This window comes from Aythya fuligula, chromosome 1 (genome assembly GCF_009819795.1).
Source record: "Aythya fuligula isolate bAytFul2 chromosome 1, bAytFul2.pri, whole genome shotgun sequence".
Classification (NCBI taxonomy): domain Eukaryota; kingdom Metazoa; phylum Chordata; class Aves; order Anseriformes; family Anatidae; genus Aythya; species Aythya fuligula.
Window position 1 is genome coordinate 184,610,732 of NC_045559.1, and position 70,441 is coordinate 184,681,172.

Consider the following 70,441-nt stretch of genomic DNA (forward strand, 5'->3'; position numbering starts at 1 on the left):
TTTTTGTGTGGAAAACACTAACTCTTCAGATTGGGCACTGTCCAAGGAAAAAGTGCACACCAGTTTTGGACAGGAACAGAGTTAGGGGTCTAGATGCAACAGAGAGACTCATTCACTCTAAAATACTTGCCAAAGAGTCCTGTTATGGCAGGACATGAGACGCTTGCAACGCCTGTTATTTTTCTGTAGCACATTATAGGTCTGTCTTTAGGTCTCTGACTGTGCATCCACGGGGCTTTGGGGAAGTATTAGGGAGTCCTGGAGCACAGCTCACCCATTACAGGCAGTGGAAATCTACTCACTGCAGTTACTGGGGTCCTGAGAGCATTCATCTGAGCTTCACACCTGGATTTGGAGAGATGACTTACGCCCCGTGCTGCACTGAAGTGAGGGGACTGAGGGGAAGGGATGTCAGAGCAGGTAACAGCAGTGTGTTGTTTAGTCAGTGTCTTTTTCTGAAGGTTAAACCCATGTTTAGCATGAGGCAAGGCATGGGAGGAGTGGGAAACAAGCAGGGAAACGGGCCATCCCCGGGGCTGTGACTTGGTGTTTGTTTGAATTTGGGGTTTGCTGAACTGATATCCACTAAGGCCAGTGTTTCACACTTGGTATTGCTTCTTGCCAAGAGTCTTTGGGCAGTGGACTAGGAAATGGGAGCACAGATTTTAGCTCAAGGCTTCCTCCTCCCATTGAAAAGTCCCAGACCTACCCTTGCTCTATGCTATTTGATCTCACGCACTGGAAGGAGAATTTTTTTTTCCCCCATCCTTCTTTGAACTCTCCCTCCTTCTGCAATGCTTGCCCTGACAGTGTCAGAGCGCCCACCTCTTCCATCTGCTCCTCTGCGTACACTTGCCCATGCGGTTCCTCTCCCCTGCGTTTCACCTTTAGCCGAACGTGATGCTGTTCCCAGCCAGTCAGATCCAACGAGGCATGGAGCTCACCCACCTTTCACCTAGCGGAGGCAGGTGATGAAATTCCTCTTTGGTTCTGCACCATGAGCAACCCCTTTTTTTTCCTGCTGGGTTTGTGTTCCCGTGCTCCACCGGTCCCCAGCCTCACATCTTCACCCTTGGAGCCACGCAAGTGCATATTCCCAGCCAGCAGGGCCTTCCACCTGGGACTGGGTTAAGAATACCTGATTGTTTCGCTTTTATTTGAAGGGAGAATCCTGCCTTCCTATTCTTGCCTGGGGCACAGCACAGCTCTCGAGCAGGACTAGTATTTCTGGTTTCTTCACAATACCGGCTTTATCAGCCAGAAGAAAGCTGAACTCTTGAGTTTTTTTTTTTTTTTTTTTTTTTTTTTCCAAAGAGGGTCACAGCAGGCTTGGCCAGAGCCTCGCGCCGATCAGCTGTGTCCTGAGTGCCTGGGGCTGGGGCTGCACAGAAGGACAGGGCCACTTGTGCAAGCAGTCTCGCTCAAACATAAACAGAGCAGCTCCGTCTCCTCTTCCTTTGGGACTTTCATGCTCCAGGAGCTCAGAAGGATGCCAGAAATTGCACAGGACATGGTAAAGCTTACATATATGTGTATCTCTATGTACATAGGTACGAATGTATCTGTGGATGGCCCTTGGCAAAAGGGTGAGGTGGAAAGCAGCTGTGATAAGGGACTGGAGATGCTATTAATGTGTTCTGTCAAGGGCTGGCACATGCTCCCTCGTGTTTGGATGTCTGAGGCTTAGGGAGTTGATTCTTCTTTTTATAGGCCGGTGACTTGAGCCAGTGTAGGCAGATTGTCTCAATATTGTGGTAACAGCAGAGGGGTTTGGGGGAAAATGGGGTTAGGAAGAGGGTTTGTGAAACAATCCATGGATTTCTGAGGTATCAGGGTGAGTGGGGGTTGGCTGGCAATAGGTGAGATGGTTTGGGGGACCCTGAGTGGGTAAAGGGTCTGGAGAACATCAGTGGGGGTTTGGATGATTCTGGGCAGGTAAAGGCATACCCAGGTGGACGGGGACTTTGACAGCCTTGATTTTGGGCTGGAAACGGGGATTCTTGGTCTCTGTTTCTCTCCTTGACCCTCACTGGATGGCAATTCCCTTAATACAGGATTTCCATCCCAACCTGCATGTCCCTCATCCCTGTTCCCCAGCACTATCACTCCTCCAAACCCCCTCACATCCAGGCACACGATAACTGGAGGCTGTTCTGAAGTGCAACAGGGTGGGACAGGAACTCCTGGGGAGAAATCGTGCTCCTGCAGCATGTGAGCAGTAAGAAGGGACCCCCAAGGCCTGCAAACTCTGTACTTAACAGATCTATGGTAGCCCAAAGGAGATTATTTACGAAGGCCAACTAATCTTTTCTTCTTTTTTTTTTTTAAAGGAAGAAGTGGTGTCTCATCCGAAGATACTGTAAGGCAAACAAACCCAGTAAAGCTGCTGTGTCAGGAAGTAGACAAGAAACCCACATCCCATCAGAACTAACCCGCTTTTAGCTTTGCATCCAAAAATATTAGTCCATTTATTGCCCATTAAAAATTCCCTTTGTCTCCTCTCAGTTGTGGTGCGAGCCTGAGATGTTAAAGCTGGCTCTGTCGGTCTTTAAAGTAATGTTTGAGATCTATTTACTCATTAACTTTCAAATGCAGGACACTTTCAAAACCTTTTCCTGAGGGCATCCCTGTGTTGTGTTGCAGAGAGTTACTGTTGTTTTCCCACCTACCCTGAAGGGCTGTTTACGATACGATCTCTCCCTTTTAATCCTCTTTTCCTTTCATGTCGAACAAACAGCGCTAAACAGAGCACAAGGGGAAAAGACAGATCTCACACATTATAATCAGCTATATTTAACCGAAGAAAAGAAATGCTTGGCAATTAGAGCGCTCATTTGGTAAATTAACGCTCAAGAAGCCTTTTTCCTATGCATTTTCCAGATAAAACCTCCCTTCTTCGTATTGAGGGTAGCTCAGATAAAGGGACATTAGGGTGACAGTGACGGGGCTCCCACAAAAAGGATTTCTCTTCACAGACCCTGCACAGAGGCAGAGACGTGGGCAGTATTGAGGTGTGGAGCTGTGACAGAAAACATTACGTTTCAAAACTGGCCATTTTCTAAGGTGCTTTTTCACAGGAAGCCTTGATTTCTCTGTCTCCTTACACCTGGGCAGCTCAGGACTGTGCCGGTGTTGCACTGCCAACACCAGCAGCCCCCAGTTCCCCCTTCCCCTCTCCCCCTGCCACTCACCCCTCGGCCGTGCCATTTCTGTGCAGCGCATGAAACGAATCGCAGAACACATCCAGGTTAAAAATAGCTGAAAAAAAAAGAGAGAGAGGGAGAGAAATGAGTTCCAGAACCTGGACTGACATCCTCAATATACATCCAAAGACAATGCGCCAGGACAGTTTAGCTCAGGTTCAATCCATCCAGCCCCAGCAGTAACTTTTCCCTTGGTGTTGTATGGGACAGAGAGGCAGAAGTCTCAGAGGTCACTGATTTCCTTGCTAAGCTTTGTGAAAACGCTTGGCTGGGCACAGGATGGGCCAGCAGCCAACTGGGCTAGTGGTTGCCTGCACGCTGGTGTTAGCTGGTCAGCCTGAACACACGTACCTGCCTGCTGCCCTGCCAAAAATCGGAGCACACAGGGGCAGGGGGAGCTGGGCTTGGTGCTCTGCGTGAAAGGAGCAAGGAGCAAGGGGCACGGACCCACGGGCATCCAGGTGTCATTAGTTCCACTGCTCACAAAGCGATTTGTTTCCAGAAAAAAAGTCAAACTCTACAACTAAAGACCTGTTTTGCCACTGAGCCTGTAAATCAAGTGAGCAGTTTCTCCCCCAATTTGGGAGGAAGCTGCGAGCTCAGCCTTGGATTCCTGCTCAGCCTCCAGCAACCACTTCTGCTTTTAGCGCTCCGGACACCAATGAAAGCCACGGGTGCCGGTTTCTTTCCCATACCCAAATGTCACTCGGAGCCCTTGTTTCTCCCCAACAACTCTTTTAGGCACTTGCTTCATCCCTGCTCCTACCTGCCCCCTTTTTAATCTACAGCAGCTTGCCAAGAGCTCTGCTCCTATCCCATTTTTTTTTTTCTATAACCTTTGTGCACCCACTCTGGCTGATCCACGGCCTCGGAGTTGGGTGCAGAGCGGCACATAACACACGTGTGGCTGCTTGCCCTCTTCTCGGGAAGAGAACAGTCCCCACGTCAGAAGCAGGCACTGGCTCTTTTGGGCTCTAATCACAACAACGCCGCTGGAAATTGGGTCTGTTCCCATCGCCTGTGGGTTCCTATAAGCCTTCGCTTTCCCCAGCAGTGGAAATGATCATCACCATGGGCAGGTCTTGGGCTTCTGCAGGTGGGAAAGCAGGGGGTCGGGGCAGCTGGGGATTTCCTGCTGCAGGAAATCCCCGGGTGGCAATAATCCAGCCTCATGGCTCTGCGCCATCCCCGCTGCAGACACCCAGGAGCTTCAAATGGAAGAGCATAGCTGCAGTGAAGAGGTGCCGGGGTGCAACCCTAAAGCTAGGGCTGGAGGGCTGGGAAGGAGCCCTTTGGTGGCAGAAGATCCCGTCCCCTCTCCTCACCAGGCACAGGGGTGTAGGGGATGCCTGGGAGCCCTTGCCACAGGGAAAAGCTGTCCGTGCATCGCTGTGGTGGTAGGCTCTGGTGTCATCCTCAGGCAACTACGGAATTTGGGGAGGTGGTGGCAGGGGGGGCTCGATCAGCAAGCTGGCAGAAGCGGCGTAATTGGTGTATCAAAGGCCCCTTTTTCTCTCTCCCCCCGTTCACATTTTAACAGTGCCCTATTTCATTCTACATGTCAGTAAACAACAAAATCATTACTGATAAAACTTGCCCGGAGCAACAAGACACATGCGAACAATAAAGCACTAAGAGCCACATTTCCAGAAGTGTGTGTGCAGAAATGTCTCTGGTACAATGTATAAGCAGCATGTGGTCTGGATGTGGCGAGCAGCGCCGGGAGAGGAAAAGGGGAACAGATGGAACCTGTATGTGAGTGACAAGGGCGGGCGTAAGCTCGGATCGAGTTTTGCGCCGTACGCAGAGGGCTGAGCTTGAGAAGCCTGGAATAATAACCACATTTTAAGGAGGACTGCAGCAGGGGGGCGTGCAGATAAGGACGGGAGAGCTGCAGAGGACGCAGCACTGGAGACGATGATATATACGCAGCACGTGAGGGATGGGGTCTGACGAGCCGGCCGCGCACGCAATCCAAGGTGTGCACGTTTTCAAACCCATCGGCCTCTCCCCGAAACCTCGGTGAGCTCGCAGGGAAACATCAGGAAACGATAAGGCGAGGTCAGAAAGGTCTGAGAATTCCACACAGCTGAAATAAAGATTGAGCAAGGGGAATTAACATCAAGAAATGGGATTCAGATGTTTCGAGCCGGTCGTCTGAGCTGAGTTAATGCAACGCACCACGCTCCGCTTCAAAACGCCGGCATGGTGCAGCTGGGGAGCCCTTCCCAGGGCTGTGAAATGCAGCTGAGGAGGCCTGGATACGAGCAGGGTCTGAGCGGTGAATTGGGATTAGAGCCTTTAATAGCCCGGGCTAATTTTACCATTTCCACGGGCCGCTGGCAGGGAAAACAAACCCAGCAGCAAGGCCACATGAAGCAGCACGGCCATCTTCACGTGTTCGAGGCTTGCCTCCTCTCTCCATCCATGAGCTGAGAAGTCTTACTCTCTTTTTTTATAACTGTGAAGCACTCTGATGATCAGCACCCCTTGCTCTCTTATTTTCGGCACGTTCAGGTGAACATCTATGCAGCTATCCAGCTGTGCAGGTGCTGTAGCAATACTCCGTGCATCATCAGTTCATGGTAACTTCACTTCTTGGCTGCAGGGTGCTGTAGAGGAAAATTAGACACAACAGATATTAAGCTCTCAGATCCCAGATCTTTTCCCCACGCTATTCATACGTGTTTGCATGGCAGCTCTACATACGTCACGCTGTTCCGGGCCAAAACTCTCTCTGGTACATCTCTGGTGAAGCTAAAGGCAAATCTGACACCGTGATTTGTGCTGTAAACAGAACAGACCAGGGTGCGTTCTCTTGCCCTTTGGCAAGTGGCACAGCGGAGCTCCTCTGTAGGGCAAGCTCCCCTCCCACAGCCACCCCCCAGACAAAAAAAAAAAGCTGGTTTCATCCAGGCCCAGAGGAACAGCATCTCGGGAGGGCTCAGAGGTAAAGGCCAAGCCTTGCCAGGGGATGTGTGAGCAGCAAAACAGCATGGCTGCCCCGCTTGAACCCATGGTACCCATGGCCAGGACAAAGCATCTCTGGCACCTGCTGATTTTGGAAGACTCCAGGTAGAGCTCGGGGTCTCTGAGCATTTCACGCCGAAGCACACAGCCTGGATTCTCCACCTGCGCAGTGGGAAGCCAGCTGGGTTCTGCTCCATTGCTGCTTGCTCACAATTTCCACCTGAAGCTCCTTCTTATTTCCTTTTCAGACAGGCGTAATACCCAGAGAGGCTGCACAAACTCCCCAGAAGGGTGAGGAGCGATGACACCCTCACCACAGCGAGGCTTTGACCCTACACAGTCAGCACGGAAGCAGCCAGGCACACCTGGGCCATGAGCCCTGAGATGTCTGCACCGTGCGGGTAGCTGCTGGCTCCCTGAGCTGAGTGTGCACAGCCCCGACCCCTCTGAGACCTCATCAGGACTCAGCCTTGAGATCTCCAACCCATGTGGCTCCCAACCACATCTGTTAGAGTGCCACTGGAGCCTGTGGCTCCGTCCTTTGCATCAGGTTTGTTTCCAGCCTGCAGGCCAGGAGAAAAGGGTCATCTGCAGCAAGCTCTGCCTGCATTTTAGGAGTCAGCAACTTTGATAAACCCTCGACACGGCTTGCAGGCACCGCTGAGCCTCTATCTCCCGCCTGCTGCAGGAAGCCGGTCACTGTATCACAGATCAAAGCTGCTCACACCAACACAGGAAGGTTGTGCACAAGCAGAGAGGAACTACAGATGCTTGTATTTGGACGCAAGGTTTTGCTGCTGTGCATGTATTGGTCTCGAAATTTGCCCATAAACTGCCTGAATCGATTCGGAAGAAAACACTGCCTGTGGTACCACCCAGCTTACTCACAGCCAAATTCTCCTGGCGCAGGGGCAAGCCGCTCCGTTATCAAGATGTTTGATACGACTCTGCGAAGATGGGTTTATCTAAAATTGCATTAGAGGCTTATTTAGAGCATGTAATGACCTTAAGTGGCTGTGCTTTAAAGAGGCTAACAAAAGAGTACAGGAGCTCAAACGGGCACACGTTGCAGGGAAGTAATTTCCCCCCGATACACACACAGCATCTGTGGAACAGGCAAACGTTTATCGGGAGCTGAAGCTCATCAGAGCAGTGAATTATTTCGTGGAGCTGAAGGAAGGGAAGGCTTTCTGCGTGTCTCCCGAAATCACAGATGCAGGCGGGCCCCTTCCAGAAGTCGCTCCTGCCGCCGGGTGCTGCTGGGATAAAGCAGAGCGAGGAATTACTGCCCAGCAGCAGGAATTACTGCCCAGAAACTTTCAGTCAGCTCGGGCAGTTCTCATGCAAACCTCAGTGCTGCAGGAGTCACATGCCTGGCTGCTGCCGGACTGACACAGAGGAACAGACCGGCGGAGGAACGCAGCCAAGTGTGTCTCCTCTCTCTTCTCCTCTCTCCTCCCCTCCATTAAACGATAGGAAATCTGAGAAAAGACAAATAAGCCGGGTTTGTACATTGTTTAAATTGTTTCAGCGCCTCTCGCGGGCTCTTGCACACAAACAGCATTCACAAGTCGTTCGGGGCTTATTTCCTTTCAGTTCTGCATCCCTGCTCTGTTCTGGTTTACTATTCTCCGGCTCCCTGTACAAACAGGATCTTTCCCCAACAATGTTCTGCCACATCATCTTCCTTCCTTTGTATGCAGGCTGATGCTGTGTGCTACGCGCCACGCCGCTTCCTATGGCACCTCGTTTCTCAATGCTAGCGAAAAAAATAAATAAAATAAAATAAAAAAACAGGAACCAAAAGCACACTGAACTCTCGCCGTAGCTTAAAATCGGACCCCGGAAAGTTTCCGATTCGAGATGAGTTTTCAGCTAACGGATTCGTCTCATTCAGCGCCTCGTGTGCCGCACACACGGTGCAATCTGCCCAAGCGCACCCCTCCTGCAGGGTCCGTACCACCCTTTTTGAGCAAGGGTGGTGAGAAGTAAAGCCAGCCGAGCTCAGAGCATGCTGCTTCTCTGTTAACCTCTTTTCTCTTCTCTCGCTGCCTGATTTTTTGCGCTGAGGAGATTAGATAGCATGTCTTCGGGGAGAGGAGAAAACCGCAGGGCGCGCTGCAGATTGCACAAACGCTCTTGTTATTCTGAGGCCTGAAGAAACAAGGAAGGAAGCTTGAGGCTGGTGGTTTGGCAGGTGCGAGGCCTTTTTTTTACACAGACAGCTGTTTTAAGTGGGAGCTCTGGGCTCGGGGATGAGCAGGGAAGGCCTGTCATCCCCACCCCTGCACTGCGCGGTGGCACGAGGGGGTTTTGGGCTCCCGACGGAGCAACGCCGCCGTGCTGCCCGCTCGCTCGAGCTGTGCTTTGGGTATTTTTTCCTGTCGCATTTGCAGAGCAAGGCTGCAAAGGGAGAGAATTTCTCCCGCAAAGCGACAACTGGCTGATGCAGCTGTTCCTCCGATGCACGAGGCAGAGGTTGGGGCCGCTGCATTGGCGCGTAAACACAAAATGGATGAGGGCGAGCACAAAATGGGTGGAGGGGAAGGCGTAACACCCAGCTCGACGTAGAGACCTGCTGGAAAGGGTTTGGGTGCTGCCACATCAAAATTAACTGCTCTAATCCCACCAGATCATTTCTAGTGGTTTGGGTCACGCTGCTGGTAATCCTTTTACAGTTCTGAATGAAGTGCTTCCCTTGGCAGGGTGCTGGGACACACTCTGCTAAGTCTTGCACGAATTTGGAGGAATACTTTAGGCTTTGGCAGTTTGTACCCACTGAAAAACGTATCTGTGATCCCCCACCTGATAATCTGGAAAAGAACAGCAGGTTTTAGGGCTCTGCTACAACACCTGTGGGGAGGAAAAGGGGCTTTGCATGATATCCTCTCCAGCAGGGATTCTCTGGGGCAAGCAGCCTTGAGCCAGGTTGGTACTCTAAATGACAATAGGCTCTTTCTCCTGCAGCTGACTGCCGACTTTAATGAACGCTTAGCAACTTAATTATCTTTAAAGGTGCTACTGCTCTGTTAGAGAGTGCTGGAATTGGGCAGTGAATTTAAAAGTTACCAGGGGAAGGGCAGCCGCAGGGGAAAGCACGCACAGAAACACCTGGGTACAGCTGCCATGCGACCACAGAAGCCTGATTTCCATGAGAAATCAAGCTGAAGCCATTTCAAGGTGAGGGACTGTGGTTAATCACCCCCGACACACTCATTAATACATCCCCAAACTCGTCTCCTTGTCCACTGACAAGGGGAGTCAGCCAAGAACGGCCGCAGCGTGGGGAAGAGCAGAACTACAGCCACGCCGTGGGCTTCAGAGGATCATGGAATTAGAAGATGATTTGGGTTGGAAGGGACCTTAAAGGTCATCTAGTTCCAACCCCCTGCCATGGGCAGGGACACCTCCCACCACACCAGGTTGCCCAAAGCCCCATCCAGCCTGGCCTTGAGCACCTCCAGGGATGGGGCATCCACAGCTTCTCTGGGCAGCCTGTGCCAGGGCCTCACCACCCTCTGGGTGAAGAATTTCCTCCTAATATCTCATCTACCTCTCCCCTTTTTAAATTTTAAACCATTCCCCCTTGTCCTGTCATTATCCGCCTGAGTAAAAGTTCACGGGAACTGCTGTGTGTGCTGCCGTGTCCCGAGGTTTCACAGCGTCGTGCTGGCTCAGAGCAGGGTGCTGGGGACACGGTGGCACTGCTCACCTCCTGGCTGCTCACCTGCAAAGGGCGGGATAAGATCTGCCAGCGTCCACAGCAGGATAAACAAAATACCAGAGAAGTGAAGGGCGAGGCAGCGTTTTGTCGTTCTTGGAAGACAGGGTTCTGACACGGGGCGACCCGCTGTCCTGCGGTCTCTGGAGCCACCCCGTCACCTGTGAGGAGCAGGTCGAAATCTAGTAGCAATCTAATAACCTTTGGAGTTTGACTCCAAAATATGTGAAATAAATAAACAGTTATTTATAATTTATGATATAAATAAACTTATTGATAATGTATAATGTAAGAAATAAAAATAAGGGAAAGAAAGGCTTACAATGAAGCCTGACATTCCATTTTTGGCATCTTAATTTTTTAATTTTTTGGTATCTTATTTTTTTTCCTTTATCATTAATTAATTAATTAATTAATTAATTTATTTATTTTATTTGAAAACTATCAGCCTGGCAGCAAACTGAGCCCCCCCAGCTCACGTGGCAGCACGGCCTCACCGCGCCGGTGAGCGCTGCATAGACGCCTCGCATCCAGCGCGACCCTAAATTGCAGCACTAGCATGTGGTTGCCGTCAGCCACCACATCCAGGAGGAAATGGCACCTTGTTACCTCCCAGATGATCTGCTCCCTGTGGGGTAAATATCCTCGGCGTGGCATCGGGGTTTAGCAGCAAGGTTCCTGTTAAAAGAGCTGGGATTGGAGGGAGGGTAAATGCGAGCGCGCGGCGCTGGGATGTTGCACCTATAAATCTTCTGCGTCTCCTGCTAGCTGCTTTCCTCGCTGACAAAGGACAAGTGTTTGCTGCCAGTGCAGGGTTCATAAAGCACAAAAGGAGGGTGTGTGTTCTGCATTGCTTCCTGTAACACTGGCTGCAGCTACGGCGAGGAAGCACGGAGCAGGAAGAAGCCAGGGGATTCCTCAGCTCCTCGGCGGCTGCAGCCTGGCCAGAGGAAGGAATTCAGCTTTCAGTGGCAAAGTTTGCATTTCCCTTCGGTTACGTGTCTATCCCATTGTGGTGGTGGTCGGCATGTGCCTCAGTTTACCGAGCAGCAATGGCTTGGACAGGCCCTGTCCTTCAGAGAGCTGCCTTAAAACAAATAACTTGTTTGACGTTGGAAATAACTTGCCTGCTCTCCAGGAGGCGTCCTTGCAGGGCTTATAGGATAAACGCAAGCTCCATGTGCAGGACACATAACCCAGCGCTCTGTGTCACCTCACTAGGTGGCGTGTGGCCATGCCTGGCTTGGGGGTAGATGAGAAAAGACTTAATTCGTTGTGTATCTGGCTTCAGCATGTCCTGCCTCTGCTGTGTATTTACAAATGTGGACCTACAAGTTAACGTTTCAGGGGTGAGAACTGAATTTTCAGGATCAGGGACGCCCGCTTCAATGAGCTTTGTATTCAGCTTTGGCCTGAAGAGCCCACTTGAACCAGGAGTGGAGCGAGGCTGGTAGAAAAGGGGTTTATTAAACCAGCCCGTCTCAAAGGGAAAGCATGCTTCCCGAGACACACACGAGCTCTACCCAGCTGAAACAGGCGCCTGAAGGAGGGCTGGTGTGTCTGCTTGCTACAGCTCGGCCAGCTGCTCTAATAAAAGGCCTTATCTCTTCCTATAAATTCTGCCTTGCTTATAGCCTGACATCATTACTGCTGCAGCACTACCGAAACGCTATCCAAACCCTCGTGCCATTATTTTAAAGGCAAGCCATAAAGGTTAATTTGCGTTCTCCCTCTCTACATGGTGCAAAGCCCGGTGTGGCTGCCCTCTTTTGTTCTCGGAGCGAAGATGCTGCTGGTTCCTGCACCCACACTGGGCCACGGGCCCCTGGGAAGCTCTCGGGCTGCTTCCTGAGAGCGAAGCTGGGTGAATGTGCAGTTTCCCAACTGGCCTAAGCTGACCTACCCTGGGCTGCTGCCAGGAGGCAGCTCCCCCAGCCGGCTGCAATCCTCCCTCCTTGTTCTCAAACCTGTAGGGTGAATCTGCAGGACCTTCAGCTCGCTGACTTGGCTGTTTGAGTGGCCACATCGATGCCAGGAGGGATGCCAGGCCCAAGGAGACGTGGTGGGTGCGAGACTGGTCCTTCTGGCAGCAGCATCGACTTCAGCTGGCCGGCACCACTGGGGCTGTGAACCCAAAACGAGCTCCTGAGGCACCTCGCAAACCCCAAAAGCCATGGGGGGTTTGCCGGCAGCTGCCTTGGGATGGGATGCAAACATTCCTCCGTGCCTTTGAACATAGAGAGAAGGGGGTTAACAGTTAAAGAACGGTGCCATGCATCTGCTACACACGTAAGCGAGGGGTTTTCCTGTGGTATTTGGGCCGAAGGTGCCTGCTATTTTATTATCCAGCCAGGCACCAACCTTCCTCTCCAGCTCCAGCACGGCGAGCGCTGGATTTAACACCTGACACACCAGGCTCGTAGCTACAACAGCACTTGCTGAGTTTCTGAAACAAGCCAAAATCGAGTGGTTTCCCATGCTGTTTAAGGTTTAGGATGGGAGATGTGTTGTGGGGGGTGCCCGGGGAGGGCAGCTGGTGACGTGCCTGTGATGCAGCTGCACGGGGAGCCACGCAGTGCTCGCTTTCCCTTATCACAGTGCTCCCGCCGTGATAAGGGAAAACTGGGGCAAAGGCTGGCACCTGGCTGCACAAGATCCCCCAGGCGTTCCCTGGAGCAGGAGCTCATTCCTGCCTTGCTGTGTCAGGTTTGTGGAGGCGCTGCGAGATGAAGCTGCACGGCAGGACGAGTTCTACCAGGGCTTACCCACAGCAGCCTCCCCAGTAACCTTCCCCCGAAGCCAAGGCGGATTAGAGACAAGACGATAATGGGAGAGAAAATCGGGGTCACAGGCTGGTTTATAATCAGTTCTGCAGGAGAGGCAGGGCACCACCTACCTTCCTTACTTCTCCCTATGATTATTCCGTGAAATTCACCTTGGTGTCTTTGATCAGCTCGCTCAGCAAAGCCGGCCTCTGAAGGCGGCTGTCTTGGCTAACCCATTTGGTTCCCATTTCCCCGTGCCATCGCTCACGTGTAGTAAGCTGAAACATCTGGAGGGACCCAGAGGAGCGACGTCCTTACCGCCTGTCTCAGTCACTGCCCTCAGCCACCAGTGCCTCCCAGCTGAGGCTACTGGTTCTGGGTCCTATTTGGCCGTTCCTTCATCCATCGCTATCGGGCTCGCAGGGTTTAAGGCTCCCTTACTTCCATGATGTTTTGGTTGAATTCCAAAACTGTTCGTACGCTTCTCTCCCCCTAGTAAACTTACAGCAACGAGTAGAGAGCCCATTAAGGAAGATGGGTTTGGGCTATAGAGAAATGCTGCCAACTACTGTAACAGGAAAACATTACAGCTCCCTTTTGCCCAAAAATAACATTTTCTTGCCATGGGTAAATAGCTATTACGGTTCTTCTGGGAGCAATAAGCACAGGCCTCTTCTTCTCCAAAAGGAGCGTGCAGTCCTGGAGAGGAGCTGATTTCTCCGAGGCATGGCCAGGCTGCGTCTGCCACCGGACAGGGGTGCGGGGAGCAGAGGGCAAGGAGCATGGCAGAGCAGGGAGCCGAGAGGGACGCTCGGGGGAAGTCACTCCTGCAAGAGGACCACATGACAGAGACTATAAAAAGCTGTTCCCCCTCTGCATGGCACACACAGCACTTTGTCTGGGCTCCTCGCTGCCTGGGAAAGGATCTTAGCTTGGTTTCTTCTCCCTCTGCCCCATGCCCTGGGAGCTGTAATTCGGAAAGCTGGGTCTGCTCATCTGGATGCCTGCAGAGAGGCAGGCGGCGTCCCGGCGTTCAGGAGATCAAGGAGCCAGCTCATTTCGGTGTCCTGACGCACGCTGCCTTGCCTCTTCCATCTCCCTGGCCAGGTTTATTGCACATTCTGCTCGGGAACAGCACGGGGTGATGGTGTCCTGGTGTCCTGGTGCTTTCAGAGCACCCGGTGAATGATTCCTTGGAGCTTGAGTTTCCAGGTACCAAATGACAGTAAAACAAGGAGAGTAAAGCCATTCATCAAACTCAGTTAGACCACGAAGAGGAGAGAAATTGATACCGTAATCAGAAGCCAGCCCTCCAGCTACTTTCAGTCTTGTGCGAGCTCTGCCCATAGGACTTCTTTCCTCCCCAAAATGCGCCATTCTTCATCTTCCTGACTCTAACGAGGTGTCAGCCCGTAGTAATTTCAAGGCAGCTTCTCCAGCTCCATTAGTATCACTCTGCCTTGAGAACATCGGCCTCATTAGGCTTTAGCTTCCTGCCCCACTGTTTGTCCTCCAAGGGCTGGCTGCGATAACACCGATGAAACAACGCATCTGGTGCTTAGACCCAAAAATCAGGACGAGAGAATCCAGCCCCAGCCATTGACAAGTACAAATCCCTGCCTTTTTTTTTAATTATTATTATTATTATTATTTTTTATTTTTCTGTCTGTAATAGGAGCGACGCTGAGATCTCTCACAGCAGAGTCAGGTTTAACTCTTCGGTTTGTAGGATGGTTTGAAATGGTCAAAGCACATCTCAACAGGAGTATGAAGCGCTACTAAAGGGCCCTAAACAAACCCTTGCTGACCTGACACTCTGCACAGCTGGTCCCCAGTCAGGTCACCAAAAAATAAACCCTGATTTGGCTGAACTATTTATTACATAAGCATAGAATAAAGGAAAATAATTTATATAAATTAATAAATAAATAAACAACAAAAAAAACACATCACTTTCCAAAGAGCCTGCTTGTTTCTAAATCTCAAATTTGGGTTAATGTGAGAGCACCAAATTTATGGCCGCAAGCAGAACTCACGGAAGACTCTGGGACCTTTCTGCATCAACACATAACACTTAGTGTAATATGGTCCAGATCTTTAAGGCCAAGAAGCTAAGGTCTGTTGCCATAAGAAATGGGGTGCTGTAGGGCAGGTGGCTCTTCCTGGTGTGAGGCCCTGGCTCTGGGGCTGCAGGTTGCTGCTGTCAGCGAGAAAACACGTTTAAGGTATTCCCATCTCCCTTCACAGCCCGTGCTGAGCGTTTCCACATCCCACCGAACCCGAACACTGCCTCTCCTCCAGGTGACTTTGGCAAGGAGCAGGATCTGGAGGGTGAAGCGGGTTACCTGGAGAAGTCAGCAATGGGTGTATTGGAGCAGCTCCTCGGCCCCGTCCCCTCTTCAGCACCACGGGGAGCCGTGCGGTGTGTGTGGCTCCTCAGCACCGACGGGGCAGGAAACCCAACCTAGGAAGCGTGGCTCACACTGCGAGCAGACGATGCTGCAGCAGGAAATGCCTTAAAAAACGTATCTGGCCTCGCAGCAGGGAATAGCAGAAGCCCAGCCTCACGCAGGCGCCGCGATACGCATGTCCTCTGCTCCTCCAGAGCTGCTCCCACGGTGTCTGCGTCCCTGGGGAGCGCCGTGTTTGCTGCTCCATTTGCACACCACCAGCCAGCAGCCTGCTTTCTGCTCGCTGAGTGCAGCTGGCATGCTCTGCTGGCAGGCTTCGGAGGGGATAACGCCGTCCTTTTCCCTGCTGGTGATGGTTTACCGGAGGTGCCTCCTTTCTGGCAAACAAAAAGGGATGGATTCTGGGCAATTTCGCAATAAGCAGGAGCAGGATGGCTTTACAAGGCACACTTTACAAGGTTCTCCTTATGGGACTAGTGAAGAAACGTGGACTGCTTTTGCCTACCAGGGGAGCTCTGTCAAAGCCAACGCAACGCAAAGGGGGAGCCCAAAGCCAGCAGAGAAACCTCCTGCACCAGAGGAATGGGAGCTGTGTGGGCAGAGCTCGTGGATCAAACGGAGATATTTAACTTGGGGGTGTCCGCTTGCGAGTTGACCCCGTCAACTCGCAAAGTCACAAAGAAATTGGCATTTTTAGCAGGCATTAGGAATTCACCCTCAGTTGGGCTAAATCACGCCTCGCAAGCTCCCGCTGCTCTCTGCTGCCAGCAAAGGCAGTCGGGTACGACCAGCCCACAGGTAAAGGTCTGCTGGGAGTGCTGGGTGAGATAACTCCCCTTTCACACCTCTGTGTTTTGACACGGGGATGCTGCACGCTGTGGGGCTGCTGCCAGGAGCAGGGTGCCTGGCGTGGAGGCACGGAGTGGTGACACAGCCAAACCCTTGGGGAGCGCGGCCACTGAAGCAACCGTGACTTCATTAGGCTTGCTCAAGATGCCCTGTAGCCCAGACCTTTCACCTCATTTAATGTTTCCTTGGCCTCGATCACTCGTAATTCTGAACTGAAAAGAGAAAAAAAAAAATAAAAAAGGAAAAAAAATCCCACTTCGACTCTGGTTTTCAAACCAAGGCCGTTTGATTTGGAAGGCTGCATTGAAGTCTGTGCTACTGATTGATTTCAGGTTTATTATATTTTCCCCTTTGAAACATGCTACAGTAAAAAAAAAAATCTGTACACTTTGTCGTTTTTCATGTAGCCCCTTCTCTCCCCCCCCCCCCTTTTTTTTTTTTTTTTCCAATCTTAGCAAATGCTCAGTCTTTTCCACTTCAATAGCTTGAAATTCTCCCCTGGGAACCCTAAGCTCTTTAAATATTTTTAGGTTGCCAGATTTCTTATGTTCTCTCTCCAGGAAGCCAATTTTGTTTCTAAGCTCTTGAGAGTAGTCCAGCTTCATCTTCTGCGCACTCACTGCATCACAATAAAATGCTGCCTAATTGCTGCCTCAGCCGAGTCCCAAAGGTGCTGGGGTTTGTCTCTAGGCTACAGTTGTGGACAATAAACTCTGCTCAGACTGGAGTTAAGCCTTTTTATTATTTAAATCTGAGTCATGTAAAATTAGTTTACTAGCAAGTAACCCGCAAAGATCTGGTATGGAAAGAAACTCCCACGTATTGTTTTCCAGCAGGACGAGGGAACGAGCAGATAGAAAGATCTGCAGGCAGCTTGTAACACCAGATGTAATAGGGAGACCGATGTTTAATTCAGCCCAAAAGACAGGAGAGTGTTTCTGTGAGACCAGCAGTCACCCTCAGACCTCAGCTGTTTGGTGCTCTCCAGCTCCAAATTGAAACTGGTGCCATGAAAAAAACTCCCTTTGCTTTTCCTCTGGCTTATCCATAACCTGAAATGCTGTGAAAGAGGGAAAGACAGCTGCGGCTAACAAATGCCAGATGAGCAAGAGCTTTCTTTTCTCAGGCTAGCACAACAGCCGGGGCATTCCCTGAACATCCAGCAAGAAAATCATCAAGAACATACTAAGACTGGGTGGCCACAGCTCCATCAGGCTTGAGGAGACTCCTGCAGCAAGGGGCAAGCGGACAATGTGGGGAGAGAGAATGAACGAATCCCCTTTTCCTCACTAGCACTGTATTCAGCCATCCTTGATAGCAAAAGATGACAGCTGTACACTGCACACAGAGGCATTTTCTCCCTTTGTGTCCTTTTTTAAATCTGTATTTTAAAGTGTTTCTGTTGTAGGATGTAGCTTCTAACGATAGCGCATACTCCAAGGACATTTCAGCAGAAAGATTATTCTCTCAGACTGCAATTTCCCAAGACAACACTCGGCTTTAGGTGCACTGGGTGCTGTAGACCCAAACCCACAGCCTTAACTAGGCAAAAAATGAAGCTGGAAGGGATCTCTCCGTGTGCTCCACAAGGTTAGGCTGGCCTTTACTCAGAAAAGGACAAAGACAGAGGGGACAAGAGAAGTCTTTGCAGCAGTCTGGGCAGCACAGCTGGAACCTGGGTCTCTCACCAGCGAGGAGAGCACGCATCCAGGTCAGGACAAGCTGATTCAAGGGCTCTCACGTGGCTCGTTTTGTCAGCACCAAGTACATGTACATGCATAACAGGCAGCCAGATCCCTCCACGGTGATTTCAACCTAATTCAGATCCAGGAGAAGCTTGCCACCAATATCAGGGGGACGAAGGCTTCGCTCCACACGCCTGACTGCCATGGGAGAAGGCGCATTCTGCAGGTCCTGGAGCCTCGCCGAAAATGGGACCCCACAGAGCTCGTCTCGGCTTCATTGCCTGAAATCAAACAACACGGATTTGGGGTCTCTTTTTAGTTATCTGTAAAACAAGCACGATAATACTTTGAGTGCTAAACAATACAAGGTGTGTAGGAAGAGAAAATATCTTTTATTAGGCCAACTGATATAGCTGGGGAAAAGGAGACAAGCTTTCAGGCTTGCCTGAAGTGCTTTGAGATGCTCTGCTGAAAGGTGTTAGAGCTGTGCAAGGGATCATTAAATTACATTCTTCCTCTCTCTGGAAATCATTTAGTGATATTTCAAAGGAAAGATGCTGTACAGAAATAACCAATTTCTATTGCAAATTCTGTCTGGAGCTAAACATCTTCCTTCCTCCCTCTTTATGAACTAATCTAAAGAAAAATATGTTTCAAATTAACGTGTTGAGGATATTTCTGTGGTGTACCGTATAGCCCTGAGATTCGTGCTGTATTAGAGGTAACTTGCAACATCCTTATGCTCAGTACACACAAATAAAATGGCTGGATTGCTGTTTAAAATTAGAAAGCATAGAAACTCAGTGAAAACAACAAGGGGGGGGGGGGGGGAAAGGAAGATAAGACACAAAAATTACATTATGCTTGTAAAAACAGCCTAACAAGCCCCAATATTTGCACTGTTTAGTGTGGCCATTGTGCCTTCGAAAGTGGTGAACCAGTCAGAGGCCAGAAAAGAGGGACAGAAACAACCAAATTCTTAATCCTCTCCTCCCCCTGATGTATCAGGAAGGACAGAGTGACCTGGGATTGCTCAGTCTTAGCGCTGAGGGACAGACTAACAGCACAATGGTATTGCAATCGTGAGCATACCAGGAAATATCAGCGCTCTCGTGGAGTTTCTGCATCACGGAGATTGCTGGGGGCCGGGAAGGGCAGGTGAGAGGAGGTGTTGGTTTGGTTTACTTCCTAAATTCAAGTAATGCGGAACGAGGAGGAGGCTCCGGGGCCCCAGCGTCACCTTGTCTCACTACATCCATTACAGGGGGGTGGACAGGAACAGGAACAGCCCAGGATCAGGTCAAATCGGCCACAAGAGAGGAGGCTGGGATGGAGAAAGACCTTCCTCCTCTTCCTCCTCCCCCAGCCCTGTCTCCAGACCTTAACTCCACTTATGCTTTATCTGGGAGGCTTAACTGCGCGTAAATCCTGCTCGTATCACAACAGCGCTTCATTTCGGTGTCACGATACAAACGATACCAAAAGTAGAGGAAACTGGAGGGAAGTAGGAATAATAATCTCCAAATTTGCAGAAAGCAGTCACAAAGAAGAACGAAGGAGACTGCTGCCTGTGTCCACAAGCAATGAAGTTAAGCTGCAGTTAAAGACATTTACATTAAATATTAGAGAATTGTCCAGGATTAAGGAAGATAAAGCATTACTAGAGACTGCCCAGAGAAATGGTGAAATTTTCATTGCTGGGATGTGTAAAAAAATGTAAATAAACGTTACCCAAAGTTTTGCTGTTGATGACTGTCCACTGGAGCGGAGAATAGGCTCGGTGATTTGTTTGAGAAAGGTTACCGTGTGTGACCAGGCTTTCCTGGATGTATTCTCTGTTTCACTCGGGAAGATACTGCTGAAGCTTCTCCGTTTGTGCGAGGTTTTGAGATCCATTCCTCTGAAAATATTTGTCTAAGACCGGAGGGGCCGTTTATCTTCCGAAGTGCCTGTTCCTCTCCGCTGATCACAGACGCAGTTGCAGATGACTGGCTTCGCGTGGACACCTACTTCTTGAATCCATGGAGTCAGATGAGACAAACTCCCACCCTTAATAGCAAACTCTGTCACTTCTAATGTATTCCTAGATACAACACTCACACCTCCATTTTTCACTCCAGCTATAATTACTTGTTTTGCATGGATGGGGTGGCACCCGGCACACATAACCACGGCGTTATTTATTGTCCTGTATTAGTAATTTTATCACATTACACTTGGATGCCATATGGTGCAATCAAGAACACAATAAAAGTTTCCTACGCAGTGTATGAGAGGCTTCCACACGGCAATTAAATATAACCTACTCCACTTCTACGCTCCCTTCCTACGGCGAATATCACTCAATTACACGGTGTCTCAGTAAGGAGAACTTTATTTTTAGATCCAAGAGCCAGCCAAAGCTCTGTTGAGTTGCAGGTAGAGCTATTAACCGGGGATGCAAGCAGCTTTAATTCAGCAGCATGTATGAACCGTTCAGGTGCTTGTGATATATGGCATTAACCGCTTCTGTTCCCCAAATCTGTTTACACTTACCACGTGCACTCAGTTAATCTGTCTGAACCTGTGTAGTTGTATTGTACCCATTCCTTCAGGAGACTAAATTGGGCACTTAGACATTTACACTGTGTCTACAGTGCAGTTAGAGGGAACGAGTCTGAGCTTCCTACTTACCTGTTCGTGTTCTCCTTGGGAATCCATCGAGGTACATCTCGTGTCTTCAGGATAAGGCATGGATCTCAGGTAGTTTGCTCTTGGGATTACTCCCAAGCACAAATAAGGCCACAAACTTTTTATTTGGCTCCCTCAGATCCACGGTGTTGTCCAACGCCATTCTGGCAGGCTCAGCAAACCCTCTACCCAGACACTTATTTGTATCCCAGTGCACATAATACATACATTTCATTTCAAGCTATAACAACATCACTGATAGGTTGTTGCACAGCCCTGACATATCACAATGTAAGCTGAAAAACACATTAAAACAATAATTCTGCTCCAGGGCTAGGAGGATGCCACAAGCTCCAGGGTAGAGGGATTTGTGTCGTGGAAAGGGCACTGCAGTAGTGCTAAGCAGCTGGGCGTGAGCCAGTGATTCTTGAGGAATGTCTTCAGTCTCATGTGGAGAAGGACCAGAAGGAGGTGAGGCTTCAGCTAGAAGAAGCAATTAGCCAGGTCACGTCGTAGGTAAACGTATGTGGAATGTGATAGATAAATATGTAACTAACCAATCTCTTCACAGGTTATTAAGAAGCCTGTCTTGATGGCTACACAACTTTTAAAAAGCGGTGCCCCAGATACCATGTAAAATTATTAACCATTACAAGCCATTAACCATTCTCTCAGCTCATTGGGTTTGTGGCCAGCATTCCTAATTGCTTTAAAAGCACGCTGCTTTCAAACATGACAGTTAATTCTCTAACAACGCTAAATATCTTAACCGCTGGAGACTGCAGAAGTGTCCCAGTGGTGGTCATCACTGGCAGTAAATCCCTCTGAACTGGAAGGGATTTGATAATCAGAAAATGAAGTTTTAGTTCGGCAGACCTTTTCATGGTACATTTGTAAACCCCGTAAGCTATTTTGTTTGTAAGTGATGGCCATTTTTACAAGAATAACAGAGACATAAGGTCAGATTCTCTCCTTCTTGCAGCGATGCAATCTACAACAAACCTCCGGGATATTTGTGAAATACTGATGGCATAAAAATCACATACACAAACACGCATGCTTTGATAAAGGATTTAGTCTCCTTTACTAAAATCCTGAAGTTGCATAGATCTTTTTCTTGGTAGGACACTTGGCAAACAGGTCCAAGAGTTCGATTAATTCCTGCCTCTTGCCAAAGCTCCTCGCTGCCTCGGATGTGTAGGTTTAGCTGTTCACAGGATCATATAACGCACCAGGTCCGAGCTGTGGTCTGGGTGAAAAGCAGCGACTTCTAGAGGTCTCTTCCAACCTAGAAATTCTGTGATTTTGTGATATTCTGTGATTCTTTCTCAGGGTGCCTTTCAATCCAGCTGATTTCACCCGCCCATCCGGCAGTGCCACCGCACAAACAGCTGTAGCAGCATGGGCAACAGAGTGATAAGCAAAAGCAAGAACAAGTGTTGAGGGGTGGAGATCAGCTAACTTGGTTTTGTTGCCAAGGCAAAGATGCAAAGAATAGCACAGAACAGCATTCAGAGTTGAAGAGGCTCCTCCAGATGATAATTCAGAGCAGAAGCCTCGCTAACATAGTCTGAATTGCTCCCCGGAGGAGCCTCTCTCACTCCTTCAGCTATGCAAGGCATCTAGGGAGACAAGCCTCCTAATTTAGGCATGTAAGTTAGATGTTTAAACGTATGCAGTGAATATTTCCCCCGAGAATGTGAATGGGATGTTATAATAATTTGAAATATGTTTAACCAAAGCTCTGATAACCACGTCTGTTCTGTTACAAGACGCTGTCTGTGTGCCACTGACCCTCCACTGACACTGTAACGTTTCTCATTTGTTAGATAAACGAACAAAGTTAAGAAACGCACATCTTCCACATGCAGTCCAAATTTTGAAGTTAAAAAAAGATTCCCAGTTTTACTCTCAAAATACAAACCAGATTAAGTCGTTCACATGGAAACCACGCCATGTTCCCTACAGTAATCATATCAGCGGACCAGAAAGGGACAAAGCGATTATTGAAGTGATCACCAGCACATCTTATTCACGTTTCTGTTCTCCTTAAGCAATTTTTAAAAGTTTTCATGGAGAATTTTGGCTAATTACATTTTGGTAATTACATTTTGCCATTCAGGACGTTGCTCCTATCCGCTCAGAACTTTTTACACGTTACTTGATGGAAGGAAGAAGTCATGGATAAATGACAAAAGTTGGTTTTGATGCACGGGCACTGCTTGCTTACCTCCTGCACTCCTGAGTTGCACATTCTTGATTCTTAGGCACACAGCAGAACACAAGTTTTCAGTGTGTTTTTCCCTGTACATAACCACCTTCACTGCCATTGGTCACAGCACTATTCACAGGACTGTTCAAGACAATCCTGAAAAGGATTCCTGATATTTTAAAGAGCAGTTTTTAGACGTAGCTATCTTCTGTTCTGGATTGATGTGTTTACAGGAACGGATTGTTGAAGCCAATTTGTTTTCTAAAATCTCACAGTGCAGAACTGCATCTAAAATGCCTAAGAAATGGAAAACACTGGACAAAGCATTAATACGTGTTAGACCGTGCTGTGTTTATTCTACTGGTTTGCACATCTAAGTAGTGTGTGAAAAAAGCTGCCCAACTGCTCCCTTATTTGAAACCTCCACTTTTAAGTCGGAGACATATTTAGAAGGGAAGGAGAACAATACATACCAGTATGACTTAAATTTATGCCTGTGTCTGAGGTAACAGGCTCGACTGCGATAACTGCTCGGTTCAAACTCCTGAAGGTCAGCATCCTACAGTTCTGTGATGGTTTCCCCTCAGCCCTCACACCTCAGTAAAACAGCTGCCTGTGGGTCATGCGTAACACCACGACCGTGCAAGCAGCAGTCAGCACGGAGCGGTCAGTCCCCTTATGCACGCTGACTGGGCAGCTTGTTGCCTGATGAAATATTTAACAGCTAAGCTCTGCCTACCTTGTGCTCGGCAGAGGCACCAGCTGAGCCCCTGCTTTCTACCAGGCCACTTACTGAAAACCAAAATGAACTCAGTTAGCATTAAGGCTTCCACCCTTTTCTTAAAGGTGGTAGAAATTGGCCAATGAAGGTCAAAATCACTGCAGTGGGACAGTGTGCAACTCCAGAGTGTCTATCTCTAGCAAACCAGTCTAAAATCCACACCCTACCACAGAAGAATTGTATTGCCAAACACTTTTTTGCTTAATCGTGCATCACAGGTTTCTTCTTAGTTGTCAACCCTCGCACACAGATGAAACTGACACAACTCTGCCACCTTACACTGGTGATCTGCCACAGGGCTGGGGTGATGTGACTGCATTTTTCATTTCCTGCCCTCGGTTTTCAGGTACCAATTGCTGCCATGCAGCTTCGTGGGCTCAACTTTCCACCTGGCTCCACTTTCTCTGATATTTCTGTCCAAGCCTTACTCTCTTTTTGACCTCTGTAAACTGCTTTCTTAATCCTTCTCCAAAGAGTAATACTGTAGCAGATGCAAAATGCTTCTGCATATTAAGTATACACAGAAAAGAAACACAGTACCCTCGTTTCTGATCATTCTTTCAATTTCTGTCCAAAGACTCCAAGCAGAATTACTTTTTTTTTTTTTCCCCCCAGCCTGCTGGGAGCTTATTTCAACCAATCTCAAAGACATACATTTTTTTTTTTTTTTTTCCTCCTACCCGTATTTCCCATTAATTTTTCACTGGCTCGTTCTTCATCATTTTAATCAACCTAGTCATAACTCTTGTGACATATTTCTCTCTCTCTGGCTCTAACGATGCAACGAGCACATTAGGTAGCACTCCTCTCAGCTAACTTTATGCATCTACAGTTGCAAACACCCACATTTATGGTGACTGGCTAAGCCCTTCAATAAGCACTCGAAAAAATATTAAACACATTGAAGACAGTCCACCTTGGTCAAAGAGGGAAGCACCTTTCTCCATCATGAAGAAAACCAAGAGGAAGGCTAATTCAGATGCACAAGTCTACAAGGCAGGTGTCTACATTTGATCTATTAAATACAATAAACTATATCCATGTCTACTCTCGTTTTCTGGCTAATTTGAAGTCTCATTTGAAAATCAACTGCTTTCCCACAAACAATCCATAGCATTTGAGACACACCTGGTGTGAAAGATGTTGGCTGGATCCTTCTGTGTTGCCACTCCATCACAGATTCTGGAGGCTCAGGCTCTGACATTCCTTCCTAGAAGAAAAATTGGTGGATGCATCTTTCTGATAAATATACAATAAAAACACATAGGCAGAAGAATCACTACACGAATACATTGATATTAACAGTGTGTCTACTGATGCCTTTACTGAGTTGTACACAACTTCCCTTAGGTTCCCCAAGGTTAACGTCCATGAATATGTTACGTGCTCCCTCTTTTCCTTATTGCTTCCCTACATTTTTTTTTTTTACCTCCCCTTATTACAGCATTTCTCAACGCAACCTGTAAGACCTTTGGTAAGGGGTTATGTTTGCATGTGAGCATTAAACAATATTATGAAGGCGTAATAATGCTGGCACTCTAGTTAAAAATAATTGCGAGGGGAAGGGAAGACAACAGCAAAGGGCAGCTGATAATTCATGGATACCTCCTGGGCTTTCAACCTCCTCCTGCAGAACTTTGTGTGTGGGAGAAGGTTACAGATGAAGATCCCTGCAACTTTGTCCTAAATGCCTGTACCAGCCATCTGAGTGAGACACAGAATTTATGTAACAATAACCAAATCAATTTAGAAACCAGCTTTGCTAATCTGACACAGACCCTAAGCGTGGATAGCTCTAAACTTATCTGGCAGAGCCTGCAATTACTCTAGCTTAAGAGACACTTTTGAACCAAATCAAACGTTCACAGCAAAAGAGCTACGTTAATTTATATCAGCTTCTGATTGAACTGCCTAGCATAAATCAGAGAGAGAGGGCATGCAATCAGCTCAGCTGGCAGATTTGCAGATTGCTGAAAGGGGCACACAAAGTCCCTGGGGTCCGGCTGTGAGTAATGCCCTTCTCCACCAGCACAGCTGGAGCCCATCTAGCCACAGCTGCTGACACCCACCACCATCACGCCTTACCCAGAACTGCCAGGTAGACAGCCTCTGTCGAAAAATAAAAGGATGCAAGCCCTGAAAACACACTCAGAGGAGAAGAAGTTGCAGTGGTTTGGAGTGTCGCCCCCGCACAGACATTTTGTACCTTCCCTCTGCCTGACAGCGGAGCTGCTGAAATGAAATACGTGCACGAGTCCCAGCTGTTTCGATACAAGGTCCAGCAAATTAGCTTAAACTGCTGATAAAGATGAGTTTAATGCCATATTTCGTATTAAAATGGATTAGAAGCATGAGTGGTTTCCATTCCAGGGACCGTTGTGGGGGCAGGAACCTTCAGTAAGGAGGCAGAACAGGGGGTCAGGGGAGCAATATTTCTTGGGTCTCTCCAGCCAAAACTGCTGGAGTTTGTCTGATCGTGGCAGTAGGAAAAGCTATGAAATATCACCCTCGTGGTTACCAGTCTTTCACTTTATTAACAAATTTATGAATTCCCGATGGCCTGTTAGTCCTTCCCCCTCCTTTTGTCACTTCTTGTACCAAAGACCAGGCAGCAGGATAGCTACAAGCTCGATCACGAGGAGGAGCAGGAGGCTGGACCAGCCGACCTCCTGAGGCCCCTTCCAGCCTCAGCTATCCTATGAGCCTGGAGAACAGCTCATGCGCAGGGGTGGGAGCTTGGAGATGTGGTTCCCTCCCTTCTGTCCCAACCACTCAGCAGATCTTGGCTAAATGTGCAAACTAATGCCTCCCAAAACAAATTTTCCCTCTGAGGGGTCCAACCAGAGTGACTCAGGTATTGCTATGGCATTCAGCGACTTCTTTTCAGAGGGAGGTCAGTGGGAGCAAGGGTACCCAGTGCCCCGAGGAAGCAGCCCAACTCGACTGAAATATTACAGAAAAAGTTGAAGGGAAAAAAAATAAACGAAGCAAGAGAGAGGTTATGACTAACCACCCAACCTTTTCCCTGTCACAGTTTACCAGCTGAGGGATATGATTCCCCAGACGAAGCAGTTTATGTGCTGTCTAATGGGATCAGAGGGATGGAGCCTTGTGGGAATGGGTGTTATGGTGGTACAGGGGGCAGGCTGCGTATGATCTGCTCCCCCTTCAGAAACATTGAGCTCTGTAAGGTCTGCACAGCATCTACACTTTTGGGTATGTAAAAAAAAAAAAACACAGCAGGAATCGGAGTCACGGGCAGGCAAGTTTGAAGAAATCTGGAAAAAAGGGGAAGCCAGAGTTGCAGCTGTTACGAATTCATCACGATTTTGGCTCCAGTTCTAAAATGCTCCACAAAGGCATAAGAATCTCCACATGATTTTGAGGGAAGCAAGAGATGTACATGCACGAGTGACACATCCACACATGCTGTATTGTTTAAGAGGCGTCCTGAGCGTGGGCTTTCAGCCCCGGCTCTTTTTGCTCGCGTCAGCTCCCATTTCCGAGGCTCTTGCTGCGAGACGCAGCCTCGCGCTGCTACCTTAAGATAACAATTTGCGTTTTTTCCAGAGAAATCACGTGTGGCCGTTGGGAGCTATGGGCAGATCGTGGTTCGTGGGATGCTCCTGGAGCCGTGGCAGCGAGCAGCTGCACTTTCTGGTGGCCATGTGGGTAGGGAGAGGTTTGTACGGGCACCAGAGCTCAGAAATGTGAGGTTATGTCCACCCTCAGACGCCACAGCCTGGGTCAGCCCTCACCGGGTACCGCTGTGGTGCCAGAACTGCCAAACCCCACGTTTTATTCCTTCATCACCACATAAAAACGGCGCTCAACGTGTGTGTGTGTGTGTGGTGGGGATGGATGTCCACAACACCCCCAACCACCCTCCAAGAAGCGGGAGGACTCCTAATTTGCTTCCAGCTGGCCCCAAAACCCCCCAAAAAGAGGTTTATAGGGAATAAAGGGCACATTTCCCCTCAGCCCTCCCCCGCCCCAGGGAACGCCAGCGGCCGCCCCCTCCCTCCCCGAGCCCGCTCGCCCGCCCTGAGGCGAGGCCACGCCCCCCGCTCGAAGCCCCGCCCCCTCCCCCGCCGCCATGGCAACCGCCCGTCGCCCATCCTCCCCCCCCCACCTCCCCTCCCGTTTCCCCCCGGTGTGGCCGCGCCGAAGGGGCCGCGCCCCCTCCCCGCTCCGCCGGCGCCCGGCCACGCACCCCGCTGCTCCCGAGGTAACGGCGGGGCCCCAGCGGTCCCTCAGGGCGCCGCCCGAGGCGGTTCGGCCCCGCGGCGGAGCCGAGGGAAAAAGCTGGGGGGGGTTGTATAGGGAGGTGGGGGGCAGCTTCCCGCGGAGCCTGCTGGGAAATGTAGTCCCGCGGCTGCCGCCGCGCGCTGACCGCCGGGGGGGGGAGGCGGGGGGGGACTACAAGTCCCAGCGGGCGTGCGCGGGGATGGGCGCTGCGGCTTTGCCCCCGCTGAGAGGGCTCTGAGGGGCGGGGGGGGGGGGGCGCGAGCCCCCTGTGAGGGGATGGGGGGGCAGGAGGCTTGGGGAGGGGGTTTTGGGGCTAGAAGAGGGGATTTTGGGGTTAGAAGAGGGGAATTTGGGGCTGGAGGGGTCCGTGAGGGGGTGTTAACGCCCTCAGGTGCTTAGAACTGCGGGTTTTGGTCGTGCCCACCGTTGTTTTTTGGTGTTTTTGCTGCCCCTCACCCCGTTACCCCTGGCGATGGGTTTGGCGTTATCCCGCTCAACAGGCAGGAGGGAGGGGCAGGGCAATAAAACCAATAAAACCGCAGCTCCCGATCGAGGGGGTATTTAAAATGTACGTGTTTGTTGCAGGCATGCTGTGTGGAGGTGTGTTTTGTTGTGTTTTTTTTTTTTTTCTAAAGTGTTCCTGGAGAGCTGTGTCATGCAAGCATCACTGCAGTGGTGCCCCATTGGGTATCAGTATTGAGCATCTACCCCAGTTTTGTGCAGCTTCACACGTATATACAGCATTAATCCCCTCAGAGGGGGGATTCTGGCCAGTGTGTGCTTGGTTTTATTGCAGCTGAAGGTGTTTTCCTCCTCCTCCTCCTCCTCCTCCTCCTAAGGAGCGGACCCTGCCCTGAGCCAGTCACAATTTTAAGATTGAGAAGTGATGGGAAGGTAGGGAGATAACAATAGGCCTTTATCTGGGGCTTTTGAGGTAAATAATTGCCAAACAGCTCATTCTGGTGTTGATGAGCTGAGGAATCCGATGACTTGAAGGCTGTATCTCTAACAGCAGGATGTATATAAATACATCCATATTTATGTATTAAAGCATGCATCCGTAGAATGCATTCTTCAAAATTCTTCTACTTGGGGAATACATTCTTCAAAAGAACTTTTAAAAAGCAGAATTCCACAAGATATGTGGTCATAGTCCTCAGGAGCCAATTCTCCGGCATTCAGAACGGGAATTCAGGAGGAGGAAAAGCATCCAGGCCTGAATGCTGACCTTATGAGTCAGGGTTATAAACACATGTGAGTCCTTTAAACCTGCGATTATTCGTGGAAAGTTTATCTGGTTTGCAGATCGGCTGCGCTAGGAATGTGGCAGCACCAGGGCTGAGTCTGAGCGGAGCTGGCTGCGGGCTGGCAGGGCTGACGAGCCACAGCGGTGTGGGAACGTGGATATGCCATATCCAGCACCAGGTGCAGAAGCTTTTTAACTTCCCTGGCTCAGAGCCTGACCTAATAAACGCTTTGAACCCGAGCTGGCTCCGCACAGACCCATCTTGGGAGTCTTTGGTGGCACGTTTGCTCCGCCAGAAGTGCTTATGGGTGTGATGTGCAGAGATGCAGGTGGCTCCGTGAGGAGCCAGAGGGATTATTGAGCTGGGCTGAGATCTGGACAGGCTTTATAAAAGCCTTCAGGTTATCTTAGCCCTGCATCCTGTTGGAGAAGGTTGGTACCATGTGGATGCTTGATGCTGGTTTGGGTTTGGTGTGGTGCTAATGCCAGAAGCCCAGGAGGGTGTGCCATAGGGAAGAGAGGAGCTTGGGTCAGCAGGGCTGTGACAGCAAGGAAGGTGGTGATCTTCTCGCAAGGTAACCTGTGTGTGTGTGGAGTTATGCTCCATCGAGTGCCCCACAGTGCTTGTGTTTGCCATTTTCACTTCTGTTACCTCGTCTGGGTGATGCGCACCTGAAGACCTGCAGATATGGCTGTGGGCATGCCTGAAATCGGCATGTGAGTTGCTCAGGAGGAGAATACAGTTTGCAGTCAGTCTCAGGAGCAGCACAGCAGTCTCTGGTGCTTCTCTTTCTAGTTCTTCAGAAAGCTGTAGTTCAGAGGCTTTGCACATGGTCGTTTCGTTCTCCAGGATGCTCGCTGTTCAGTGCAATAGCATGTTCTCTCTGAAGCACTGACCACCTCGCTCAGTGGTTTGTTGTGTAATTGTGATTTCCTTTAACTTGTGGTGATTGTTTTTACTTCATTTAAAGATTTTTTTCCCCTTTATATTTTAAGTTAGCTCTCAGAAGAATCCACACACACGTTGTTTGACACCCACGTGCATGTCTCTTCCTCCCATTCCCACGCACATTTCCTTATTAACTCTATTCCAAAACAGAGTTTCAGTGCAAAGAAGCCAAACAACTGATGACAAAAACCAGTCCCCTCAGTGCTGGGGTTCCTGGGCTGTGGTGTGCACACACTTTATCCAGTGGGTACTCTTCGAATCGACACCTCTGAGGAGGAGGGAACGCTCTGACGGCATTACCTGCTGCTGCCACCGCCGTGTTTGTATCCGTATGTGCCACTGCTGATGTGCACAGCAAAAGGGGAAAAAAAGAAACATTAAAAAAATCTTAGAGAAGACTTTTTACCTTTATTTAAGTGGCTTCTTGAATCACCATTTAAATCCAGACCCGCTGGATCTGAGCCACAGGTGTATATATATAACAAAAAGAACCATATATGTATGTGTATATATATATAAACCAAAAAGAAGTTGGGATGCAGTGAGGTAGTAATTATTAGTGCCCATCCAGGTCCATGGAGCCACAGCTGCAAATTTAAGCAAAGCCAAGTTGCTAGAGAAAGATAAAAAATAATTCAGCTGCGGAACTTGGCAAGCCCTTTTGTTTGCTTGTGCTTCATCCGACGGTGAGGGGTTAAAATGTTGGTTTTGGTGTGCCAAAATGAAGGCGACCATCTTTCTAATAAAACAGGCAAGATTTATTTTTTTCTTTGAAATTGCATCTTTGAATCCTTAAAACTCAGTTGAAATACATCAGGCACACGAAGAAATATGAGTCTGAGAGAAATACGCTTCTGCAGGCTTCTGGTGGGGATGGTGGGGGATGTGGTAAAAATGTTTTCTCCTCCTCTGACATCGTTCCAGTTAGTGCTGCAGGTGATGCCTCTCCAGGTAAGGCCCTGTTGCCATACTGTTCCGTGCCTCTATTTTAATGAATTTTGACCTTGAAGGGAAAGGTGGAAAATAAGATTGTTGGGCTGTATTTGGTGAAATTATGATTGAGGGAGAGGAGTGTGTTTGGAACTGGTCAGAGCTGACTTAGAAGAACAGCGTGGCCTTAAATTAAGAAGGGCAGCTTTAGATTAATCGCGAGGAAAAGCTTCCAAGCAGTAAGAAGAGAGGAGCAGCCACCACTTCACTCAGGCTCTGGCAATGGAAATGGGTGCAAGTGAAAGGTGGGTAAGTCCAAAAATCAAAACCTCGTAACACGGAGCTGCCTTCCTTGCTTTGCACCACGTCAGCTCTCTCCTGACCCCGTCTAGGGGTGGATCAGCCGGGCTTATGCTCCAAGGCACGGCGTTAATATCCCCTGCAGCCTTTTAGCCTTGCTGCTGCAGGGTTTTTAATGAGTGGGGTAAGACCCTGCGTGTGGGCACCTCTCATCGATGATCCGTGAGCTGAGGGATCTCAGAAGGGATCTTGGTGTGCCATGAAGCTGTCTGGTGGTGCAGGACAGAGCCACACCATGGTCGGATGGAGAGCTGGTGTCACCAGGAAGGCGTGAGTTGTTCTGAGGGTGCTGGCGACGCTCGTCCCTCGCTGTGCATCGTAAAACAGGTGGCTGTGATAGGGCAGGAAAAACAAATATTTAAAAACAAAACAAAGAACCACAAACTATACATTTTCTATTTCTGGTTTCTTTGGTGTATACAGCGTATGAACTCCACAGTAGGATGTAGAACAGATAATAAAAAACGCACACACAGCATGGAAAAAATCCATCCCTGAATCTCGTTACCTCCTCCCAGCCCTGGTGCTGCAGCATGGGGTTGGTCAGAAAACCATCCAGGAGAGATCGGCTTCCCCAAAAGAACTTTTTTCCCCTTAATTTTGGGTATATTTGTTCTGACTTGCTTTGGAAGTTGGCTATTCTGAAGTAAGAGTGCTGTAGCTGATAGGTGTAAGAGGTTTGGGATTTGTTTAAACTATTTTGGGGCCATCCTTGCATGCATTAAAAGGAGCGTGGCCAGCAGGTCAAGGGAGGTGATCCTCCCCCTCTGCTCTGCCCTGGTCAGGCCTCACCTGGAGTACTGTGCCCAGTGCTGGGCTCCCCAGTACAAAAAAGACAGGGATCTCCTGGAAAGAGTCCAGCAGAGGGCCACAAAGATGATCTGGGGCCTGGAGCATCTTCCCTTTGAGGAAAGGCTGAGAGACCTGGGGCTGTTTGGCCTGGAGAGGGCTGAGAGGGGATCTCATCAATGTGTATATCTGAGATGTGGGGGACAGAGGGATTTGGGCAACCTCTTTTCAGTGGTTTGTGGGGACAGGACAAGGGGCAGTGGCCACAAGATGGAGACCAGGAAGTTCGGCACCAACATGCAAAAGAACTTCTTCATGGTGAGGGTGACGGAGCACTGGGACAGGCTGCCCAGGGAGGTTGTGGAGTCTCCTTCTCTGGAGATATTCAAGGCCCATCTGGACGCCCACCTGAGCAACCTGCTCTAGGGAACCTGCTTTGGAGCTGGTGCTTTTTTTTGAGTGGCGAGGCCCTAGCTGTTGGGCTGTGTGGGATTCAGGTGAACTAAAGGGGCAGGCATCGCTGGTGTCTCGTTCTGGGGGCGAGGGAAAGGCGGTGCTTTGAGAACTGCTGTTTTAAGGAGCCTTGAACTGCCATCAACCCCCAAGTGACGTGCCAAATTTAATGAAAAGGTGCAAGTCAACCTGTGGATGTTGGAGTACTTTGCAGGAGTGTTTAAACAGAAGGAGGTTCCCGGCTTTGCCTCTAGTGGGGCTGCCGTGCAGCAGCATTGTAGTCTCATTAGGGTGAGGGCTCTTGAAAGAGCTAAGCGCAGACGTCCCTGGTGCTGCTCGGAGCATGTAGGCATGTATAAAAAGCATAAAAAGCAATTTAATGCCTCGTGCCAGCTGTGATTCATGGGCTGAGGGCTGCTCATCCATTGTGGTGAATGGAAGTTTGGCTAGTTAAGTCCTTGAAGTTCGGTGTGGGCAGGGCTTTTAATTTTCTTGCATTCATTTAACGGGATTGGGACCAAAGGCAGTGAAGAAGCTGCATCGTCTTTTTGTGTGTTTAATTGTTTTTTAATCACTGTAAAAGCATTGTGACATATGATCCCTCACCTTAATTTGGTAAAGAGGTACTCCAAGAGCTAAATGACTGGTAAAGAAAAAAAACAAACAACAATTCAGCTATGAGTTAAATAACAAAACTGGAGTTTCACGGTCTGAATTATTCTACAGTCTATAATTTTTTTGATGATTGTGTTCTTTTGTAGACTTCTGAGTGAAGATGAATTTAGCAGAGATCTGCGATAATGCCAAAAAGGGACGAGAATACGCGCTCCTTGGGAATTATGACTCCTCGATGGTCTATTACCAGGGTGTAATCCAACAGATCCAGAGGCATTGCCAGTCGATCAGAGATCCAGCAGTAAAGGGCAAATGGCAACAGGTAAGGTGAAATCAGGCTCCTTGCCCACTGTTATCTGAAATTTGAAAAATACATTCTACATCCCCAAACTTCTGTGGTATAGAGGATGTATATTTCAACCAAGTTTTTAACATTTTCTTCACAATATTTGGTTGCTATTTATGGGGAAATATTTCTTATGATGTATTTAAAAGGATCATTTTATTCTAATTGAACCTTTTTTGCTTTCTCTTGTGATGTTTCATCACTACTCACTGGTCTGTCTGTGTGTGATTGCTTACTTTGGCAAAACTGTTTTGCTGAAGACTTCTCTTTGCTGTTTTATTTTTTATCCAGTAAACTTAAGATGTGAGTGAATGGGTTAGCATCAGCAGAGTGGTTGAGTAGTAGGTAGCTATGACACTACAAGGTACAAATTCGGATCAGGTTTCCAAAACCCCAGGTAATATTCTTAATCTGGATCATGTATCACATACATCACCCTTCTACATGTGTATATTTTTCTCTGTAGAAAATGCACTCCATCTGAAATAATAATACTCAGAGGATAAATATGTAAAGGTATATTCCAGGAAAAAAGATCATATTGTGCAAATGTTATTTTTGAAAGAACACACCCCCTTATAAAGATAAAATTCTGCAGTGGGTGAAGAGAAGATTTCAAGGAGAGCTTTTCTAAATATCAGTGTTTAACTAATGTCGCTTAAAATGGAAGCAAATTTTTATGTTTATTGCAGCAGGTGCTTTGGTCATGATTTTGTGCTTCAAGTGTCTGGCATTTTTTTAATACCGACAGCTAAAACTGATAGCAATCATTTCCTAATCACATTCTACTCGTAGGTCTTTATCACGACACTCTAAAAGTCTGTCTGCTCATGAAGATGTTGCCTGCAAAATGTGTGTGCATACAAGCAGCAGTGATAGCTTAGCTGTCCTGATGCTGTAACAAGCTGAAGGTTGGACAGGAGATATTCACATTCAGGTGTATGGATTCTAGCTCCTCCTCACCCCTGGCCGTTCTGGTACAGAGAGGTGTTCATCTCCTGTTCATGTCCTTAGTTCCTGCTGAGGTTGTAGCTGGCATGAAGGTAGAACATGATTTTTTTCCTTGTTCTGCAGCTGTGGCTCTGCATCGGCTTCACTGGCAGTATTTTGTCTTTCCTCTGATTACATTGATTCTTCCATTAAGCTTTTAACAGCTCTTGTCTTGGGAAAATTACTTCAAGTCTCATGACATTGTGTTGTTCCAACTGCTTCAGGGAAGCCTGTGCAGCATGGACTGGATGCTCCACGCTGCATACAAGCCTCAAGCACAAAGGGGCCAGTAACAGTCTGCAGGATTACTCCTTGGGGAAGGCAGCTGGTTCCTTAGCAGAGGATCTAAAGTTGGAACCTTCTCAGAAATCACCCCATTTTAAAGAAAAACAGAACGGCCCCAACAGCGTCCCTTACACTTCAGAGAGAACTATCCCCAGCAGGATCAGCAGCAGGTGGGGCAGTGCCTGTCATGCTGCGTGCTCGTGCTGGTTCTGAAGTTTCCTAGCTCAGCAGTGGTGGATAAACTTGGTCAGAACATGGCTTTGCCATTACTGGTGCCACCCTTGGCTCAGGGACCAAAGAGTAAGAAGCATGGGGTGGAAATAAAAATACTGTTCTTCATCCCCAGGTCGTTTGCCTTGTCATAAATTGATGGGACTCCCTGTAGCCCTGGGAGCAGATGATAACCCTGCCAGCTTTTCCGTAACTTCCCCTTTTCTGCTAGGATCTGGAGAGGTAGACGTGCTTTCTAGCCCACTCTAGATAAATAATTGCAGTGTCTTCTCACTCACTGAGACAGAGTAAGAGGGACTCTGATGATCTGGATGTTAATGCTGCTTTCCAGCTCCAACGGTGGCTGCCTCCAAACTGCCAGGCACAAGCAGTAGCTGTCAGGCACACTGCCTCTTACGAGAAAAGTAAAAGAAAAATATATATATCACCATATATATGATCAGAATTTGTACACATAGATTTAGAAAAATTCAGGTCTAACCCAATAATGCACAAAATTAGAATATTTTTATGCCCTTGTGTCCTCTTGTAGGTAGCACCAGAAGCAAAGCAACCTTAGGTTGTGGTTAAGGGGATGAATGCTGATGGGTCTTATCTTAAACTCTGTCTCATCTGGAACACGGCACAAACCTGTTCTTTAGTTACTTTAGTTTCTTCATCCCCTGCTGAACCTGAGGAGGATAATGCCACTGGTACCTGCTGGAGTTTGGCATTCTCTAGGCAGGCAGAGCTTTAACTGGTGGGTGTAATCCACGGCGTGAATGTGCATGTAGGTAAGTGCTCAGAGGAGAAGAAAAGATTGTTATTTAAACCAGTTCTTTGGGATCTGCTGGCTGTATGCATCTTCCCAACCTGCCTTCCTCCTTGAACCCCCTGAAGGATTCCTGGGAAATGGACGCTGAGGAAATCTGGCAACATGAAGCGTGCTCTTCCTGTATGGTTGTGAACAGGGTGATTTTTCTTTTCACTTCTCAGGTTGGGAACTCAGTTTTGTGTGTTTGTGTGCAGCTGACCGATTTTCTCCCCATATGATCACTTCTCCATAGGGGTGCTCCGTCCTGGGCAGCTCCCTCATGCTAGGTGAAGCTGGCTCATCGCTTTGTGTACTACACAGGATTTTGCCAGCAGTTTTCTGAGGGATGTAGAGCAGAGGTGAACCAGAACTAGGTGGGATTTGGGGTCAGACTCCCAAACACTCTTGATCCACCTCTGTTTGCCTCGGTGTCATCGTTTTTATATTCGTACAGGTTGCTCTGGACAGAATAACTCGGTGCCACGATCCGACTAGTTGGTAGCTTGTCTTCCAAAGCACGGACAGCTTCAGCTTTGAAACTGGGCACTGTGATTTCCAGGAGTCCTTGTGCTCGTCACAGAGAGGATAATTAGGAGGAGCAGGACCATGAACGTGTATCATCTGCTCCTCTGGGAGTGACCTGATGGTGCAGCTCCGCTTGGAGCAATGCTGCATCCCCGGCATCAGAGCCAGCGCTGAGCAGGGGAGGGAGGTGATTAGTCTGGGGCAATCTGCAGGATGTCAAAAGGACAAAAGATGCGTCCTGGAGGTCAGCGTGCGGCCTGCCAAAGCAGCAATGCGACGATACGAGAATTCCTCAAACCCTTTGGAAAATTCAGAGGGGTTGAGGTTAAAAAATTGGCTGAGAGTCGCCCCGTTTAAAATCAAAAGCGCCTCACCCCTCTCTCTGCTTGCCAACAATTAAAAGTAGATTTCCTCTCTTGACCGCCGTCGTGAGCTTGACTCGTTCTGACATTCCCCCTGTTTACTCCCAGAGAGTTTCTTGGCTGCTGTGGTCTTTTCACGAGACAGCTGGCTTGTAGGAAGGAGCTGCTTCGGTGACAGGTCGGCAGCTGCAGAACGACAGCTGAGCGTGCCCCCGGGAGAGAGCGCCGGCTCACAACAAGGCCAGAGGCTGTTGAGCAAAACCTGCTGCGTGTTGTAACCCTGCTGCGTCTTGCAGGGCGTCTGAGGGCGCTGGAGCTGAGGCAGAAGCTCGGGGATTCTCCTGGAGAGCTCTGAGCAGCCACCAACACAACCTCACCATCCATGGTCGCTGCAGCAGGTGATGAGGTGCACTGCAGTCTTGCTCAGAGAATAAAGGTTAATTTTTATGTTTAATCTTAAACACATTTCGGTCAGTCTGTGCTTATGTTGCTTCTGCCTCTTGCCCGTTTTATTAACACTTCACAGATTTCTTCGTGAGTAATTAAGGGATATTCAGCAGGCAGCTCGTGAAGATCCGTGAATACTGGAGCTGTGCTTTGACTCCTTGGGATCAGACAGAGTGGTTGGGGGAATTACTTTCATTTTATTTTTTTTTTTTTGGATGGAGATAACAGCTAACGCTAATTGCAGGCAGTAATTTCAGGTTTGCAAAATGCTTTTGCAGAAACTTGATTAGCTTAGTTCCAGCACGATGCAATTAAAAACAACCCCGCATGTTGTGTGCATTCAGCAGAGCATAAAATACCCACGTTGCGGAAAGTTGTGTCCAAGTGCAGGCTGCAATATAATGTGGAAAAGCTGTTGATCCCAAAGGTTACTGGAGTTGCAAGATTTTGAAATACAGAGGAACTCAGAAATGTTTTTTTTGTTTTGTTTTGGGTTTTGTTTTTGGAACTATCACAAGGAGGAGTGAACCCAGCTCTGTTTTGTACCCATGTGCTAGGACGTGCTTTCTGCACGCTGACATTCTCTGTCCTGGTGTTCTTCTGATCGCGGGGTAGTGAGCCAGCGCAGCTTGCTAACCTCACAAAACTCTCCTTTATTTATATATGTTCTTGTTTATTACCCTCCTAGGGTAGTTTTCTTCCAGAATTGAATCCAGAAGAGTTCCCGGAGAGCGTGGTTAGGTAGAAGAAGTAAGGAGAGCGAGACCTTCTTGTTTGGCAGTGGTGAACTGTTAAGCCTGTGCTTTCTCTTAAAATTACTTTAACATGAATAACCTAATTTTTTGGGCGTTCTCTAGAACCTGAGCTGGAGCCATCTGGGAGCCCGTACACCTGAGGGAAGGTGCAAGGAGACCGGGTGAGCCCAGCCCAGTGATTTCCCTGTTTGCAACTTTCCAAGGCTTCTGCAGAGCCGTGCTCATCGCTCAGAGGCTCGGTCACCTCCGTAACTACAGGAAGCTCTCTCTGCACCTGTTTCATCTGACTCAGTCTCTTTAAGGCCTCTGGGAATTTGTCAACTGCTTTTCCTTTGTGGTTACATTGTCTGAGTACGTTGAGGGTTTTTAGTTGCCTTGCCAGGTACCAAGTCAGTGACAGGGGCTGTGTAATTCCGAGTTTGGGCTGCTCAGGTCTTGATAACAAACAGCCAGCTGTTAAATTTTCAGCTCCCAAGGCACCAAAAGCTCACTTTCTCTGCATTTTCAGATACCACCCTCCTTCCTGCTCGGGTGCACCAGTTCTCAGTGGTGGTGAGTTGTTCCCCACTACGTTTCCACCAACTTCTCTGCGCGTGTTAGAAGGCCGCGAGGAGGAATCCCGTCGGTGTGCCTGGAGCACCGGAGGAGGTGGTGGCTGTCTCCCGGAGCGGGCTGCGTGCTGGTGGTGTGAGGAGAAAGCAGAGGGAGCAAAGCAGGGTGGCAGGGCACGTCAAGCATTGACTGCCTTTGGTAGAACAACCCTGCCTGAGCTGGGTGTCCTGCATCTTTGGAAAGATGCAGATATCCCATCGGGAAGGAGCAAGAAGGCTGCTCTGCCATGCCCTCGGGCACCTTTGTACAGATGCAGGGAGAATTCCAGGTGAACTAAATGCGGTGTTGCAAGAGCTGAGCAAGACCTCAAGGGTTAACCCTTCATTTTTGCCTCCATCCTTGCTGGCATCTGGCTGAGGATAGTCATATATGTTCTTCTCCTTAAACAGGATTTAAATTTTAGTCTAGAGAAGCATTTCTTTGCACTGCTAAAACGTCCTAATTTCTTCTTCGTGGGGGGAAGTTCCTGGAAAACATTACCCAGCAGAATGAGACATCACCGTAGGAGGTACCTGGTAGCATTTTAGGAGAACTGTAACTTCCAGGAGGAGGTGATGCGTGCTTGGTTCTGAACGCTCTCTGTTCATTTTTTCCTACCCCACACCCAGCAAATGGTTATGTCAGACGGCGCTTTGCGTCTTGAAGTTTTCCCAGCAGAAGCGGAGAGCCACTGCTGCCCTTTTAAATATGGAGAGGAGGGGTGGTGAGGAAAGGTGCCGTTCTGATCGTCCTGAGATTGTGAGGGAGAAATGGGATAAGCAGGTGAAAACCAGGCACGCTTCTGCACACGTGCTGATGAGACACAGCCACCTGCACTTGCCCGTTGTGGTTCCTTTCTAGGCACTCACGGAGAAGAGAAGATCTCAGGTTAGTGGCCACATCATTTCATCAGTAACCACCACCAGGAACAGTGCTCGTGAAGCGTGATGCTGCTCTGTAGTAGCCTGCTGATTTGCTGCTGTTAGATTTGTCGCCTCAGGAGGCAGGCTGGCCTTTCTCCTTTCTCCTCTCCTCTTGATTTGAGCAGAATCTGCTCAGGACACGCACAGCGAAGACTGTCTGGATTTCAGGCAGCATCACTGACATCTGCTGATGTTGTCCCTGATTGCCTTCCTCTGTTTGCCACGGAGCGGAGCCTCGGTGCAGCATTCCCAGGCAGTGTTTTTCCCAGCTCCTTCTCATGTGCACACCCGACGTGAGCACAGCTGGGTGTCTGTGTCTTCCCTCGGCTTTCTCACAAGCTGGCTTCTGCTCCTGGCTGTAGGTTCAGCCCTGCAGGGTATGGGGTATGCTGGTTGTGTGCAGCCTGCAAATACCCTTGCTGTAGCATGTTTTCTCAGGGGCTTGATCCCACAGGATGGAAAGCATCAGTGAGCGATAGGTGGGAGATGGGTAAAATGCCATACAAGAGCACTTAGGTGCATCCAAGTACATCTTAGACTAATGCACTGAGAGCTCGTTTTTCTGAGCGAGGATGCACAGCGCCTTTCTTTGGCTGCTGTCGTGTGCTAAGAACCGGCGACCTTAACGTGGAAAACTCCATCTCGTAACAAGCCGTATCGCTTAAAGCTTGTCAAATTTCTTCAGAGATTATTTCTCCCAGGCTTCATGGACAGAAAACGTGAAGTGAACCCATATTGAGTAAATAATTTTGAAGCCACTGCAGCAGTGCTAAGTGGCAGTGGAAAAGTCAAGTACGTAATTCAGCTGCAGAATTCTGCAACCACATTTTTTTGAGACATAATTTCCTCTCGTTCTTGGCTTGCGTGCTTTACTTATCACTTGAACTGATGCTGTAGGGCATTCGTGATCCTGTTTTTCTCTTCTAGTCTTTCTAATCCAAAAAAGAATGGTCTTGTGCTTCGACTGTATGGTAGGTCTGTGCACGTCACGGTTAATTTTACAGCATTTTACTTCACAGACTCAGTTTTAACTAGAACCTTGGAGTTTGTGCTTCTTTTATGCCAACGTTAAAGACCTGCAAATGTTAAAGATGGGCTCTTACACCATAAAACCACGCGTGTGTGCATACGTGTCAACATGCACGTGTAAACCTGGGCAATAACACGCATTATGGAGCAGTCATTAAAAGTCCCATCTCCAAGTCTGGTCGTGACACTCACAAGCAGGAAGACGAACCCAACAGATTTGACTTTTGATGACGTTGTCAGCCTGATAGGGCTGGGGTTGGTGAGTGCTCAGCTCTGGAGGGCAGTGTATGTTTTGAACTGCTTTCTGTGGTTTAAAAATCAAGTTGGAATTGTAACAATTTCTAAATTATGTGTTTCTGAAGGTCCGGCAAGAATTAGTTGAAGAATATGAGCAAGTTAAGAGCATTGTCAGCACTTTAGAGAGCTTTAAAATGGACAGACCAGCAGATATCCCGGTGTCCTGTCAAGATGAGCCTTACAGAGACCCCGCTGTTTGGCCCCCTCCTGTTCCAGCTGAACACAGGTAATGAGAGGCTCAGGCAGGGTGGATGGAATAAAACTGGTTTGCCACAGTTTCAAGTGCCTTTTCTTCTTGAATGTATTTGTAACATGAAAATCACATTTCATTTATGCCCTAGTTACTTCTAATAAAGCTTAAATATAATTCGTTGGGGGGAAAAATGTAAATAAATTACAGTCAGATTTATTACTGGAGTTCTAAAGAAAGTCAGGCTTTTATTCTGGTGGGAGGGACTAAGTCAGTCCTGGAGCTAGAGTCTGCTGGAGAGCTCAGTGAGCTTTTGGTGACAGTTGCCTTTGTTGTATGCAGAGAGAAAACTTTTCCACTTCAATTTATTTAAGCAGTTGAATTTGTTTATGGCTGAGGACTCTGGAAAGAGCTGGAACTGGAGGAGCTGGAAGGACACAGTGGTTAGACACTGCTCCCTAGTTAGAGATGTGACCTTTATTTAATCAGCTGGTTAATTTTTTTGCTAACCACGTTCTGCTGTACATGCTGGTTTTCCTTTTGTAACCACTCTAAAAGTAACTTTAGCTAACTAATAGTTTTCTTAAAATAAATTGCACATGCGTTTTGTGAGATTCCTGGTTTTACCCTAATAGAGCTTGACACAGGTTGTTGGAAGAAAAAAAAATCTAATTAAAATACAAGAATAAAGGTTAATATGCCAACATTCTTCTAATATTTTAACAGCGAAGAATTTTGATGTTGGTGTACTCGAATATTCAAAGGGGGGAAAAAAAGGAAAGTGAAAGATCTGGGTTAGCAGAAAGAAATGCCAAGTTTGTGTGTAAATTCATGTGCTGCGTGATTTTCAAACAAGCTGTTCTGCACTTGTAGAAAACCCTAAGCCCTAAAAAATGTAAATGGTATTAACGATTCCTTTAGTGAGTGGTAGAAATGATTATCAGAATTTTATGGTAATGCCATGGGAAGTACAAGATAAATTCCTTCTCGTATCTGTAGTAGAGGTAAGGACCCTATTGTCCATCTGCATTTTTAAATGCTGAATTTAAAATTTAGCTGAAATTTAAATTTTATGCACGTAAGTAAGGAAAACTAACCACTCTCCTGTGCCGTTGAGCTTGATGAAAATGTATACAAAGCAAAATGCAGCAGTTTCATGCAAGGCTGCGTATCCATACGTACTCCTTTTAAGTCATGTTCCACAAAAATATTTTTTTGCAGTTAGCAAATTTTGAGTTACTCAGAGCAAGGCTAAGTAGAAGATCCAGGAGGGAACTCTAATTAAACTTGGGTGACACTTCTGGCCACGTATTTTCAGTTTTCTGTTTCAAGTTTGATCCCTGGAACAAAATGGCTGTGACACCTCGTCACAAAAACCAGTTCTGCCTCCTCATGCCACTGCTGAGTTCCCTTTGATACCGTGGGTGATGCACGCAAGTACAGGTGCTTGCAGTTTGGCTCTGCTTGCTTTTGCTTTCTAGGCACTTTTTTACGTTTTGACATTTTCAGGGGAATTAATTTGGAGGTAGGAGGGTTGTTTTTAAAATTCTCTCTTTCTGTTTTGGGACCTGTCAGAGTTATTAGCCAGCATTTATTTATTTTTTGCTAGCAGTGTCTTCTGGCTGTGTAGGACTTGTGCATCTGAGTAAAGCCTGATATATGCAGAGGAAACTGTGATTCCAGCACTTTTACCAAGTTGCTTCCTCTCTTGTTGCAAGCGTACAGGTTTGCTGTAAGATTTGTATAACGGTATTGGCTGGTATAATATAATAATATTGATAATTTTCTTTTATTGCCCACTGTCGAAACTTTGTGTTTTGCCTTTTTTTTCTATTTTTGATTGTTAAACAGAAATGGATTGCTGGGTTTTCAGATACCAAGAGCTAAGACACTGAGGCTTGTCAGCTCAGATGATAAATCACTAAAAGCCATTAACGAACTACTAGAATCCTTCCTCCTTAACGCTGCTGTCTTTACTTTTTGTTGTGTTTTTTCTATCCTTAGGGCCCCACCTCAGATCAAACGTCCCAACCGAGAAGCAAAGCCCTTGAGGAAGGACTCCCCAGGCCTGCAGCCTCGGGGGCCCGCAGGCAGAGCGCACCCGGCGGCCAGGAGCGACAAGTCCGCAGGCAGCCGCGACAGGGAGCCCAGGGCTAGAGGCAGGGATGACAAGGTAAGACGTGGGGGGAAGGAGCTGCCATGCACAGGTGACAATGGAAGCATTCATAGTTCCACTTATTAAATACAAATTTAAAAAATAGAAAAAGAAACCACAATAATCCTGACCCTAATCTGTCAGGGTAAAGTCCCTTCTCCCCTCTTTTTTTTTTTTTTTTTTTTTTTTAAAATGGGTCAATTCAGGTCTTGTGCCAAGATTTCCACATAAAAAGTACAGAAATGAGACCAGTGCTCTTCTCTAGCCTTCAATCATTACATTATTAATTCCACAGTGCTGTCGCTGCTGCCATGCCATAGTAAAATTTGGGTGTGTTTTCAAGTCTAGTAGAGTTTTGTCAGTGATGTGATGGTATGTAAATGTGTGCCAAGTTGTCTGAAATTACATATTTGGAATTGGTGTGAAGGAGATGCAGCGAAAGCAAGCTCTGAGCAACTTCAATTTTCTTTTGTTTATGAAAAAAAAGCTTTTGTTGTTGTTATGGTGTTTAGGAAGATGCTTCTTGGAAAGGCTTTGTCCTTCTTTTAAGAAAAAAAATAAACAACAATGCAGTGAATTGGAGTAAGTTGGGGATTCTTTCCTCTGTGGACCCGTGACAAAGAAGCAGTGCTGAACTGATAGAAAAGGAGAAACAGCGACTCACTGTCAAATAATGATGTCAAAGCAACTGATACATAGGAAGGACTGTTTTGTGGCGGAGAAAAATGCCTGTGTGCGCAAATTGCTTTTTGAGGAGCTTGCATTTTTCAATTCAGCTGTGGAGTCAGTGCTGGGAACACAAGGAGTCTGTGGGATACGTGATTCAAGTCCAGAGCGTGCTGTAGTGGCTTTCCCTTCCTGACAGACAGTGATAAAAGAGGCCCCTTCCTACAGGGCACACGCTCAGTATTGTATGGCTCTTGGCAGACAAATCAGAAAATATTTAGTCCAGTTTTCCTCCAGATGACTTCGGTTAGCCCCTTCGTGGCCTTTCTATTGCAGGTTGCATCTCAGCGCAGGGAAAACTTAGAAGATGACCTCTTTTATCATCATAAACTGCTTTTCTGATATTCAGGGAAAGCAGTGAGTAATAGCAGCCCTCGTCACCGCCAGCAGGTAGGGCCAGGCACATCTTCAGCAGTGCCACCGAGTGACCACACGGTTAAAGTGTAATCATTTTAGAAATCTCTCACCTCTGCATCAGTAAGATTTAAGATAACAAGGGTATGTCCTACAAGCTATAAAGAGCTGGTAAGGATCTGTGAACTTGTTTACAGTTCTGCCAGCTACACCGGGGCTTGGAGGCGTTGTTTGTGACAGGTTCACCAGCTGCGTGTGTGTGAGGCAGCCTTCAGAGCCTCGGCTCTAATTAAGCTGAACTCTGCTCTCAGAGATTTCCTCGGATGAGCATTACTGGCTTTACTATAAGGAGCCCAACAACAACATGACTTGTACAATACTTTTCTCTGGGAATAACGTGGTTGGTGACACTGCTGCTGTCAGGCAGAGGAGGTCCTGAAGGGCTGTGTAACATGGCACGTCTTAAATGCTGCCCTCATCTGAATAAATCGGTCACTAGGTGGCAGAAGGAAAATAGCTGCTCATGTCTACTCAAAAAACGTGCTCTTCTCTTTGCATTTTTTGGCTACCTGGTGGTTATTTTGCTTTCTTTGTCCAAGCTACATATGCAAAAATCACAGCAGGTTACAATTTCTTCCGTTGTTTGGTGATTTATGTAAGGAACCCATGGCTTTCCTTTGAAGAACATTTTGAATGAAAGAGTAAATAGCCAGGCAAGGGAAGTGAAAGAAGTTAGAGCAACTTCCTGTATTTTACACACTGGCATGAAAATAGGTTTAACTTCCCTCTCAGATTTATTCTTTCTTGGTCTGCAACTGTTGCAGGCTTTCATTCTAGAGTAAAGCTAAGAGAAACTTTCCTCCGTGGTGTAGTGTGTTTGTAGAATTACAGAATGGTTTGGGTTGGAAGGGACCTTAAAGCCCACCCAGTCCCAACCCCCTGCCATGGGCAGGGACACCTCCCACCACACCAGGTTGCCCAAAGCCCCACCCAGCCTGGCCTTGAGCACCTCCAGGGATGGGGCAGCCACAGCTTCTCTGGGCAGCCTGTGCCAGGGCCTCACCACCCTCTGAGGGAAGAATTTTCTCCTTAGCTCTAATCTAAATCTCCCCTCTGCTAGTTTAAAGCCATTCCTCCTTGTCCTGTCATCGTCTGTCTGAGCAAAAGGTTGCTCTCCATCTTTTTTTTTTTTTTTTTTTTTTTTAAGTATTGAAAAGCTGCAATGAGGTCACCCCAGACGTTGAATCACAAAGTTCAGTAATGCTTTATGTTAAGTTAAAAACAGCAGTTAAAGCATTTCCTAAGATGTTTGCTGCAGTGCAGTAGGTTGTACCCTTTCCTGGCTATATTACTACCATGCAATATGTATATTTATTTCTAATATTCTTCAAGCAGCTACAGGAGGTACATTTTAAGAGTATTTTGCCTGTGTGTGTGAAGCCTTTTATCACTGTTTGTCCTTCCCAGGCCAAATCGTCTCTTCATTCTGGCTGTATCCATCCTGCTATTAGGAGTTTTAACCTGACTGTGCCAGTAAATGGCCTTTTAGAGTGCTCTGTAAAATAATTTGGACCTGAAACCCATATGGATTGTGTTTATCCACGAAACCCTTACATTTACACATTCCTTTTTCTAAAATACTGCTTTCAAGTGCTGCTTTCTTCTTATTTCCATGGGAAATTGTTGGGCTGGTTCTCAAGGTACCTTCTGCTGCATCATTTCCAAGAATCGTCGCTTCAGTTCAATAGCTCAGCTTAAAGAGGAGGCATGGATGTTACCCTGTATGTCTTTTAGAAACTGCATAATACCAGACCTGGATGCTTTTATGAGTAGTCTTCAGATTATTTTTGATCCTCTGTGGGCAAAGACGGGTGCTGCAAAGGGTATGAAATAGTGAAGGGCTGTGCTGCTCTATCAGCGAAGTGAATATTAAAATCGATCAAGATGTGATTTAAAATACCATAAAAGAGTGGGTTTTGCTCGATTATTCCAACATGCAACATCAGAAGCATATAGGCAAGGCAGATTATGGAAAAGAAGATGCGAGATGAGGTAGCTGCAAGTAGATGGAAGTACAGACCTCCATGAATGGGAACTGGAAGGCTTTTTAATCTCCATCCCAGAATAAAGAAAGAACTGGTAGGTAGATGGCAGGGTTGGGAGCAGGGATTTCCATTAAAACTTCCTGGGTCTGCTCTAGTCTCAGGGGAATTATGAGTTGTGTTGACCATGCCTGTATTGAGAAGGGACAAGAAAAAGGGTTCCAGGCAACTGGAGTTGTTAATTTTATCTAAACAGTATGCAGTGTTGTAGAATAAATGCAGAATGGAGGGAAAATGAACGGCTTGAGCACAGGTATTGCCTTTACTAGCACTTTCTGTGAAAGAAAGCTCAAACAGAGTTTGAGTTAATGTCTTAGGGAAAGAAATTCATCTACCTGGCTGCCACATGGGAATTAATTAGTTAATCTCAAGGGCGTGTGGTGTAGAAGAAGAGTTGGGGAGGAATTAAGCAGCAAGAGGAGTTTAAACTGAAAGTCTCAATCAATTGGCAAATTACCCATGGATTTCCTCAGAACCAGGACTCTTCTTTTACCCTTAAATTAATGACCTTGGCACAAAGGTCATCCCGTTGAGGAGGATGACCCAAGAGGAGTTGGATGTCACGGAAATGGGTCGGTGGTCAGCGGTGCGGAGCAGCCATGCCCTCAGAGGCAGTAAGGACAATTTCTGCTGGAGGACGGGAGCTCGGCAGCCGTGGAGAAGAAAGGCTGGGATGTATCAGCAGAAATCATCGTGTCCAGCTTTGTTTGGCACGTCCCCTTTTCCCTGGCGGTGCTGGGAAGGGCTGGCTGCCCAGCTGAGCTGCCACCTTCGGCTATAGCAGGTCGGGGTGCGGAGGGCATCTGGCAGTTGTTGCTTTTGCCTCTCTTCTTTCTCTCCCTCTCTCCCTTTTTTGCTTTTCCTTTTCTCCCTTTTTCCTTCTTCTTTCAGGTATACCACACTAAGAGCCCACCATCACCTGGGCTGATTTATTTGTTCATCCCTTTTCCTCCCCCTAACCCCCCTCCAGCAGGCAGCCCTGCCTCAGGGCTGTGGGTTTGAGCTGCTCCAACCTCTTCCACCAGCTTGCCCTGCCTCCTAAGCTGCCCTTGCTCAGTTTCACTCTTCCACTAGGAAAATCAGTTCCTTACAGAGGGATATGAGAGAGATTTTAACAAAGACAGCAAATACCTTTTGCTTTACTGTGATTTTTTTCTTATAGTTCCATTTGGATTGCATTTTCTCTCTTCTGAAGCCTTCCGAACTCCACGGGGCTTTTTTTCTCCCTTTCCTTTCTATGCCAGGCCATTACGTTTCTGACGCCACCTTTTTGGCTAACCACAGCCCTCAGCTTGCTTTCCAGCGCAGAAACCCTGAGCTGGGAGCACTGACCAACACCACATTCGCTCAGAAGGTAGAAATAAAAACGGGGGGGAGGTAAATCTGCTCCCTCACCGGCCTCGGGGGCAAGCGGCAGGCAGGAGGGTGCAGTCACTGCCTTTTCCTTTCTCCTCCATGAGGTTATTTTGTGTGTCTCCAGCTGCCTCTGAGCCCTTTGCTGAGGCTGCTCTTGTGCCGCCAGCTGGGATTTTGTAACCTGCTCGCTGCTGGCATTTGGAGGCTGAGTTGGAGAGTCCTGCAGCAGCTCCTTGGGTACTTTCTGTCGTCAGAGGCCCAAGAGAAGGAGGAGCAAGAGCTGTGATGCTTCAAAGTGAAAATATTGCTTCAACCCTGTAAGCTCGCTGGCGTTGTGGAGGCATTAAGCCAGAAAGTGGGGGCTGTCAGGGGCAGAGGGAGGACTGGACTCAGTTGCTCAATGGATTGCAGCTTGCTGCAGAAATGACTGGAGTTCAAAGAAGCCTGGGTGACCGGGGAGCTTGCTCAGGGCTTTCAGTGCCGTCCTTAAATAAACATGACCTTTTGCGAAGCTTTTAACTCTTCACAGAGCTTGCTTGTGAATGAGAGAAGTGAAATGGATAGCTTGCAGGAGAAATTGCCGGGCAGGAAGGCTTTATTTAAACACCAGGAGAGATCCTTCTCGGTTTTCCTCCATCAAAGACAGTGGGTGTAAGAGCTTTGTGTTCTTCTGTCGTGGTGGGGTGCCCCTGGCTGAGCTCAGGCAGGGGATGCAGCAGGTTTAGCATCTTCCAGACAGGCTTCAAGTGGTCTGGTCTTCAACCAGGCTGCAGTGCAGCACGAAGTCCCAGCACCATCTCTGTTCTTCCACGAGTTGCATTCATGCATTTGGCTGGCCAAGAAGTGTGTCAGGCGTCTAAAGAGTGGTTTAGCACTGGTAAGAGCATTGGGTTCACTAATTTAACCAGCAAACACGGGTGTTTGGGGGCTTCTCATGGTGTGCAAGGTGTGAAAACATTGGTTTTGCTGCCCATCGTGGTGCTGCATTAAAGGTTCACATCATCTTGTGGCTCCAGCAGAGGCTAAATCAGCCATCACTGCAATGTTTTAATGGTTAAGAAAATGTGCAAAGCAAAATGTCCTCATGAGCCTGTGTGACTTTCACTCCTAGGGCAAGAAAATACCCCAGGAAGGTGTTGGTGATGGGGAAATCCCAAAATTTGACGGAGCGGGTTACGACAAAGACTTGGTTGAAGCTCTGGAAAGGGATATTGTGTCAAGGAATCCGAGCATTCATTGGTATGAGGATTTTCTCCATTGAAGTGGTTTTGCCAGCATGGAAAGGGGGAGGAATTGTTCTTCTCCTAAGCCTTTAAAACAGGGAGCCACCACAATCTTCTACAAATGAGCAAAGCAAGATCTTTTGGTTTTAACAGTGTATTAATTTGATGACAGTCAGGCTCTTGCTGCTAACTGGTGTTACGGTGCAGCACATCCACTGCAAGTGCTGCCGAAATAAAAGCTTACTCCAGAGATCTCTAAAGATACTGCTTGGGTGTTCACATTATCCAAAACAATTTTTAATTAAGCAGCTCAGAGAAACTTGAGTCAGGAAAATCATTTTTTCCCCCTACCTTTCACAAACGGATTTAGTTTTAGGTCGTGGGATTATAGGAGTGCTCTCACGAGGCACACACTGGCATGCTAAAAAGGGATGGCAGCGAGTGGAAAGCTTTTGGTTGTCCTTGTGTAAAGGCAGGAGGAATATTGCTGTATGGGAATCTCATAAAAGTTTCTTCTCGCCCAGGGATGACATAGCAGATTTGGAAGAAGCCAAGAAATTATTAAGAGAAGCTGTCGTCCTTCCGATGTGGATGCCTGATTTCTTCAAAGGGATCCGAAGACCTTGGAAGGTGGGGATTTATTTGGTGTCTGAGTAAATGGCAAGCCGTAGTTATGCACGTCTGCTGTTTTAGCATGTGTGGCTGACTGCAGTCTGGCTAAAATGCCAAACAGGAAAGTTCAGGAATTTGTTTCGTGAAATCCTCTCGTAATGATTCACATCAAATGTGCAGGAGTAAACAGCTGGGAATGGATGCAGGCTTTACACTGAATAATTCTCCTGTGCTTACTCCGTGATTGCTTCTCGATGCTAATACTTTCTGTGTGTCAGCCTGTACACGTTAGCAAGCATACAGGGTGCACTGAGAGAGGCAGAAACGCTTAATGGGAAGCTCTGCTTAATAGAAAGGCTGCTCTTCAGTATTTCACCGAGGGAAGCAGTTTTGGGACTGTTTTATTCTGCACATGGCAGCTCTTTTTTACTCTGACCACCAACTGTAGGCAACAGCAAGGACATGGGGCTGGGCTGGGCTCCTGATGGACCAGAGATGAGCCTTCTGGTTATGTGGAAGCATTTAATGATTAATTTAATTTAACTGGGGAGGACAGACTCTGTTGCAAGTTGTCTGTCATCCGGAGTCTCCAAAGAAATGGTGTGTGTAGGGATTGCTGTGTCCACGAGTAGTTTTTTAGTCATTGGCTCAGCAGCATACGTCAGACCTTGCGTTACTAACCCCGTCTGCTCCTGTTTGGTCCTCATACTTCTCTTCAATGTCTATTGAAACTCTCTCCCTTCATCTTGGCACAGAGGAATTTGATCCATTCCCTCATAGACTACAGAGGCTTCACCTGCCCTGCCTTCAAAAGCTTTTTAAGGGATTGAAGAGCTGCTGTGCTGCTTTTCCACCTAACAGGCCTGGAGCATGCAGTGGCCACCTGTCTTTTAAGGCAGGTATCTCAGCAGGCTGCAGGGAATGTAGAGTGCTGATGGCCTTGCCTCTCCAAATATTGTGTCAATGGGTAGAGAAACAACAGCCTCACCTTCAGAGTTAGTCTCTTCCTCTTTGCATGGGGTTATCCTTTCTTGCTGGCCAGTATCACTTCTGAAAGCGAGGTGGTTGCAGATGTGGAAAAAAAATGCTAAGATGATTTCCTCCTTTCAGCCTGAAATGCAAATTGATTTCTGACGAGTCCATGAAGAGTCTTCATTGTTAGCCTTCTCCCTGGGGGCTTGTGAAGCTGTAACTCTCCTGAATTTATTTTTTCACGTAGAACAGCATGTGTTTTCCCTACTGCTGACCTCTGGCTGTGCCACAAGGATGAGAAGCTCTGAAGGGAAGGCTGCTGCTCGTGGTAATCAGTGGAGCAGCAGGCGTTTGTTGAGCCTGGGCATTCAGGACAGGAACTCAGGGAACAGGCAGCCAGATCTGGCTTGGGATGTTCAGACGCTGCCGAGAACAATTCCCACGACAGCCCTTGCAGTTTGCCCCTGCATTCATTCCCAGGACACTGCCTGGCACGGAGGAGCCAGCTGCCTTCCTGATCCAGCACCGGGCTGTGTGCTTGCAGCTGCAGGTTGCTGAGGGTCCCAAGGCTTGCTCCTGCTTGTCCTCTGAACTGTTTTGTTCCAAGAAGGCCCTCTTGCTCCCCGTGCTTCCCACTGCTCTGCTAGTGATTGTTACAACAACAAGAAGTAACCCCGCAGTGATTTCATCAAAACACTTACTCCCCGTGGTGTGTTTCAGCTTCTTATTGGAATACTTGGGATTAACAGAGCCTTAGAGGAGGAATAAAGAAGCCTTTGTGTTCGTCAAGGATTTTAACTAGTGAGTAAGTGGCAGCCCCTCCTAGTTGCAAGGAGAAAGAGCAACTTGATCCGATGTGCTTCTCTTTGCAGCCCTGAACACCGTGTTTTCCTGAGTCTTCAAGGTTTGTCTGCTTTTTTTTTTTTTTTTATAGCTGACTTTTTTCTTTTTAAATCCCTGTAGAACGTGGTGTTCTCCGGGCTTTGCACCTGTGTCAGGCACGTAGATAATGCCACCACTGTCCTGTGCTGGGTAATGCTCGCTGAAATACTTGTGCAGGAGGCCCGAAGCGATGGGCTTTGGGTTCAGCAGGGAGCAGGGTGTGTGGCTGAAGCTGGAATTTGCCCTTCCAGAATGATGGAGGACTAAAAATGCATCCAAAACTGAAACCAGGACACAAAGAAAGGACGTTAGCCCCTGGGGTCACTAGGTCCTGCAGTAAGTGCAGTTTGTTGAGCCCAGGTGAAGTGGGATTTGAAGTGAGGCGCTGCTTGTTTTAAAATATTAAATAAGCACATTTTGAAACTCTGAGAGGCCGATAAGTCAGCTCTGTTACAGGCTGAATGATTTTCACCCAGGCACTCCAGGCTTGTACTTGCAATATTATCACAACATCAGCGTGACTCTGCAGCAACTCAAATCCGTATCTGTCTGAGTGCTCGTGTAGAGTAAAAAAAACCTCAATTTACTTTTCATGCTTGCTGCCCTGGAATTCAGGGAACCTTGAGCAGCCTGAAGAGTGACATTGGGCCGTTAGCTGCACGGGGGAAGGATGAACATTTCTGACTTAATTTCCCAGTGAATGTATGTTGAGCTTGCATTAGCTAAGTGTTAAATGGCAATAAAGGTATTAAGAGTTAATGGAAAATGGAATACAGACAGGCGATTGCTTTTGAAGAGTTCGTTTTTGAATAATTGCATTCCCGGTTGATTTGTTTTTATAGATCTCTTCCAGGCCATTCTTTGTGCTGTTTGAAGTAAATTTTTTGTTGCAGGGAACAGCTGAAATCTAATTTGCTCCATGGCTTGCATTTAACAGATACTTTACTGCTGTGGCGTTTTCTGTAAGATATTAATTGCCAAGCACATTATGATGTGCAATTCTAATTCCGGCTAATTTCATTACCCCTGCAACACGCCACAACTTTACTTGAGGAAGCTCTTGTTAGCATGTAGTCAGACCTTGCCGTTGGGGGGAAAAAAAAAGCTGCTGGAGCACCGCGATTTCATAGCATGCTCAAAACACCAGCGGCCTTTCCTAGTGCTGTGAGGGGCTGGAACAATGTGTTGTCCCAGCTCTGGTGCTGAAAGGGTTGGAAAGAGGATTCACAAAGGTAACTATTTAAAAACATTATCCTGATTTAGTGCTGAGAGTGAGCAGTGACCTCATGATGGGTCAGTTATCTTCAGAAACCTGCATTGTTTTTGTTGTGGCTCGCTTAAAGAGCCTGTCTTTGCTTTATAGTCAGGGTGGTTAACCAACCTCTGTGCTGCAGTTTCTACATGGGTCCTGAGAGCACTCGTGTCCAGCTCAAAACCTGCTTGTATAGTGCTGAGACAATCATGGAATCACAGAATGGGTTGGAAGGGACCTTAAAGCCCACTCAGTCCCAACCCCCTGCCATGGGCAGGGACACCTCCCACCACACCAGGTTGCCCAAAGCCCCATCCAGCCTGGCCTTGAGCACCTCCAGGGATGGGGCAGCCACAGCTTCTCTGGGCAGCCTGTGCCAGGGCCTCACCACCCTCGGAGGGAAGAATTTCTTCCTAACATCTCATCTTGTAAAAAACACTGACTTGTAAAAATCAACCAGATTCATACACGCACTTGGTTAGGATTTGTTGGCAAAGTGTTGTTCTGCAGAAAAATGCTCTACTTTCTGCAAAAGCGTTTTGGTTTCTGTGAAGCTTTCTTCACGAAGCAGCCTTTGTTCCAAAAAGATGATGACTTCACTCTCTTCATCCACGTGTACAGCCACCTGTGAGACGGGAAGGGCCCAAGTTCAAGTCTGGGCTCTGTCTGTTTCAGAGCAAGGCTGTAAATCTGTCACCTGCCTGCCAGGTGAGAGCTGCAGCAGCAGCTGGTGCCTGTTGTGATTCTGACTCGGGTGAAGTGGTAAGGCAAAGAAACGGCAGAACATTTTCATGCTGCTCTCATTATACGGTGTTCTTTTGTTTTCCACTGATGACAATTGTCATTAAGCAGTTAAAATACAGATTTGGGATTATATTGAGATGTAGTGTAGAGGGCTACAGTGCAAATTTGCTTCATTTGTTGTTCATCCTCTTTGTTTTCACCTCTCAGGGCGTGCTGATGGTTGGCCCTCCCGGCACTGGCAAAACAATGCTCGCGAAAGCTGTTGCTACAGAATGTGGAACGACCTTCTTCAACGTGTCCTCCTCCACGCTGACATCGAAGTACAGGGGCGAGTCTGAGAAGCTTGTCCGCCTCTTGTTTGAAATGGTACGTCCTCGATGATGTGCTCTGGGGAGCTCCAAGGTGAGCAGGGACCTCTCTCACGGTTTCCTGCCCCTCAGTAGGGCTCTGAAAGCATGGAGCTCGCTGCACCGAGACAGCAAAAGACAATCTGTGTGTATCCATCTTGTTCTGATATGTCACTGAGGGTTAGGAAGGAAATGGTTCATCACCTGTGTTCAGGAGAGCTTTTTCCAGGCTAAAGGTGACCTTGACAGAAATTCAGTTATTTAGTTATGGGATACCAAGCCCATAGTAATACGTAATTTGAAATTGGAAGGGCCTGGGAGCTGTTATTTTAGGAGCAATACAAACATGAGTTCTGTTTCTGCTCTGAGTGATGGACATGAGCTTCTCACTGAATTTTTGAGTGCAGTCCATCATGCAGGCTGTGTGAAAGACAGGATCTACTCTGCAGGGTCATTCACCTCTTTGGGATCTTCGTTTTGCTTCTAGCACTCTCTCAGTTGAAACGTCTCTATTTTGGGGTAGACTGGGTTCCTTTCTGTCCCCTGTGCCTTGCCCTCATCAGAACAAAAACCTAAACATTAAAAAAAACCTGCCTGAACAGTGCTTGTGTTCCTTTTCCCCTTTTCAATGCTGGTTTCTGAGGAAAACCAACCAACACTGAAAGACCTCTGACTCGAGGGGCACAATTTGAAGTGCAGAAACTTAAGCAGTTTGTAAGTCAAAGGTATTGAATTGTTTTCTTGTGGCAAGCGGGGAAGTCATCTCCGTGGTATTTCTGCCTGAACTGCGTCGTGGTCAGATGAGGGCCTGTGCTTGCTGCTTCGGTCTTAACAGCGGTGCTTTCATTTGAATCAAGGCGAGGTTTTACGCTCCGACAACAATCTTCATAGATGAAATAGATTCCATCTGCAGCCGCAGAGGCACGTCCGACGAGCACGAGGCCAGTCGCAGAGTCAAGTCGGAGCTGCTGGTGCAAATGGACGGTAAAGATTCCAGGCTGAGCTGTAATTTGGGGGCCGGGGCGCTGTTCTGTTACAGATGGGGATGTAAAAAACTCGAACCAGCTGGAAAACCTAGCTTTGTGGGTGGGGGGAAATAAGACAAATTGGGAGGAGTGCGTTTTCTGAGTGCTTGAAGGCAGATAACTGAGCAAGGCGCTCTGCTTTCTTTCTTTCTAAAACAGCCATTTTGCTGGAAAATTGAGAACTCCTTTTTAAGAGGCACCTTACTCTAGGAGAAGCAGATAATGGGAATTTGAGAAGTTTAAAGCAGGCCTTCATTTCTGATGCAATTTAAACAAATTTCTCTTATTTCCTGGCATCTCCTGCTCAGGGACCCAGTGACCAGATCTCATTTTGCTGTGGTGGCAGCTAACATTACCCTTTAAGTCACATTTCGTACCAGTTCTGTGCGACACGACACACCGCCATGAGGAACATTTTGTGGCGTAGTGCTTCGACAATCACCTCTGCACTGCAGTTGCTGTTGAACCACCATTTATAATTGCCTCAAATATTCACCCTGCGTAGGCAACTTTTTGCCCCAAAGTGATCATTTCTTTGCAGTCCTCATTTGGGAGGCCAGGGGGTGATTTTGTGACCTCCGTGGCCGGATTTAGCAGAGAGAGAATTGTTGGTGGGGCTGACAATGCTGCACACACATATTAATTAACACACATATTTATTAACACACATTATTTCACACATGGTGTTATTAGCACTGCCAAAGAAAGCCTTTCCTTGACTCAGCAGAAGAATGAACTGTCCCTCTGTCTGTGGCAGTGATGATCCTGCCACATCTAAGCCATGGAAAGTCTGGAAAGTGGCTCTAGGAGCATAAGGAGCAGTTGCTGAGCTTTGTTTGAGCTTTTGCAGTGTTTGTGCAATGTTTCTTAGCAAGCATCTCAAGTGAAATTTCTCCCAACCGTTGTGCTTGCAGGGGTAGGTGGTGCTCTGGAAAACGACGACCCCTCCAAGATGGTCATGGTGTTAGCTGCTACCAATTTTCCCTGGGATATCGATGAAGCTCTCCGAAGGAGACTGGAAAAGAGGATTTACATACCTCTACCCACAGGTACGTTTGGAACAAGCCTTTTACTTTAAAATGGCCTTTACAAGCCTGCCTTAGGACTGCTCTGGGACTGCTGGATTTGTGAGGAATTGTGATGCTTTTGTGATGAGCAGTGAAATTTAGGAGTTAATCGTTTGGTGGGATTGCTTTATATTTAAAAAGAGTGAGGGGAAAAAAAAAAAAAAAAGAGCTCGCTTGGGGGCTTAAAAACAAAGAGCTGCTGCGTTGCTTTGCAAGCCCATTGCTGGCTTCTTACATTTTGAAAGGGAGCTCATTTTAATGAGCCTGGAATTATTTTAAATGTTTAACAGTCAGTCCTTGAGTGATCATCAAAGGCACCCTTTGGACACGTTAAGAAATGCTGCGAACGCACCCATGCCCTCGCAGACGAATGCAAAGAAGTGGCTCCACGAATTTGCACTTCCAGGCTCAGTGCCTTGTAAATCACCGCTTGCTTGCCTTAAACTAGGCTTCGAGCCGCTCCGAATGCAGCGGGCTGATTGCCTTCCTGCCTTCCTGCCCCGCGACGGCTCGGCTCGGCTCGGCTTTTCTGGCTGTCACTCAGCTGTCCTATTAATTTTGAGATCCCCAGCGCTTGAAGTTTGCGTGGCTTTGTTTCTGCACCCGTGCAGCGGGCGCCTCGTCTCCCTGCGTGAGCACTCCAGATAACAAGATGCTGCGTGTGTGCTGACAGCAATTGTGATTGAGCCGAGCAGGTATAAGGACACTTAATAGGCCTGCAGCTTGTCTGCGCAGGTTACAGGCAGCCACAGCTACTAACGGGATGCCTGTCTTTATGACCAATTAGTTTAAAATCCTATCAGCTCCTGCTCTTGTTTCTAATTAAGCAAGATTGGTTTTTTGACACAGTAGATTACACCCTGGACAACATACAAGATGGGCTCCTGTTTTATTTCCAGCCTTGTGTGCCGGCGCGTTTATCCTGTGTATAAGGAAGTCGAGCTGTTCCGTGCAAGCCTAAATGATGCATTTGTAACCACCTTGTGGCGTTTGATGTGGTCAGGCAGTTTAATTGCAAAAAAAGAGAGAGATTTCATATATACACTTCTATATTGTAGAATTTGGTACAAGTATATATCTGCAGTGCTTTGTTTTTGAGATACTGTCGGGGCTTGCTTATCCCAGTAGAAAAATCAGATGAATATTCTCTGAGCCAAGAAGCTCTCTGCAGGTACGCCGTGTGTACACTGCTGTAAATAGTAAATCCCCGTTTTATATCCAGTGCCAGCTGCCTGATTGATACCTGCCTGCATTCCTCACAGGTCTGTGAAGCTCTCCACGCCAGCAGCCTTGGATTAGCTTTCTGATTCCCCTCTGCTTTTATTTATTTATTTTAATTTGTGGCGTCAGTGAATAGAAAGCGTGGATATTTCCTTCAGACTTTTAGCTTTTCCTAGTGCTACTTCCCCTGCCATGGCTGTCCTCTTTTCAAAGCCGTAAAAATTGGTCCCTGTGGATATGAAGATGCTGAGCTGCTTTGTGGTTCTGCACGGCGAAAGCCAGGAAAGCATTTGTCCCTCCTTCAGCACCGTTATGCAGAGTAACACCGAGGCCCGAGCTGTCAAATGCGAATTCCCTGTTAGAAGCCTGGGCTCTTTAGCGTGTGTACCCCAACGTGCACACTCCTGTGTGCTCTCCACAAGCAAAATGGTTAATTGGCTGCGCAAGTACTCACTTACACAGCTGGCTATCCCTTCGTGTGCGCTGCACCCAGGTCTGAAAGTGGGATGCCAGGGCATTTGGGTTGTAAATACATGAATGTGTTTACCCTCTTAATGTATCTGTTTTCTATCAGGCTTCAGCAGCTTTCTGGGGTCCCAACTGGGTAAAGTGCTTAAACACATGCTTAAAGTTCAGCCTATTGTTAGGGCTTTGGTGTTGTTTAAAGCTCTGCTAATAGGATCCTCGTTGTGTTTTTAATGAAACTGTGTGACTAATATGCAATCAAACACCCGAGCAGAGAATGAATCCAAAGGGATGCGAGAAGCAGCAGACGTTTGTAGCCTTGTGCTTTAGTGCCTTTGGGTAGCGTGTCACCAAATGCTTTGTCACCTGAGACATAACAGGCATTTTTAATGATGTATGCCTTTGGAAGGCATCTCTAGAGTATGCTGTTTTTAATATCCAATTTTAAAACACGTACTCTACTGTATTTGATTGTGCACTTTGCTAAGATTTATGATTTGCTCTGTCTCTTTTTCCTTTCCTTATATTAAAGCCTTTTGTTTGTATGAAAAATCTAAGTTGTGCTCGTATCTTCTTTTTTTTTAATGTTACTCTTGCAAGGCTTCAAACAAATATTTTTTTGTGTGTTGTAGCAAAAGGCAGAGCAGATCTGCTTAAGATTAATCTCCGGGAAGTAGAACTGGATCCTGATATCAGCCTCGAAGAAATTGCTGAGAAGATTGAAGGTTATTCTGGCGCTGACATCACTAATGTTTGCAGGTATCTCCTTCCCCTTAATTTGCAAATAAAATTGCCTGGCAAGTCGTCATTTACATTGCGTGATAAAAGGCAGTGCCCACAACAGCTGAAGCTGAGCTAACAGCGACTACTTTTGGGGCCCAGATCTATTCACTGAAAACGTGCATTGCTGTCTTGTTGAGCACTCTAAAAACCGTGGTGTTTTGCATGAGAGGTGAGCGGGTTTGCTTAGATATAAAGGAAAAAAATTGAGCAAATCTTGTGTTACCCTTGTCTGCATTTAGTGATGTTTGTTAATGCAGTGCACAACAGGGTTGGATTCTTTTCTTAAATCCTGTGAGGTGAAGAGCTACAATTCTGTGATTGTGCAATGGAAAAGATTTTTTCCTAGAATTTTTCCCCTTCTTTGGGGCTTCCCAATGGTATATGCTTGGACAGCCCCAGCGCAGCAGTGTCTTGGTTTCTGCTGGAATTTTATAGGTGCAGGGGTATAGCAGATAGCATATAGCATTAGTATTGAATTCATTTCCATCCCATTCACACAACTTGTGTCAATTTTTGACAAATCAGGCCTTGCTGGGGGAGGACAGATATTTGAAAAAGCTTACCAGTAGGAGCTGTCCGTCCCTTACAGAGATGGGGTCCCTGCCAGGAGAAACTGATCCTTTAAGAACGCGGCTTGGGATTATTTTTTCCTTTCCTATTTTGCTGAGATTGTGAAATGATTCCGTGGTTTTGGAAACCCGGTGTGTGTCACACGGTGCAACAGTGAAATGACCTGTTCTCCCTGAGGCCTGTGTTATCCCCTGCTGGGAAAAAAACTGGGGGGAGAGAAAAGGTAATTTCAAGCTGCATGTGGGCCGTGCCGTGAGAAACGAGCGGTGTTCTCGAGGAGAGGAGGAGCAGAAAGAGCACGAGAAGCCACAGGCACCGATGGTCCCGTGGTGTTAGCAATTGTTGCACGGCACTTGCTGGCTGTCCTCTGGGGAGAAGGGGAAAATCTTAAATCTTAAAGAGGGGTCTGCGAAATCCAGAGTGCTTTTGGGGAAGAAAAGGATGAATAGATAGCCCCGGGTGCAGTTCCTCCCCCACTGTGCCCTGCCCTGTGCTGAAGATGAAATCCACAGGCTTACAGCACGTGCTGCTGGCAATCAGCTCCCAAACCTTGTCCTGTATTTCCAGGGATGCCTCTCTGATGGCGATGCGGCGGCGTATTAACGGCTTAACTCCGGAAGAGATTCGGGCTCTTTCGAAAGAGGAGCTTCAGATGCCGGTTACCAAGGGGGACTTCGAGCTGGCTCTGAAGAAAATCTCCAAATCTGTTTCCGCTGCGGACCTGGAGAAGTACGAAAAATGGATGGCGGAGTTCGGATCTGCTTAGCCTCACCGACAGCTCTCCCTTGCTAGAGTTTTATGGCTTTTGTTGTTTTCACTTGCAGAATGAGTTGGAAATCTTTTTTTTTTTTTTTTTTTTTTTTTTAAAAAAAAAAAGAAAGGTTTAATAAAAGGTCTGCCTCCCTCCCTGTGCTGCCCCCCTTCTGGTGACAAGATCCTTTAAACTCCATTTGCCTTTAAAGGGAGCGAACACAATAACAGGCTGATACTGTAAAAAAATACATATATTTTATGTCTGAAATAGTAAAATCAGACAAACAGGAAGGGAAAAAATACTTCTGAGAAAGATCTTTTCATTTTCCCAATGACGAGCGGTGTTGTTTACCTCCTCACAGTCATCCTTCATGGCTAGAATCAGTAAATCAGCTGGGGGCTCGCTGCACCCCCTGCTCCACGTGCTGTGTTTCTGGTGAGCCGCCCGCTCTGCCTCCCCTGGACGTGGCGTCAATGCTGCTGTCCCTTGCTGCTGTTCTCCGCACACATTTCCAGAGTGAAGCCTGTGGATTAATTGAAATTTACGTGGAGGAAACGAGGATCGGTTTGCCATCACGACGTGGGCATCGTTTGGCATCAATGTGACTGCAGGCTGGACCGACGTTGCTTTTTTGACTTCTCCTGATGGAAATGAGAGGAAAAGGGAAGGGCCTTGGCTGCTTTCAGCCCGTACCTGATCTCTGCACATCGTTTGTACCCGTTTGGCCAGTAGGCACTTTGACTTAAGTTATACCGTGCACTTTTATGCTTCTGTAGAATCCTGTACTTTGCTTTCTAGATCTTACCCTTATTGTTCTTGTTGTTATTTAAGTAGGACTTTAATACAGTAAAGACACTCATATCAAGGCTGTCCTCAAACTACGTGACTGTGGACTTCCAGTTCTTCCAATTAGGCCTGAGCCCTTTCCTAGCTTTACCGGGCGATGGAATTTGCACTTGTTTATGTTGCAGAACTGTTCAACTGGTAATGTGTTTGGTTTTGTTTTTTTTTTAATGAAGATGTCTTTCAAATGTACAAATGCAATTGATTTAAGGGGAAAATAACCGGTACAGTCTCATTTATGTTCTTATCTGTGTCTTCCCTTCCCACGTGCAAGGATGAGGAGGGAGGGATTATAAACCCTAGCAGAGAAGTCCTCTCCGGAGCATAATTGTCACGCTTTTCACAGACCTGGGCTGCAAGTCTGACAGGTGAAGGTTTCCCGTGGAAGGAATGAGAAGGACAGGACAAATTTACAGAGGAATACGCAAGCTCTGAAACTCGTGGTGATTTTGTGAGCTGGATGCCAAGCAGCGCGTTGGCTGTGAGTTGCTGTGCAGTTCAGGGGGTGACTGTGCCCTCTGGCTTCCTGCTGAGACATCAGATGTGGGGAGCTGGAATATCTTCGAGTTACCTCTTGGCCAGGAAGGTCAGTGCAGGGAGAATATCAGCCTTTCCCTCTTCACCTGCAGGCAGAATAAAAGCTCCCCTTTCCTCCCGGCTGCCCGCTTGGCACCAACAGCCCTTGGGCTTCGCAGGCTGTGGAAGGAGCAGCTCTCTGTGCCCTGGAAGATGAGCAAGCACAGAGCTGTGTTGGCTCTTCATAATTTGGGGCTAAATTCCTCCCAGGGCCAGTCTGTTCCTCCCAGGGAATAACTGGATCTTTACAGAGAGAACGCTTTGAAAGCCTGGCCACAGCACAGCCTGTCAGTTCCTCCTGAAAGCTGTGTGCTGCGCCTGTTTTGCTTTGCTTTCTTTTTTGTTTTTTTTTTTTTTTGCTTTTACTGCAGTAGAAACACGTAAAGCTCTGCCTCTTCTGTGGCCGGTGCCAGATTAGCACTTCAGAGGCTCTCGCTGGTCTCACACCACTGCTGCCCGAGGAGCTTACTCTGCACAGGCGAGCACTAGGAGGGAAGAGACGGGGATGCCAATAACCCTTCGGCTGTCCAGGAGCAGTGCAGGATTCAGCAGCATTTTGCTTCCCAAGGTGTAACTACCCCTTTCCTCAGCTTCATACTGCAGGCAGCAGGGCCCTTGCTGCTGCTGGAAGCACCACGTTCAGCAGAAATGCCCGTGCAGGCTGGGTTATTACCTCAAAAAGGGAGCCAGGATGCAGCAAGGAGCAACAGGGAAGGAAAGCCGGGCTGACAGTGATAGCGATGCAAGACCCTACACCAGTCCAACACACATCCCCCTGTTGAAACCCTCACTTAGGGGCTGTGTGATTCATCAGAGAGTGACAAACTGACACATCACAGCCTGCTGCAACCAGTTTTTAGGTCTGTCGGTGTGTGGATGTGTGCACGCGTGGCGCTTGGCTGGCTTGGGCTTCCCCTTGCACAAAACCAGGTTTCAGAGCTGTGTTTCCGCGTCCCCTTCGAAAGGTCTGTGAAACGCCCGCCTGGGTGGCACTGTTAATTTTGGTGCAACGAGCAGTTTGGGTGTACAAAGTAATAAATGTACGTGGAGAGTCTGCCTGGCTCCGTTTCCGAAGGCGGATTGTTTCAGCGTGTCGCAGCGGTGTTGGATCCACCAAAACCCTGGGCGGAGAGCGGTTAGAGCAGAGCCTGCTCTTTTTTGGGTAACACTGTCAGCAATGATTGGCCTTTCATTGCTGCGGGCTATAAAACCCGAAATGTTCCAGCATCCAGCACAGGGACGGAGGGGGGAGAGGCGAGCAGCGGCCCCAGCAGATGTTCGGTGTTAGCACCTGATTCAGACCTCACAGAGCTGGGCAGGTTTTGGTTTTTTTATGGCTTGCCCCTGGGCTGAACGTCTAACCAGGCTCCAGAGAAGCTATCGTCAGCTACTCGCTCACCAGAAGGCTTCCAAAACCCAAACTCCCATTAGCAAGGAGCTCTCCGGGCTGCAAAGAGCCCCCACATCTCTTGGGGCCGAGTCGATTATTTGAGCTTTCTCTCCGACTTCCTCGTGGAAGCCCGGCTGGTTCCCAGCGCCTCACGAGGCCTCCGAGATGAAAGAGCGAGTGGGGGAAATTGCTGATTGAGGGATTCGGGGAGAGGTCAAATCTTTGCAGAGAAATTTCAGCTCGCTCGGCTTTAAAAGGGGCTGCCCGATAGCGCTGGGTTGCGCTTTCTGCTTCCAGTTTGTTTGGAGATACCCACCACTGTTCATCCACCTCACAGCCAGCCTTTTGCAGGTGTGCTCTCCCGCTCGGTGGCAGGTATTTTGGGCTCACCAAGTGGACTGACACTGTGAAAGATCTTCCTCCTCCTGCAGGAAAGGTCACCGGCGCGGGGAAGGTGAGAGGAGACGCGCTGAATACCAACGGGACCGACGGGGACAGAAACCATAGCAACTCCACTCAGGGCTTACAAATCCAGCCCCAAAGGAAAGGGGAGAACCTGAAGGAGCTGCCGACAGCCCCGCGGTGTGCGTGGTGGTGAAAGTGGGGCTCTCTGCGTCCTTCCCGGGGAGGAGGACGCGTGTGAGGGGATGGAGGTCGCTCGGTGAGCAAAGGAAGCCGACGGGCTGCATCGCCCGCCTGGCTGCTGCAAAACCTGCCAGCCTCCAGGGCAGGCTTCGTACAGCCACGGCAACATCTGCCTGGCACGGGAAGGGGTTTGAAATCCCAAGGGCTCGCTTCCCACCTCGAAACGTCCTCAGGGTTTTGGGTATCGTAGGGTTTTCCGGTTGCTTTTGGCTGAAGGTACTGCGAGCCGAACCCAGTGAGTTTCTTTCCCTTCAGTACCTCCTGCAGGCACCTCGCAAGCAGCCTGTGCTGCTCCCAGGGCTGGCAGGCGATAGCGTCGAGGCGCTGGCCCTAATCTCGCCTGAATTTCCTACAGAGGGGAGGAAAATGGATGCGCTCGGGTTTGTTTTCTTGTTGGTTTGCCTGGAAAGACGAAGCTCGGCGAAAGCAAGGTGCTGCAGGGGAGGTTATTTACACTGCGTCTCTTCTGCGCAGATTAGCATTTCCTCAGCATATGGCACAGCCGCTCAAAGCAAATATTTGCCTTTCTTTAATTCATGCCCGTGTAGGAAGGGCCCTGAGCATGCATATCGATTCCTCTGCTGTGCCTAACGAGACATTTCTGCCGTGCTGCCCGGAGGGTGCAGGCGCTGCCACGTCAGCTTCCCCTCCCCGGATCCAAATCCTCACCCAATTTTGGGATGGAGTCACCGCTGCCAGCGACCCTTCTCCAGCTGCGTGGCACCTCCAGAGGCTTGGCGTTCTGGAGTGATTTGGGAACTCGCTGCTGGTCTCCAGTCTAAATCTGTTCCCGCTTGACTTGTGGGAGTTCTCGCTCCCTGACACTTACCCTGCATCCGTGGATGTATTTATAGTCACCACGCTAAGCAGCGCCATGTGCTTTGTTAGCACGAGCTCCTTCAGCCCTTTTTTATGAGACAGATCCTCTTCAGCAGCCTTTCTCTCCACCTGCACCCGCTTGTTTTTTTTTTCTAACACCAGTCACAAGGAGGGTGCACAATAAGCCACACGTGGCCAAGGACCCAGCAAGGCGAGGAAAAATGAGGTTGCCACATTGGTGTGTTGTAATCAAGCAAATATGAACAGCCGGGTCTCCCCGTCCTTCAGGCTGGGGCCAAGCTCGATCTCCTCCTGGGGAAGGGGACTGGAAATGTGAACTCCAAACGTGCTAAAAGTTTGGAGAGTCTGCAAGTCTGTATGGCTTTGGTGGCTGAACCTTTGTTTCTCATGGCCAGAGTGGTTTATGGACAGATCCCGTTTTTAAGGCCGTGTTCGCAGAGCTTATAACCCTTTGATTTAGGGTTCCCCGGCATGTGCCACGTTCACAGGTATTGACGTTTCTTTCACCATGCAGAGGCTGCAGAAACCTGGAAAGGTTTCAGAGCTGTGCTGGGCTCTGAATGCTTGAAGACCACTTGACTCCTGGAGCCCACAGAGTCCTCCCGACTGTGTCTGTCTGCCAAAACACATCCTTCAGGAGCAAGAAATCATCAGGGGGAGAAAATATTCTACCTGCTTTCGGGATTTGTAAGCACCTGAGGAAGTTTTAAGGGGGAAAAGTTGCTCTACATGCCCAGCACTTTCAGATTGTGCTCGGGGCAGCTCTGGTGTTTGGGGCTGGATGTGATTTCAGCGCCCGAAGCGCTGCCTGCAGACATATATTAGCCGTGGGCATGCTATGTCGTCTGCCAGACCTGCTCCTGATGATCTCTGTGATGATTTGGGCACTGCAACATTTTGTTGCCTTCCCCTGAACTGAAGATGTGAGCTGATGGGCAGTACCCTTCCCCAAACTCCAGTCCCTTCCCGGGCTGGATCTGGGCAAGCTCACCATGATTCCCCCAGGACCTCTGCCCCGACATGCAGCACGAGCACCCAAACTCGCCTCCACCCCACCACTCACTTTGCCACCTTGCTCCGACACTGAACACCCCTGTGGTTAAAAAGCCTGATTAAAAGTCTGATTCCTAATTCAGCTCTGGAGCCCGTCACTGCCTCGCCGTGTGCCTCTCTCGGATGAACTTTTCGGTGCCCCTTAGCATCCCGAATTTCCTCTCCTCACATGTACTTACGCACTTCATCACATCACTCCTCAGGTTTCTTTCTGACAAGTTACAGAGGCTGACCTCCAGAAGTCTCCCCCGTAAGTGGTTTTCCTCAGCTCTCAAGCCGTTTTTTTTTTATGGCTCTTTTCTTCACCCGCTCCAATTTTGTGATGTCCTCCTTAAAATATGGGCACCTCAGCAGGATGGTGTCAGCCTGACCAAGGACGTAAGCGGAGATAAAATCACCCGCTATTCCTCTTCACAGTCCTCTTGCTTATACACAGAAGGACCAAATTAGCTCTTTCTGCTACAGCAGCCAGAAAAATAGGTCCCACGTTTGAGACCCGCGAGGCTAGAGAGCGGCATTAAAAGAGAAAAATGGAGCCGACGTGAAAGCAGAATTACAAACCAGGGCGGCGTTAATAGCCCAGCGTGAGGCCAGCCTGAACGCGTTAGCTGGAATAAAATGCTGAGAAAATGCTTTCTTCCACTTCAGAGCCTGGTAGAGGCCGGTGCCTTGGGTGTTTTCTCCGGGCACCTCTGCAGCGGGCAGGCTCAGCACCATGGGATGGGGTGTGCCGGGTGGGCTGGGGAGCGCTGTGGGGTTGGGGTGCTCCTGCACTGCCCGGCAGAGACATTTCTTCCCCAAAAGAGCAGTCAGGCACTGGGACGGGTTGCCCAGGGGGGTGGTGGAGTCACCGTCCCTGGGGGTGTTCAAGGAAAGAGAGGAAGAGAGGGCAAAGGAGGGAGCCAGTATTGCCCTTACCCAAGGGGAGGTCGCAGGTAGGTATCTGTAGAAATCTCCAAACAAGATTTTGGAGGATGCCTATGAGTGTACAAAGCCCCGCTGTCTCACCCAGCGCTCCTAGCCCTGACACCAACAGGTTCTCATTCATTGCAAAACACCACTAGTGGGCTTGAGGTTGTCCATAGGAAACACGAAATCAAATTTAATGTGCAGATTTTGTTCCACCCTTGCACAGCAAAGGTCTCCCTGTTCTGTCGGTATCTGATGATGCCCTTTCAGCCCGGTGTCATGCCATGTAGGATGAAACCTTTAGTCACTTGTTCAGCATCTCACCTCTTTGTAAAAACATTTTTTTTTCGTGTTAGCTCACAGGGGTTGAGACGGTGTCCTCTGGTGATGAGACCACTTGAAGGAGCACGAGTGCTGGTTCATCTGGTTCATCTACCAGTCCACCCTCACCAAGTTTTCCTAGCCTTTCACTCTCTGTCCCAAATTTCTGCCTGATAGCCCTTCAGCCCCATGTCCCCTGCTCTGTTCCCGACCCCGCCAGCTCCAGCAGCCACCTCCATGGGTCTGGTGGCTCCTGATGCCTTGGGTCAGACGGGGACCGCTCGCTGCCGGGGCCTGGGATCAGCTCTGGAGGCAGCATCTCAAAAACGGAGCCTGATAGAAAATCTCTCTCGGTGCTGCCATAGAAACTGAGCAGACTTCACAGCAACCTGTTGCTTTTCTCAGCTCTGGCAGCTCAGCGTCTGAAGTGACTTGACCTATGAGGACATTTGCATTAAGCAGCACTTGATAGCTGCAGAAATGAGACTGAAGGAGAAAGACGGAGAGGAAAGCCCTGAATCTCTTGTGAGAGCCGCAGGGGGCAGGGGAGGCTGCAGAGGGGTGGGAGGCTTTGCTCTGGGGTGGGAAGGAAGAGGTCAGAGAGACCAAGGAGAGATGAATGGCCAAAAGGAGCTCACTAGGGGTGTAGAAGAAAAACCCTGGAAGAAAATACCTATTTATTATTATTATTATTAATGATTTTTACCTATTAGCCTTTTTGTTGTCATAATCCTTGAAGACACGACCATTTCCTTCTCCCAAGGCCATAAAAAACTCCGTCATCTAGGGTTTGGTCTCTCCGGGGCTGCCCACCCCACGAGGACGAAGCCAAGGAGCTGGCTGGCAGGGTGCAGGCACAAGCCTGGTGGCTCCAAATCGTGGGTGCTGCTGGATTTTTGGCTCTCCCAGCGAGGTTGTCAGAGACATGAGGGCAACCTTCAGCCTTTGCTGCTGATCTTGCAGGATGCCGCAATGGCTCCGTGTCCCCCGGGAGCAATCATAAAAGACTAAGCTGTCGTTCTGTGTGCTTAATGTGCTAGGAAATTAGATGAGGAGCTCAGCATTTAATTGCCAGGCTCGAGAAGCCAGATATTAGCCACGAGCCCCGACGTCTTCCTGATGGTATCTCACAACCCCACGGCGTACAGCTCCTCTCCTTCTTCCCCACACGTCCTGCTCGTAATGGGGCACAGAGCACTGGGGCCCTACAGGAGCTGAGGCTTGGCCCCTCATTTCTTGGCTGTCCTCCGTGACCCCAATAGGCAGGATGGGTGCACCAGCACACCAAAATGACACCCCAAATAACCACATTGTCCCTGACGAGATGCCAAGAGGTGGCACCCCCCTGATGCTCCTGCTGGGACACCACAGCACGAGGTGGGCCTGAAGGGGCTGGGACTGAGCTGTGGGTGAAGGGCACCCGAACACGGGGCTCAGCAGGGGGCTGGCACCCACCCACCCAGGCCATGTCAGCCCCAAATAGCGTGGCTGCCCTCTGGGAGCCTGCTGGGAAGGGTTTTTATCCTATAATAACTCCAGAGCCTCCCCAGGGAGGGGCAGGGAGGTTGTGTTCGGCCTGGGGGAGCGCTGAGGCCCAGCGCAGGGAACGGGGCCTGCGGTGCGAGCAGGGATGTTGTCGAGGGGCTGTCTGACAGGAAATTCCCATTTTTGGTCCAGCACGAGTGCGTTTTTCCTTGATTTTGTAAAATACAACATCAGACAACCGTGAAGAGTGCGAATGGGTATTTGCAGAGCGGGGTATTTGCACCACGGGCGCTGAGAGGGGTGCAGGGCCGTGCCCTCACACGAGGCAAGGAGCAACGCTTTGCCTTCAAACCCAGCAGGATCAGCCAAAAGGGATGGACGGAGGGAGAAGAGGGAGACCTCGAGCAGCAGGCTGTGCCTCCTGGTTGTTTCCGAGCCGAGCAGACAGGCAGGAGAAGTGCTGGAGCAGAGACGGGCACTACAAAGCCGGATCCACGCTGCCAATTGCACAGCCGAGCAAACAGCCCCGGGGCACCGGGGACTCTGCTGCCGCCGTTTTCGTGTCTGGGAAAGGATTTCTATTTATTGAGTGATCGTTTGTATGCTTGAGAGCTACAAAACTTCCTCTGCCCACCTTCTGCTGGAGGCGTGTAACCGAGGGCGAGCTGTGGCTCGGGGGGAAGGAGCTTAAGGAGCTGTGCTCAGCCCCTGGGCTGCGATGCTCCTGTGGAAACAGCTCGTTTTGTGGATAAAACCCCATAAAAAAGGGAAGGTCTCCGACTTGCTTCTTCATGGCATGAAGAGAAAAGCTGGAGGAGTCGCTGGAAGGGAAATCAGGTGGATGGGAAGATGCTGGGTCCTGGTGCGAGTCATGACCGGGACGAGCCCAGCATTTCCCCAGGACACAGGGCTGCAGGGGAACATCCCCGGGGCCACATCAAGCCCCCAGCAGCAGGGCAGGACCCCACAGATTGTCCCTCGCAGCCCCAGCGATGTGACAGACCCCAGCACTTGATGGATGGATGGGTGGATGGATGGATGGATGGATGGATGGATGGATGGATGGATGGATGGATGGATGGGATGAGGAGCATCATCCCAGCTCTTTCCTGGCTGCAAAATCATCCGCCTCACCTTCTCATGCAGCATGCAAACAGCAGCTGCTTGCACACAATATTTCGTGCGTTAGGCAGGGTGGAGCTGCCCTCTGCTGTCTCCGCTCCGTACTGTTTATTATTTAGGATATAAAGGGGCCGGCACAGGCACGCTCCTCTGCGGCCAACGGGGCTTTCTGGAAATGAGCTGTTCTTGCCTGCGGCACGGCATCTTCTCCTGGAAGGGTGCAGAAATGGTGTTTTGGCTGTCTGGAGCTTCCCCTGGCTCACCACTGCTGTATGATGGAGGAGGAAATTAAATAAGAGCTGTAAACACCGCAGCACCTGGATGACACAGAGAGGATGGAGGGGCTCTGCTCGGGTGTCCCCAGGTGCTGCTTCTGCTTTCGGGGTTTCCTGGTGGTCCTATGCCATCCCCAGGGCGTTTCTGCTGCTGGCAGGGGAGAGCTGGCTGAGGGGTGCTTTAGTGGGCAATAAATCCCTTGAATAAAATTTTAGAAATGAATTTAAATAGTAGCTTTTAAAGCAAATCGTCCCAGCTCCACCTGGGATTGTTGTTTCGCTTGTCACACCCACCCTACCCCGCTTTCCTCTCCTCCTGCTCGATGCCACACCTGGAGCCTCCTGCAGAGCATCAGAAACAAAATCTGGGGGGATCTGGGGGACAGCCTGGGGGATGCTAATGGGGAAAAAAAAATTATTCTTGTTGTTCCTCTCGGGACAAAACCGATGATTTGAAACCGTACTGTCCCCACCCTAATTTCCTGTGATTAATGACCATTTGGTTGGACAGCCACAGGTTCCAGGAATACTCTGGTGTTGTTTAAGGGAATGGGAAGAGTTTGTTGGGGTGGTTTTGCTCCGGGGAACACAAGCACTGGTTTGGGTGGAGGACGGCAGGAGGCCGTAGCTCAGGTTGGGGTTTCCCCATGGGGCAGCCAGCACGGAGCCCGCAGGAGGCAGAAACCTTCTGAGAAGAAGGACTTAGTGCCACCTCCTGCCCAGTGAGCCCCTCGCAGCTCCTGTGATAGCCTCTGAGGTGAGGCAGGAGCCTGCACGGGGCTTTGGGCTCAGGGAATCAGAGGACAGGCGGCACATGGCAGCCCCTCATTGCGGCACCAGCCTGGGTGCCCACGCTGGGTACCAGAGAGGACAGCCCTGGGGACAGGAGAATGGGAAGAAATGTGCTGTCCATCACCAGGGCTGAGTCCACAGTGCTTTTCTTTAAATTTTCTTAATTTTAGGTTGGTTTGTGCTGGGTGGGCACGTGCTTGAGTTTCATTGCTCTGGAGTGGCCACCACTGCACTTGACCCACGCCTCTCCACTCAGCGCATCTGGGGGCTCAAAGTCCATCTCCTCCTGCTTGGTGGGAGTATCCCTGCCCTGAGGATGCTCGGGGGGAATTTTGCATCTTTGCTGCCCCCCACACACAGGCCCCAGCATCCCCCAGGTGCCTGGCAGGGAGGTCCCAGCATGTTTCAATCCACACCGTGCTCGCTGATGGTGCCGGAAAATCTCCCTGCGGACACACTCGGCACGTCTTGCTGTGTCAGGGAGATTTTTTTCAGCCCGCATTTCTCCTTTCTGCATTCCAGTCCTAACGCCCCTTGCCAAAGCCCTGGAGGCAGTAAATAGGAGGCAGGTTAGCAGGAACAGCCCAGCAGCCGCGATGAGGGAGGTTTCTGCTTAGGACCATGGAGTCGGCATCCCCTTGGGACACGCCGCCTGCCGAGGTCTTCCCCCAGGATTTATTTTTAGTCCTTTCCAATCAGGAGCAATTAGCTCCATTCGCCTGCCGCTCGGTTTCTCCATTTCACCTGGGGCTGGCCGCAGGGTTTTCAGGTTTTTCTTTCCTGGGAAGAGGACCTGAAGACCGGAGGTCCTTCCCAGCTGCAGCCCGCCCGTCCCTCAGTTACGGATGTGCCTCGTGGTGCCGTGGTTTGCTGCAGCGCTTCTGAGTGTGGGCGATGATGTATTCGCTTTGGCATCCAGCTCTCACAGCCACGGGAGTGCTTTCGGAGAGCTCAGCCCT

General features: G+C 48.6%; 1 protein-coding gene and 1 long non-coding RNA gene across 2 annotated transcripts; one reads left to right on the forward strand and one right to left on the reverse strand.

The window, feature by feature from the left end:
* Positions 1 to 16,348: 16,348 nt before the first annotated feature.
* LOC116502168 lies at positions 16,349 to 27,542 on the reverse strand. Its single transcript, XR_004254543.1, has 3 exons — positions 27,481 to 27,542; positions 24,396 to 24,477; positions 16,349 to 17,885 (listed from the first exon to the last, which is right to left on the reverse strand). It is a non-coding gene; the product is annotated as an uncharacterized LOC116502168 (long non-coding RNA).
* Positions 27,432 to 59,301, forward strand: KATNAL1 (katanin catalytic subunit A1 like 1). Its single transcript, XM_032207932.1, has 11 exons — positions 27,432 to 27,495; positions 33,004 to 33,179; positions 40,497 to 40,657; positions 42,626 to 42,794; positions 48,426 to 48,553; positions 49,062 to 49,167; positions 53,207 to 53,365; positions 54,204 to 54,330; positions 55,286 to 55,420; positions 57,757 to 57,883; positions 59,045 to 59,301. The coding sequence occupies exons 2-11, from the start codon at positions 33,018 to 33,020 to the stop codon at positions 59,241 to 59,243; spliced, it is 1,473 nt and encodes a 490-aa protein (XP_032063823.1). The 5' UTR covers positions 27,432 to 27,495; positions 33,004 to 33,017; the 3' UTR covers positions 59,244 to 59,301.
* The last annotated feature ends 11,140 nt before the right edge of the window (positions 59,302 to 70,441 follow it).

Excerpts from the sequence above, each read along its gene's own strand:
- KATNAL1 (XM_032207932.1), top strand. The coding sequence starts at position 33,018 with ATGAATTTAGCAGAGATCTGCGATAATGCCAAAAAGGGACGAGAATAC. Across the intron at positions 40,658-42,625 it reads CCTGTTCCAGCTGAACACAG|GGCCCCACCTCAGATCAAAC; the intron begins GTAATGAGAGGC and ends TTCTATCCTTAG. Across the intron at positions 55,421-57,756 it reads TTACATACCTCTACCCACAG|CAAAAGGCAGAGCAGATCTG; the intron begins GTACGTTTGGAA and ends TGTGTGTTGTAG.